This window comes from Propithecus coquereli, unplaced genomic scaffold (assembly GCF_000956105.1).
Source record: "Propithecus coquereli isolate 6110/MARCELLA unplaced genomic scaffold, Pcoq_1.0 Scaffold840, whole genome shotgun sequence".
Lineage (NCBI taxonomy): Eukaryota > Metazoa > Chordata > Mammalia > Primates > Indriidae > Propithecus > Propithecus coquereli.
In genome coordinates this window covers 89,135-156,734 of record NW_012154619.1, presented here as the reverse complement: position 1 = coordinate 156,734, position 67,600 = coordinate 89,135, and the positions used below count along the sequence as shown (strand labels likewise).

Here is a 67,600-nt window from a genome sequence, read left to right as displayed (position 1 = left end):
GGGATAACACAGACACATCTCTTCCTGCAGCAAATTGCAGGGACATGTGTGACATGTCCTTGCCCAGGAAATCCCACTTGAGTTCAAGAGTCAAAATTCTTCTAGTCACCTACCTGCCATGTCACCAAGCATAGCCCCAAACCAGGCACCAGGTGGGCATTGTGAATCCACATGTTTACTTTAAACACGCTGAAACCCTGGTTCATCTTGACCTGCCGTTTGGCGCATGGAGAATAGCATCTTACCCAGTAGCTATGTGCATATTCCAGGAGTTTAGTTCGCCCTGCTGGGATCCATCACTCTCTCCTTAAAGATGCATCCTGACATATCCCCACACTTGCATGCTGAACAATGCAACATCTTGATTAACCTGCTTAAGGAATGTCACAAAAAATCACACCATTCTGAAATGTGTTGGTCATTGCCACGATCTTGATCAGAAGTTGAGCAAATGCTTGAAGAATGAGTGCCTGGAAAAGAGGACAAGAGCAGGGATGCAAAAGAGATGTTTAAATCCTCCAGGGGATTCTGAACAATGAATTATTAATATACTTCAGCCTTGGCTGAAACAAGACTCTTGGCTGAGAGCTGAAAGAATCCTGTCTTATTTGGTTTCCCGAATCCTTTGAATGGAAAGTGGCCCGTGAGAAATTGAACAATGGAGGAATAAGGAATATGCGTTGGGCCTCTCTCCTCTGCCAACAAACCTGACTTCTACGACTGGTTAACATCTGAGTAACTTATCTCCCTCAACAAAATAATTTATTTAAATAATAAAAAAGAAGATAAAAATGCTAACTACAGCCAGGGAGAAAAATATTTGCAAACACGTATCTCGCTCTGTGATCTGTTTCTACTCACAACACTGCTGACACCAAATGGTGGGTTTTTTCCACACCGACAACTAATTCTCCAACTCTACAAACACCAACTAGGTGTCCAATGATTCAATTCAATTCTGACGCTAGCCAGAGCTGGCATCAGATCCACAGGTTAAGGACTCAGTCCCACAAGACTGTCCCCACTTCAGGTGCCTGTCACAAGTCCCAGGCCTCCTGTACTTCTGACCAACTGGCTAATATATCAGGGTTCCCACGACCCCCTCCCCGGGTTCAATAATTTGCTGTAATGGTTCACAAAACTTGGGGGAACGCTTTACTTACATTTACTGGGTTATTACAGAGGATACGACTCGGGAATTGCCAAATTGAAGAAATGTGTAGGAGGGAGACACAGAGCTTCTAGGCTCTCTTGGGTGCACTACCCTCCCAGCACCTCGATATGTTTACAGCCTGGAATCTCTCTGAACCCCAGCACTGAGGGGTTTTATGGAGGTTCCATTATGTAGTCATGATTGGTTAAACCATTGGCTCAAGTTCACCTCCCTTCTCATGCCGCACAGTGCACGTGAGGTCGCCACCTCCTGCCCAGCGTGTCCTCCTGATTGAAGGCCCTTCTGTCCCCAGCATGTGGACGCCTGCCCTTCCTTCACTGCACGCCCTCTCCCTCGCTCTCTACATCCAGTTTGTTACCAAGGCCAGGTGATCCTATTGTCAAACATCTCTGGTGTCACCCTCCATCCCCTGCCTTGACCCAGATTCTCCCTAAACCACTCCCCACCAGGACCAATTCATCTCAGTCCATGCTCCCTGGTGCTGCCTGAGCGATACTGTTAAGACATAAATCTGATCATGCTATTCTCCTGCTTAAATCTTGCAGTGGCTCCCCACTGCCCACGGGATGAAGCCCTAGCTCCTTCAACCTAGCACACAAGGCCCTGCGTCATCGGGAGCCTCCCCCCTCCACCCCTGCCATTCCCCCTGTATATATAACAATCCTCTGTTTCCTTTCTTTGAAAATCCCTTGTGATTTACTGAGCACCTACTTTTTTTCAGGCAATGTGCTTTTATTTCATGTGACCCTCAAAATAACAACACGGAATGGTTATTATTATTTCCATTTTGCAGATGATAAAACTGAGGCTGAAAGATTGAGAAACTTGCTCAACGTCATTTAGCTATTAGGTGCTGGAGCTGCATCCAACTCACCAGCATGACTCCAAAGTTAAAGTCTCAGCCTTTGCACTAAACTGTGTTTTTTGCACTAAACCGTTCTCCACCTGACCAACTACTACTCAACTTTCAAAACTCAGCTCTGCCATTTCCTCTTCTAAATTTTTTTTTTTTTTTTTGAGACAGAGTCTCGCTCTGTTGCCCGGGCTAGAGTGCCGTGGCATCAGCCTAGCTCACAGCAACCTCAAACTCCTGGGCTCAAGCAATCCTTCTGCTTCAGCCTCCCGAGTAGCTAGGACCACAGGCATGCACCACCATGCCCGGCTAATTTTTTCTATATATATATTTTTAGTTGTCCAGATCATTTCTTTCTATTTTTTAGTAGAGACGGGGTCTCGCTCTTGCTCAGGCTGGTCTCGAACTCCTGACCTTGAGCGATCCACCCGCTTCGGCCTCCCAGAGGGCTAGGATTACAGGCGTGAGCCACCATGCCCGGCCCTAAATTTTTATTTAACTCTGCAGTCTGTTGTTCAAGACCCTTTCTCTCTGTGCTCTGGTGTAGAGGCACGACTGAATAAGAACACTCTGCCCATCAGATTGTAATCATTGCTCTACCTGTTTTCCCTCACTAGACAACGAGCTTGTGTTGGGGAGATGCTAGGGTTTTTGTTTCATTTTGTTTTTTTATCTTTGTAGTGTTTATACTTCACATAGTACTGGGCATATATACCTTCACAAAGGTGGACCTTTCTATCCCACCATTTGGGCTAAATGTCTTTATCAAACTTTTCATCAGGATCAATTGAGACCTGGCTCCTGCCCCACTGTCCTGTGCGGCTGCAGAGTATATGAAGACTGCTCCCACCCAGATCTTCTGCAGGGTCAGCACAGCTGTGCGCTCTGAGAGCTGAGGACAAGTGAGACAACCCAGGCCTGGCCAGAGAAGGGGAGGAAAGTGTGTTAGCACTCACAGCTCCCCTCACCGAGCATAAAAAGACCACCCTCACGTGCTTCTGAAGCTCAGCCCTTGACCCCTCCCCAAAGCCCCTCCAGGACACCAAGAAGGGTTCTAAGAATAGCAATGGGCCAACAGACGCTCTGTGATCACAGAAGATGTGCAAAGACCTTTTCCTCATGCCTTTTTGGAGCTAAACACCAGTGTCTCAAAAGCCTTGTCTGCATCCCACACTCAGGGGGCACGGCAGAAACAATCAGAGGCCAGGAGTGCACGAGGCTTGCCTGAGAATCAGACCGGGGAAACTCTGGAATAGAAAAACTGAAAGGAAGATTGTGTTGTGCACTCACCAGGACGGTGTAAAGAATGTTTCTGTATAATTACAAAAAGACATGAGCTAGCTGACTTTTGCATGTTGTAGTAGTTTGCTAGGGCCACCATAACAAAGTCCCACAGACTGGGTGGTTTAAACAGCAGAAATTTCCTCACAGTTCTGGAGGCTGGAAGTCTTGAGCTCAAGGTGTTAGAAGGTTGGTTTCTTCTGAGGCCTCTCTCCTGAGCTTGCAGATGGCCACCCTCTCCCCGTGTCTTCATATTGCCTTCCCTCTGTGTGTCTGTGTCCTCATCTCCTCTTCTTAGAAGGACACAAGTCATACTGGGTTAGGGCCCTCCCTAATGACCTCATTTTAACCTAATTTTCTATTTTTAAAAAAAAACCTATTTCCAAATACAGTCACATTCGGAGGTCCTGGAGGTTAGGACTTCAACATGGGAATTTTAGAGGACACAATTCAGCCCGTAACACACAAAGCTCAGGCAATTCAACACTGAACAAAAACCTTCCCAGTATAGAAAACCTTATATAAGGTATAGATGTCTTCATGTTTTTCCACTGCTTTCATCCTCTCGGTTGTTAAATCAATAAAAGTCTCAAGAGTTTTAAAAATATCTTAACAATTTTGACATTTAGGAAGGTTCAATGCCTTTGCTAGCTCTTAGATTTGCCCAGCTTGATAGGATCTTATTAATATTTTTCAGAGGAAGCAACCTCTGTTCAGCTCCTAGTCACAGCTGGCCTCCTGGAACATCCTTTCTAGCATTTGAACATTTCCAAGTGCTGGGAGGGGGTTTCTTTTATACTGGAACATTTTGAGTAATCTAGCTCACGCAGGCGTCCCTCTTCATGAACAACTGAGCTACCTGACTTTTGACCAGAAACAGATGATTTTAAATCAAAATTACTTTTTTTAAAAAGTTGACCTACCATCTACCAAAAGAGATACTAGTGCAATAAAAAATTGCTATAGACAATTCGTAGAGGCAAAAGACCTAGGAGGGCTTCCATTCCCAGCTACTAAACCTTGAGAAAATTACCCAACCTCTTTGATCATATTTTGTCATTTGAAAAATGATCAGTTAAAGGCCTTCAATCACTTCCTGCTATAAAATTCTAAGTTTTTTTGCCATTCAGGCTGGAAGGCAGTGTCACAGTCATAACTCACTGTAACCTTGAACTCTTGGGCTCAAGCAATCCTTCCACCCCAGCCTCCCAAGTAGCTATAGGCACGTGCCATGACCACACCTGGATAATTTTTAAATTTTTTGTAGAGACAGGATCTCACTATGTTGCTCAAACTCCTGGCCTCCAGTGATCCTCCCACCTTGGCCTGCCAAAGTGCTGGGATTATAGGCATGAGCCACCGAGTCTGGTCCTCTAAGATTTTACTGTAAAACAAACACACAGCTTTCATCACATTGGCATCCTCCTACTTCACGCTAAAAATTAACATTATTCCATTAAACTCTGGACTTAAGCATAGTAGCCCAACCATTACCCACGAGAGTGACCAGATTTACAGGGTGCAACCACGAACAAGCCACAGTGATATCAAAGGTAGCTCAATGCTGCTACTATGCCTCCATCTCATTCAGAACAGACTCTCTATCTTGGCCCTCAAATACCTTCAATGTCTTTGGAGTTCTGTACTTATAAAGGTCCCTGTTTTCCTGTATTTATTACTTCTTAGATTTAATAAATATGTATTTAAGACCCCATGGTATGGGAGAAAATCTCATACAAGTCAAAATACAAGACCATGTGCTAACTGGAATTATGGAAGTATAAAGTTCTAAGAAACTTCTGGACAGGAGAAGATTATGTGCTTTGGAATAAGGCATATCATTAAAAATCTCATGTTCACAGAACTAATCTTTGGTATAAATGCTCTGATGTTTGATAAACTTAGTGTCCCCCAGAAAACTTCCCCCAAATCATTTCTTCACTATGAATTTTCTCATAGCCAGAAAGAGGCGAGCTTGAATTGAACCTTTTCCACATTCTTCACATTCCCAAGGCTTTTTTCCAACATGAAGTCTCAGATGATGAATCAGGCTTAGTCACCAGCTGCAGACTTCCCCACATTCCTTGCACTTATAAGGTTTTTTTCTCCAGTAGGAATTTTCTGAGGAAGGGTTGAACTTCCTCCAAAAAATTTCCTGAATGCTTTGCACAAATAGGGCTTCTCTCCAGTTTGAATTATTTGATGCTGAATAAATGTTTTGTTTTGTTTTTTTAGAGATGGGGTCTTGCTGTGTTGCTCAGGCTGGCCTTGAACTCCTGGCCTCAAGTGATCCTCTCTCCTCAGCCCCCCAAATAGCTGGGACTACAGACATGCACCACTGTGCCTGGCTTTGAATAAGTTTTACACTTTCCCAGAATGCATTTCTACCTGTGCTACACTTGCTTGGTTTCTGTCCTGTATGAATGATCCAATATGGCCCTGGGTTTGAGCACTGATTGAAAGCCTCCAACAGTCATGACACTCACAGGGCCTCTCTCCACTGTGAATTCCTGATGCCTATGAAGCCCCAAGGCCTGCCTGAAGAGTTTCCCACCCCCTTTCCCAACCAGTCATCTGGCTTCTCTCTAGTGTGAATTCCCTGATGTTGATTAAGGTGTGAGGCTCTAATTAAAGATTTCCCACATTTAAAGATTGTTCCTCCAATATGAACTATATACACTGAATGAGTTTTCATTTTCCCTGAAAACTCTTCCACATTAACTACATTTCTCTCTTGTATGAATTATACAATGTTCTTTAAGGTTTGGACTCTGGCTGAAGGTTTTCCCACATTTATCGCATTCATAGAATTTCTCTCCACTACAAATATTCTTGTGTCTAATAGGATCTGAGCTTCACCGAAATGCTTTCCCACATTCCTTACCTTCACATAGTTTTTCTCTAGTGTTTTTCTGATGTTCAATAAGATGTAAAAGTTTTCCCATGCTCATTACATTCAAAGATTTTTATCTCCAACATGAATACTGTGATGTTGTGTTCTGAATTCCGCTAAATACCTATGGGATTTCTTTTCCACAGAAACTATCTGATGTACAATAGTCATTGAGCCTGGACTGCAGTTTCTCCCACACAGAGCTTCCCCAGTGCTGCTCCAAGTTGTCTTCCTAATCACAGACAAGGCTGTATGGACAGCAGCTGGTACCATCTTCTCAATATAGCAACTGGTGATTTCGCTTCTGCAGAATGTTCTTGCTTTTCAGTCAACATCTTGTTTTCACTCCCAGTTTCATATGCAGAAATAAAAGAAAATAAAAATATCACCAATTCCCCATTCAAGAAGGGAAACTATCGATTAGATATCCATGCAGTTTTAGATGCAAGCTTAAGAGGAAAAGTGATTCTGAATATCAATATAGTAGGATAAGATTTGTCTCTGATAGCAACTTTACTTACTCAAGAGTAAACAACAGAAAATATTTGTGTACTGAAATGAGTAGATGTAAAGACATCTTTCTGTGAAAATAGTTTTGAGTTTTCTGGTTGACAGATATATTTATTATGTTTATTCTCATGGTGGTGGTTAAGTTGATTTTCTTGGTGGTAACTAATCACAGTTTCCTTCAGGATGACCTTGAAACAACTGACCAATATTGGGTATCTTAAATACTTAGGAGCTTGGAGCTAGGATGCTATGGAGGAAAAGTGGGAGAGGACCAGTGAAAGTTCCAGAATAGCTAGCAGGGACTTAGGGTGGTAACGTGCTTGGAAGGGGGTGAAGCTCTGTCTGCATATTTAACATTCAGATTCTAGTAAAACCAATAATCTAATTATTTGGGGGTGGTTTGGAGAGGCTAATGGAGATTGTGGGGAGCTAAGTCCTCATAAGCCACTCCTGGTGCTGTCACAACTCTGCCTCATTGCAATAGTAAATTAAATTCTCGTCCAGAAGCAGCATCTTCAATAAAGGTTGCTTTCCCTTTGTTATTGTAAAAGTAAAGTGGGCGATAATTAATTTAATATTCCTAGCAGTTTTAGACATTAAAAAACCATGCATAAAGCCATTAAGTATGCTGGTGATACCATCAAATGTAATGATTATAACTGTTGCCTTTTAGATCTCGGGGAGGCAGAGACTAGGGATGCTGCTCTTAGCTGAGCTTAAGTCAACTCTAGACTCATTTTTCTACTAATAATCTGCACATGTGTTGGATAAATATTTGCTAAATGAATAGGTGAATGAATGAATGAATACATCTGAATTCTCTTGTGTAGCTTAACACTTCTACTGGGTGAAAACATTGCTGAATTTGTTGGAGTTTAAGGAAAATAAGCTAAGAACAAAATAAAATAAAAGGGAACACACTGACGCCTATTTGATTTCCAACCATGTAGGCTCAAGGATACAAATAGAGGCAGCCACCTATTTTACTTAAACCCTGGCCAAGAATGCACCCTCTTATTAGCACTTGACCGCAAGGCTCATTTACAATGAGCTTTTATGATTTTGTCATTAAATCATTCTTCTAGCTGTCAGTTACAAAGGCAAAGTAGACAGAAAATCATGGGAGCCGAAGGAATAGAGCAGGAATGAACCAACAGGAAGTGAAAAAACAGGAAGTTCAGGTGCAGAGCCAAGATTACACAGAACAAAATCTTAGGAGATTGTTAGGTCTTATCCGTGTACAGATACAGTGAACAGCCCACCTGGCCAAAAACTAGGCCAAAGGGAAAAGAATAAAAGTTACAGAAAAGCTTGTTTAGTTGAAAGGAAAGAAAATAAATCTCCTTTTTGCTGCAATGTGTGTCCTAAGAATCATGTTGCAAAGCAGATATTTTTCCAACGAAGAAAATTGCATTCCAGAGCAGAGACAGAGTATCATCTAAATCACGGCTTTAAATAATACAGTACGAAAAAAAGAATCAAATACTCTGAAAGTAGGCTCCAGCTCCCATGCAGTTGTCATGTGGAACCTCTCCCCTTGCTTGTTAGCTGCCTGTTCCCAAGGACTATGGGCCAAAGACCTGGGTCTCGATGACCTTATCTCTGCAAAATTTATTTATTAATGTTAGGGACAGAAAAACAAGAGATAATGGAATGATAGGGGCAGAAAAACACAAAGGAGGAAATGGTTAAAGAAAGGCAATAAGAAGGAAATAGTTACAGAAAAATAACCAGGGGAAACAGTTATTTCAGTCTTAAAGAATGGGGTAATTAGACCATGGAACAGTGACCACCAATCAAAAATAGAAAAACACCATAAGCAGTGATTTTCCCCATCACGCGTATAGGAGAAAGGAATGACTGGAACATAACCTTTAAGTTATGTCCATACCTGGAAAAATCCCAGGAAAGACTTCTGGAAATTTTCTTTAGGTCAGAGCTGATCTTTACATCAACATAAACTACTAGCATATAAAAGGAGGAATTTTAGAGTTAATTAGGGTCTTCTCCACTCGCGGAGCAGACGCGTTTCCCCTTAGGGAACGTCTTTCGCTTTGCACCCTTAAATTTTCCTTACAATAAATTCTTCACGCGTACTTCCTGAGTGTCTGTCATCTCTCTCCCTAGGGTGGACCAAGGTTTGTAATTCTTCCAAGCCCGGAGCCCAAAAACTGGGGCAACATTTCAGAGTTCAGCCGTGAACAGGACCGTGACATTATGACAGTCAGAAATTAGCACTCTCCTCTACTTGCTCCAGATACTTTTATTTTTAACCTAAACTACAGACAAGTAAATGTAGGAGGGGTTTGGAAGTCGGTATGGATATAACAGGCCAGGAATTTGCTGGGCAGGTCATCGGGGCTGGCGTGAACTGGTCTCTTCCTAACAGCCTTCCACTGCGTATTAGATTTATCCAGAAATGGGACAGCATTCTGAGGAGTGGGAAGAAAGATACTGGAGCAAACGTTAAGGTGGGTGAGAGGCTTGGGAGGAGCGCATTTGAATGGAGGTTTGAGACACTAAACAGTGACGGGTTACAATGAAGACTCAGAAGGAGGGGGACACGGCTGGATCCATCACGGTGCGACTCTTAATCATCCAAGGCAAAAATTTGTTGGGGGCGGTGTAGGGATCATTGTTCTCCTCCTTACTGGAGTCACAAACTACTTCAAGAATCTGATGAATGCGATGGACCCTTCCTGTTGCGCCGCGCCCCGCCCCTCCCGCGGTTTTGCGCGTCAATTGGCCAGAGGGGTGCCCACGCCCCGCCCCGGACTCCGCTCGGCCCCGCCTTCCCTCGGAGGGCGGCTATTGCTCAGACGCCGAAGCCGATGCCGCGCTTTTCCCTGGAGTGCTTCCTCGTCCTCCAGACCACCGAGCCCTCCTCCTAGAGCGGTCCCAGAGGAGGCACCACTCCCCCTTTCTCCCTCCCTCCCTCCGGAGACACCCGGAAGTGCAGACGCCTGGAGGTTCTGAGCGTCCTTTTTGGAACGGCTTCCGTTTACTCTTTCATTCCCCCAACAGACAATTCCTGGACGTTTGCCCTTTGGCAGAGAGATGAACGCGGCACAGTCCGTGTCCACATATACGACTGTAGGACTGGGCGATAACTGCTGTACTCCAAGGCTCAGGATGCTGTGCCTCCAAGGAACCGGAGAGAAGAAAGCTTTCGTGGAGGGGCGACGTCCCTGGGCCTAGCAGTTGCCTGCCAGGCAGGCATGCCAGTGTTTGGTGGACGGGGATCTCCGGTTGGCAGAGCATTGCGGGTGGAAGGAGCACTCTGAGCGGAAGAAAAGTGGTTGTCGTGAAGACGTCTGCTTGTGCAGGGTGCGTGGGTTGCTGGACATGAAGCTGTAAAGGTAAGTAGGGGCGAATCTGAAGGGCTTCATGTGCGCGATAAGAAATTTGAACAGAATCCTGAGTAGCCTAGACGGTATTTTAATAAGGACAAATGAGTTCCGATTTGCACTTTGAAATACAACTGGTAGCCAGGCTGGGTTGAGGAGGAAAAATCTGTAGACGGTTAGAGTACGGTGATGGAATGGAGGCGGGGATGGCCTGACATACATTTATTCTTTAGTAGTCTTGTCTGTTCCACGAAACTGTGCCTTCCACGACGGCAAGGACTCTGTTTAGTTCATTTCTCTTACCCAGCACTTAAGAGTGCCTGATACATAGTTCTTAATAAATGTTTGTCGGATGGGTGGTTGAACGAATTTGCGGTTGATAGGCCTTCCTAACTGGATAGTAGGTGGAACTGGGAAGCAGACAGATTACTGAAAATTGGAAGAACACGAATAGTGGAATCCTGTTCATTGGGTATTTGCTAAGCACTTCTTCTGGGCCAGCCACTGCAGAAGGCCCCGACTGCTGGTATACTCAAGGGAGAGGCCCAGAGCCCAGATTGCTAACAAATACCAATTCTAGGTTTTAGTCTCACTAACCAAATATGTCAGTTTCCTTTCTGCCCAACCACCTGATTGAATTTGAGAAGTACATACTTTTTTGTTTTCTTTTGAATATTACCATCCACATGCTTAGAATCCATATGAGTGTGATTTTAAGGCTGTATATTATTCCATTATATCGATGTATTATCATGTAATAAAACCGTTCCCTGTCATGTTTGTTGTTTGTTTACCTACACAGGTAATGCAGGAGTGAATATCTTCATATCTTTCTTTTCCTTTATTTTTCTCCTTTCATCGAATATTTCCCCAAAGGAGTAGATTATTTAGCCAAATAATACTGCATTTTACTTATAGCTCTTACTATATATTGCTTCATTGCTTTCCAAAAAGTTAATAATGGCAACAGCAATATCCACTTATGCAACAGTTATAACTCAATATCTACTGAGCTGGGTTCTAGGGGCATAATATAAGCAAAACAGGCATAGACCGTGCCCACATGTAGCTTCCAGTCTAGGGCAGGAGGCCGGCATTAATCACATCATCACACAAATGTATGATGACAAACTGACAAATAGTATGAAGAAAAAATGCAGGCCACTGGCCCATAGGCTGGAACCAATTTTACAACAATTTCAGCAGAACTGATGGTGGTTTGCGGGGGGGTTCGTTTTTAATTTTACTGCAGTACTATACTACATAAAAAATGGTTTCTCAGGGATTGCTTTGCCTTTTTTGGTTTTTAATTAACCTGAATTGTTCCTTCCCAGTTCACTCACTGCTTAAGGGAAGTAGTGGGTGACTTCTCTATTGTAAATTAACAAAAAAATCACAAATTTTCAGCCTAATATTTTTTTACAGATGAATAACTAGAGTGTACTTAGGAACATGCCTAACCTTTCCTCCTATTTGTCCTTTAAGTCAAGGGTCCCCAACCTTTTTGGCATCAGGGACTGATTTCACAGATAGGCAGCCCATTTCCTAACAGGCCACAGACCAGTACTGGGCCTCGGCCCCAGGGTTGGGGATCACAGCTTTTAAGTGATTTCTCCTCTGGACATACAGCCCTGTCTCTGTCCTCTTATATGAAGAGGCAGCGGGAACCTAGTGCAGGACTTGAGTTTGAATCCCAGCTTCTAGCTCTGTGACATTGGGCAGATTACTTACCCATTTTGAGCTTCAGTTTCCTCCTGGGTCAAATGGAGCTAGTAATAGCACCTTCCTGGGTGTGATTTTTGGCAACATGTCATGTGTGAGCATTCCATTAAGTGGGAAAAAGTGGATGAGAGCAGAATAGGGTCTCTGGCTCCTGGCAGGTTTTAGTATCATACTCAAACCAATCCTCAAGTAGCTCACAGAAACAGCACTAGCAAAGAGAGCAAGGCATGTATTATAGTTTATAGTTTTATGTTCTGAAAATGTAGGACTAGTAACATTTTCCCTCTGTAGGAGACCTCACCTAGTCTGGGTTGCCAGAGAAGGCCTTCCCTAAGCAATAGCCTTTGAGCTGGGAACTTGGGATGAGTAGGAGTTCACTAGGCTGGTGAGGGCAAAAACTAATTTCTCGTCCTAGTGTCCCCTCTCACATGCCATCCATCAGCACATCCTAGCGACTGTACCTTCTGAACATACAGCCTGAATCCCTCACCTCCACCACTACCGCTGTAGACCAGGTCACCACTGGTCGTGCCTGGCCAACCACAGGGTCCTGTAAGTGGCCTTCTGCTTTCACTCTGGCCCCTACCACTTTTTCTCCAGGCAGCAGCCAGAGAAATCCCTTTACGCATAAAATTATATCGAAATTCCTTACCATGGCCTACAGGGCCCTGTGTGATCTGTCCTCATTTTCTGTCACTCTTTCCTTTGCTCATTCCACTGGGTCACCTTAGCTTCCTAACTGTCTTGGTCCGTTCTGTGTTGCTATAAAGGAAATGCCTGAGGCTGGGTAATTTATAAAGGAAAGAAGTTTATTTGGCTCACAGTCTGCAGGCTGTACAAGAAGCATGGTGCCAGCATCTGCTTCTAGTGAGGGCCTAAAGGAGCTTCCAATCAAGGTTTGTCACTTGGTGAGAGAAGGAGCAGGCATGTCACTTGGTGAGAGAAGGAGCAAGAGAGAGAGAGGAGGGAGTGCCAGGCTCTTGTAAAAAACCAGCTCTCATGGGAACTAATAGAGTGAGAACTCACTCTTTACCACCAGGACAACACCAAGCCATTCATCAGGGATCTGCCTCCATGACCCAAACTCCTCCCACCAGGCCCCCACCTCCAACACTGGGGATCAACTTCAGCATGAGATTTGGAGGGGACAGACATCCAAACCACGTTGCTAACTGCCTCAGACAACCTTTGCACGCTCCCTCCTCAAGGCTCTTGTCCTTGCTGCTTTATCTGCCTGGAATGTTCCTCTCCCATTTACCTGTGTGGCTTATTCATTCAAGTCGGGGCTCTGCTCTCCTCAGAGTGGGCTTCACTGAGCACTCCTACAATGGTATCCTCCTCTTCCTCCATTCCTTCACCCTGCTTTGTTTTCATAGCACTTTCAACTCATGACATTATTGCATTTAAATGGAAAAACTATTTCTTGACTCTCGCAACACTTCTGACACCACATGTGTGGGTTTTTTGGACATCAAGCAATCCTCTGATTTTCTGTGGACATGAACTAGGTGTCCTACAGTTCAATTCTGACACCATCTGCATGGAATTAGCATCCAGTGCCACAAGTTAAGTGCTCAGTCCCTCAAGATTGCCGCCACTTACGACTCCCAGGTTGCCACCTGTACTCCTGACCAACTGGCTATAAGTCAGGGGTTCCCAAGACCCCCTCCTCATGTTCGATAATTTGCTATAACAGTTTGCAGAACACAGGGAAACACTTTATCTACTATTACCAGTTTCTTATAAAGGACACAACTCAGGAACAGCCAAAAATGTAAGAGATGCAAAGGGCGAGGTATGGGGAAGGGGCTCGGAGATTCCATGTCCTCCCAGCACCTCCACTGTGTTCACCAACCCAGAAGTTGAGGGATTTTTATGGATGTTTTATCGTGTGTGCACAATCGATTATTAACTCAACCTCCAGCCTCTCTCCCTTCCTCAGAGGATAGGGGAGTGGGACAGAAAGTTCCAAGCTTTTAATCATGGCTTGGCCTTTCTGGTGACCACCTTCCATCCTGACGCTATCCAGGAGCCCACCAAGAGTCACATCATTAGAACAAAAGACACTTCTGTGACTCATGAATTCCAAGAATTTAGGAGCTCTGTGTAAGATGCTCCTATACCCCATCACTCAGGAAATTACAAGGATTTTAGGAGCCTTGTGTTAGGAACCAGGGCAGAGACCAAATATATATTTCCTGTTATGTCACAGTGTTTTTATTTATTTACTTAATTATTTTTTTTTCTGTTTTCCGCATAAAAATGTAAGCTCCATGGGAACAGGAACTTTATTCAGTACCGATCCCTAGCTCTTAAACAGTGCCTGGCATACAGTAGGTGCTTAATGAGTATTTGCTGAATGCGTTAAATCTTGAATGAATGAATGAGCCAGATAAGCAAAAGAGTAGGGGATAGATGTTTTAAATAGAGGGGACTGCATGTGCAAAGGACCTGGGGCCACTCAGAGAAAGGTGACGCAGAGAATTACAGGACCAGACCTCAAAGGACCTTGCAGGCTGTGTTACAAGATGTTAACCTTTGTTCTAAGGGCAATGAGGAGCCATTAAAGGGTTTGATGTAAATTCAGAATTGTGTTTTTATAAACTCCCTATGAGTACTGGGTGGTAAATAGATGGTAATGCGGCAAATGGAGGCAGGGGACCAGTGAGGCAGCTGTTGAAGTCATTCAGGTAGAGACGACACAGGCTTGGACACAATTTGGATGTAAAATTAACAGGAACTACTTCCCACACCTATGATGGAAGGTGGACGGCTATACTAACTAGACTGGAAAAGACACGTCAGACTTAGGATCTCTTCTGGCACAAAATTTAGCCAGCTGAGTAAGTCATTCTTCTCCCTCCCCTGCATGTATACATTCAGCAAATTCTGATGGAGCTTTTACCATGTGCCAGGTCAGTGCCAAGAGCTACAGCAAATGCAAACGTGAATATGGCACAGGCTACCCCCAAAATGAGACCCTAATAGAAATAATGCCCCTTTGGCCTTCCTATATCCCCTTCCTTGCTAGTGTTTGCCTCCTGTCTTTGGTCCTGTTTCTACTCGTCTGCTTCACATTGTGTCCATCTTTTTATCCTCTGTGCTCACCCCAAGGCCCAGTCAAAATTGGGTGCTCAGTGCATCTTTGAATGAACGTGAATTTTTCTTGAGTCTTATGCTAGCAGTCATTAGGGAGCCAGTTTCCCAAACTGAGGTTTTTCCCAATGTTTACACAGCTCTTTTCAGCTGTCCAAGCCCAATAGGGTAGAATAACTCTTGTTCACCTAACTCACAAGACTATTTTATGAGAATTAAAAAAAAAAAAAAAATTGAGGCCAGGCCCAGTGGCTCCTGCCTGTAATCCTAGCCCTCTGGAAGGCTGAGGCGGGAGGATTACTTGAGCTCAGGAGTTCCAGGACCAGCCTGGGAAAGAGGGAGACGCCATCTCTACTAAAAATAGAAAAAATGTAGCCAGGCATGGTGGCCTGTGCCTGTAGTCCCAGCTACTTGGGAGGCTGAGGCAGGAGGATTGCTTGAGACCAGAAGTTTGAGGCTGCTGTGAGCTATGATGATGCCATGGCACTCTAGCTCAGGCAACAGAAGAAGAAGAAAAAAATTGAAAGAGCTTTGCAAATGTGAAAGGTGTTTGGATGATAATTCACTGCCCTCTTCACTATTATTTGCTTTATTTAGTGTTTATTCAACAAGTATTTATTGAGCATTCACATTGTGCCAGTGCTAGGTGCTGGATAAACAAGATATAGTCTCAGCCCTCGTGGAACTTAACATGCTAATGTGTACTAGAGCACTGTGGATCAAGATAAAAAGATGTGAAAGTCACTTCCCAGTCCCCTCACTGCACAGAACACTGAAGCTGGAGGAGTTAGCACCTTTCTCCTTCTCATGCTTTGACTGCCTCTCACTGCTAAGCTTCTCATTGCCCATGACCCTATGTGGCAGGCTTTCCCCCTCCTAGATGGTTTATCTAAGTAATATTTAAAATATTGGACTCTCTGCAACTACTGGGACAACAGCTCTTTAAAAAAATTCCCATTAATAGTACCTATTATTATGTATTCCAGTCTCTGGGTGTGTGATAACAGATCTAGTTATCCACCCTCTTGCATTGTAAGAGTCAGCAGAGGCCCTGAAAACCCTGGTTCTAGTTACGATTTTGTTGCAGGCCTTCAGGGTCCTAGATTTCTGGGGGGCGTTAGACTGGTCCCTAAAGTGATGTGATCCCTGCCCAGCTTTTCACCCTCCTCTTTCCGCTATTTTCAGCCCTGGGGCTAACCACCAAACCACCAAGACACAGACCCACCCTTCCCTGAGGCAGCCTCCGTGGAGGAAGGCAGAGGCTAGGGCACCCGGGAAGAAGAAGGTGCAGGAAGGAGTCTCGCGGCTCTGCCGGCGGGCTGCGAGGACCGGCCCGAGCGTGCGCACTAGCGTCCCCTCCGGCGCCTGCCGTGCTGGGAGGAAGGGGCGGGGCGTCGCCGGTCGCTCCTGCATCCGCTGGCCGCCGGAAGTGACTCTCCGCCCCTGCCACTGGGCCATGGAGACTGTGGCACAGTAGAGTCTGCTTGAGGCTTTAGGGGCGGTGGCCATGGAGGCCGTGCTGAACGAGCTGGTGTCTGTGGATGACTTGCTGGTGAGGCCTGGCCCCGAGAGAGGGCAAGGGAAGATTCGGAGGGCGGGTCCTGAGGAGAGTCGGGCATTGGCCAAACGCTCTTCCCACCATCGGCTTGGCCAAGGGGAGCCGAACTACGGCTCCCGGCAGCCTCCGCAGCGTCCGGCCCCTGCTCGAGGGCCCACTTTGCTCCGGAGGCTAATGGGAGTTGTAGTTTCTTGAGCCACCACTCCTCAGTCTAAAGGCCTGGAATCTGATGGTGGAAAGGCTGATGAGTTCTGGGTTCGTACAGGAGTTGGGAACTCGGGGTGCTCCTTCAGTGCTGAGGGAATACACCGACCATCATAAAGTTTCACATATTACTCTGTCCGACACGGTGCTAAGTGCATTGCATGCCACATCTAAATCTTAGTAGCTCTAGGAGATAGGCACTATTTCTGTTTCCGTCTTGCAGAGGGGAAAGAGCCGGACCCGGCAGGGTGGGGCAGGATGGGGCCAGCAGTCTCAGACGAGGACCGCGTGGGCTGTTGTTGAGCAGTTCTGACAGCATGTTTACTGTTCAGCCACTCGGGGTCAGCTGCTCTGGGAGTGGTGCCTGGAGCTGCCACCAGGTGGCATCTCCGCTCGGTACCACTAGGGGGCGGGAAGTCGAGGGGGCTTCTCTCCACAGAGCCAGCCCGCCAGCCCTGGGGAGCAGAGTGCCTGGGTCCCAGGGATGGAGATAGCAGAAGCCGGGCTGCCAGGTACCAAGATCCGCGAGGGAAATGGGGCAGAGACAGGAAGACGAAGTGTAACGGGAAATGGACACCATGTCCAGTTAGAGAATGCTTGACGACCTTCATTTCTAAATGGTTCCTCTCCTTCTCTATGGCAGAAGTTTGAAAAGAAATTTCAGTCTGAGAAGGCAGCAGGCTCGGTGTCCAAGAGCACGCAGTTTGAGTACGCCTGGTGCCTGGTGCGGAGCAAGTACAATGACGACATCCGTAAAGGCATCGCACTGCTCGAGGGTGAGGTGCTGGGTTACCCAACTCTCCCCTTCCCGACTGCCATCGAGGGCTGCTCTTCAATATGGGCCCCTATAAACAGTCACCTGGCAGTTACTTCCCTTAAACTTACTGCGGCAAAGGGCTATACTTAGTCTGATTCTCCCAGTGAACTGTTAGCTAATTACCACCCACCATTGTTTTACCAATCAGAGTCATAGCATGCCAGTTCTCACAGGACTGTTGTGATCTGGTAGAGAAAGTGACTTGTCTGAGGTCACACAAATAATCAATTAGTGACTGAATTAGAACCAGAAGCTCCTGTCTTGTGAGTCTCAGTCCTATACTCCTTGCCCTCCCCCGCCACCATGTTGCTTAGCCAGCAGCTATTGAGAACCTTTTGTCGGGATGGCATAGAAGAGGCACAGAAGACTGTCCTAAAAAATTGTGAGCAGATGGTGTTTTTGGATTGGAACCCTATTTTCCATTGGTTTGGGGTGGGTCATCATTTATCAGAGGCCACAGTACTTGATCATTAAATTTCTCTGTAGCCTGTACCCTCTTTCTCTTGGTCAAGTAATCATTTATAAGCAAACAATCTGTGCAGTCACCCCTTGGTATCTGTGGGGGATTGCAGCCAGAACCCTCCGAAGATACCAAAATACACGGGTGCTCAAGTCCCTTGTATAAGATGGTATGGCATTTGCATATAATGTTAAGCACATCCTCCTGTATAGTTTAAATCATCTCTAGATTACTTAAAATACCTAATACAATGTCAATGCTGTATAAATAGTTGTTACACTGTATTGTTGAGGGAATAAGGACTACAAAAAAATCCGTACATCTTCAGTACCGACACAGCCATCTTTTTTTTTTTCCCCGAGTATTTTCAATCCTAGGTTGGTTGAATCCACAGATCGGAACCAAAGGGCTGACTATACTAGCAACGAATGCATATTGTAAACCTATAAAAATAAGAACCTTTCTTAATGCAAATATTCTCACCGTACATTCGCCTGTTTTGCTAATTCAGATTTTTCAGGTTTATTCTACAGCAGGACACAGCTGTAGAAGTGGTCTAAGTGTTGCCATTCTAGTTGAGGAGACAGTACAAAGAAGATACTTGGGAAGATTTATAAACACCTGAAAGCTACTTAGCAACAAATTCTAGTGCTTAGAGTACAACCAAGCACATAAGCTTCTGGGAAGTCACTGAATTAAGAAAGTCAGGTGGGGTCATTCAACGAAGGCTAACTGAAGGTGAGTTTTGAGGTGATTTTTTAAAAAGGGAGGGAGTGCAAACTTATTTTTAACAGCGAGGCAGTATAGTTTGAAACACACAGCAGATACCAAAACTGGGTAGAGCTGCCTTTTGACTCCTCCAGGGCCTTGATTTCCTGTCAGTTCATGTGTGCTGGCCAGAGTTGACTGTGATGCTGATAACGTGATGTCTGTTGCCGGGGTGCTGGGGCAGTCTGGGTCCACCCTGCCCCAGAGCTCTGGCTGGGGAGCTGAAACGGAGGCTCAGGACAGCGACTTTCCCAGGATCGCAGAGAGAGTCAGAGAGTGGAAGGGGTCTTTGGGACACGGTATTAGGAAAAGAAAGAAGCAGTTTTCCCCCTTTGCCCTCCCCCTCTGCAGAGCTGCTGCCCAAGGGGAGCAAAGAGGAGCAGCGGGATTACGTCTTCTACCTGGCTGTGGGGAACTACCGGCTCAAGGTGAGGCAGAAAGGGCCCCTTCTTCCCTCTCACCTGCTTAGGTGGGCTGTAGTGCCTTCTTATTTCCTCCGGGGTACAGCTCTAGACATCAGGAAGGCTGAAGAAGGGCAGCGGGCAGGGAGTGGCGTCGGGTCCAGAAGTACAGCATGGTATCAGACCAGGACTCTGAGGGAAGGTGGGAGGATCAGGGTGCCAAGGGTGTGGGGAGCAAGGTGATGTCAGATTAGGGTGCAGCCCCAAGCCCTGGGCTGTTATCTACCCAGCTTATCACCACTACACAGTTGGGGTTGTTTGTGGACTCTATTCCATGGGGTGAGGCCGGAGTCAGGGAGCAGGTGAGGTGGAGGGAGGAGCCCCCAGGGCTCGAGCAGGAAAGGACTGGTGGGCAGGAGGAGCGGTAGAGCGCTGGGCTGTGGATAACGTGTGTGTATGTCTTTTCCTTGAGTGTAGGAATATGAGAAGGCCCTAAAGTATGTTCGAGGGCTGCTGCAGACAGAACCCCAGAACAACCAGGCCAAGGAACTGGAACGGCTCATTGACAAGGCCATGAAGAAAGGTGAAAGCCGCCTCTCCGTTTGTTAAGTCTTCCTTTCCCCTTGCCTGGACCCTTTGGTCTCTCTTTAAATGACCCCCCTCCAAGCAGTCCCTCCTCAACGCCCCCAACCCTTGGAGGCCCTCACCCCGTGACTCTAGGTAGGGTGCACGCTTCTGTTGAGGGGCAGGGGCAGGGCCAGGGAGAAGGTGATGGTTAGGGTCCCTGGAGGGGTAGGGGCTGGGTTCCTGACAGTGTCCCTTTTCCTTTCCCCAGATGGACTAGTGGGCATGGCCATCGTTGGAGGCATGGCCCTGGGCGTGGCAGGACTGGCTGGACTCATCGGACTTGCTGTGTCCAAGTCCAAATCCTGAAGGAGACTGCACCTTCTCCTCTGCCCAGGGTGACATGGGAGCCCGTGGAAGACACTGGAAGAGGGGCCCATCCATCTTCACTGTCCCTTCCCCCTCCTTCCCCTGCACCCCTGCCACTGGCCATTGTGGCCTTCAACTTCCACTTCCCTGAGACCCATCCTTCAGCCCCAAATCATGTGCTTTGGGATGAGTGTAAATAAAATCGGGCTGTGGCTTGGGAACCTCTGCTTCGAGTTGGGGGAGGGGCTTCCGCTGGGCATAGGGTGGGGGGGGTCACTCATGGTCCCTTCCTGCTGCTACCCTCTAGGCTGGTGGGGGGGGTCCTCCTTTGTCCCGGAGCAGCCCAGACCCCACGCCCTTCCTTCCTCTCCTCCCCCAAACCCCTTTTCATGGCCCTAGAATCCTGGGCGGGAGCAGTGACCGGAGGAGGAAAGGGCAGAGCTGCGGGCACAGGATGGGATTTATGCCTCCCGTCTCCTCTGACCCACTCAGCTGCCTCTCAGCACCTGGAGTTTTCCACACCAGCGGCCCCTCTCAGATTCCTCCCAACCCCCGCCCTTCCCTCCATGTGTCTTCCTGCACCCCCCTTTTCCCCCTCCCTCATCCTCCTCAGGGGGAGGGAGCTTCGTGGGGAAGGAAACTGGCATTGGCATGGGGTGGGCAGGGCCTTGGGAGAGGTCGGAAGCCCAGGGTGCCGGCGCTGGCCTGTGGGATGGAAGGTTGACCCATCCCCACCCAGCCTGCCGTGCCCCGCGCCCCCTCGTGCCAGGCTCCGGGTGGGCCTGTTTTGCTTCCCTGCATACCTCTCGTTCCACAGCCCAGCTGGGCGGTGGGGAGGAGGCACCTGAGGGGAGCATGGAGGAGCCTGACTCGGGAAGGGGGAACAGGGAGATACAGTCCAGCTCAGTGATGTCCCCCCGGGCTGGGTGGGCAGGAACAGCCGCTGAGGGACTGAGTCCTAGCGCCACTTGCCAGAAGGGAGCCAGGGCTGTCCCAGCTCTGACCCTGGGGCAGAAAATGAAAGTGTCCACACTGGGACAGGTGCTCAGCGTGGGCTCGGGGACCCAGCGGTTTCTAATCCATCATAATTGGCAGAGCTGGTGACAGTTGCTGATAACTCTGAACGGGTCACATTCTGGGCCTGTGATCTACCTTCGGGGCCGCTTGGCAGCAGGATCAAGCTCGATGCCAAGAGTCAAAGATCAACTCAATGAGGGGGAATTAGAGTTCTGGAAGAAAGCGATGCCCTGGTGGCCTCAGTCAGCCCTGTGGCACTCAGTCCAGGACAGTCCCCAGGTATCGAGCACTTGGTACGTTTGGGGAGCTTGGACTTGTGGTCCCAATCCCTGTGACAGCCTATGAAGTGAGCAGTGGTATCTACTTGACAGAAGCAGACACAAGCTCAAAGGGGCTGAAGCACCTGTCCGGTGACCTGGGTCAGTGGTGGGGTCGAGCTCAGATCCAGGTGGGTTGGACTCCAGAGCTGTCACTCTCCCCCACCTTCCCGCCTCCTCATTCAGTGTTAATCTTCCTTGGAGACTTAAATGTCCCAACCCCTAGGTCTTTGAGTGTCTTGGATTGTTCTCCCCACCCTGAGGGGGTGGCTCTGCTGCCCCCTATTCTTCCCCACTGCAGGCTGCATGTGGGCCTGTGTTCATTCTCATCCTCCCTGGTGTCTGTGTCTCAGTCACCTTTTCTTCTGTCCCTCCGATCCGTTCCCAGCCCTCATGAAAGCTGAGTCAGAGACAGAGCTTCCCCTTGGCTCCCAGTGCCTCCCTGGGGGCCCCTCCTTGGCTGTATCCGTCCGTCCGTCACTCCTGGTAAGTCCACTCCCCCCACCCTCGTGGGGCGGGGAGTCGGGGCAGCCCAGAGCTGGGGGGAGGGGGTGGACTTTTGGCCTGTTTGGTTTATTCCCTCCATCTCCTCGCCAACAGCCGCATGCACTGGGCTCACTCCTCTGACCTGCCAGGAAGCAGAGAGACCCAGAGAGAGGGAGGGAGGCAGAACCTGGAGACAGACCTGAACCTGAGGAAGAGGCAGGCAGAGGCTGCAGCTGGACTTGTGCCCTTCCCCTCCCTCCCTCCCAGCCGGCCTTGGCACCCTCCTGAGCCAAAGCCCCTTCAATTTCCCCAGGGGCTCTACTCTCCCCCTGTCTGGGGCACCAGCCCCTCAGGGACCTGCGTCCTGCCATGTCGGTGGCTGTGGAAACCTTTGGCTTCTTCATGGCAGCCCTGGGGCTGTTGATGCTGGGGGTGACCCTGTCAAACAGCTACTGGCGAGTGTCCACCGTTCACGGAAATGTCATCACCACCAACACCATCTTCGAGAACCTCTGGTATAGCTGTGCTACCGACTCCCTGGGAGTCTACAACTGCTGGGAGTTCCCGTCCATGCTGGCCCTCTCTGGTATGGGGTGGGGAGAGCTTCAGGGTGCAAAGGGGGTGGGAGGTTGGAGAGACCCTAGGGGAGGCTGGGTATTGCCGTAAGGATACGGGGGCCCTGGGTCAAACTCTGGGATCTGGGCTTCTCTACCCAGGAGTGCTGGGGATGGCTCCTATCTGGAATTGGAGTGGAGATCTTGTCTCATATGGCCCCCTGCCCTAGTGTGCCACTCTATCTTAAGGGTAACAGGTGCGGGCACCGGAGTCAGACTGCCGGGGGAAACTCCTGCCTCTACTAACTCTGTGCCTTGGGCAGGTGGTAAGACGAGCTTCATCTTAACCCATCTGTAGGATTAGGATGGTAACAGTCCCTGTTCACAGATGGTCAACAAAGTACAAAATGTTAACATGATGTTAACATACATGCACTCAACAAAGTTTAGCATTTTATTTTGGGGGGGGGCAGGGTGAGGAGGCCCCACCTTGGATTCTTGGTGCTTGATGCACTTCCAGTCTCAGTAGTGTCCCTGGGCACCTGGGCATCTGCTGGCTGGGACATTGGTCTCCACGTCTGCTTAGTTCTAAAGGTCCCTTGTGAAGGCCTGGTTCAAGGGCAAGGGAGGTGTCTTGCAGGCCGGAGCGTCTACTATAAGGAGGAAGCATGTGTATATGTATGTGTGTTTGGGGTTCTCAGGACAGTCTTTTTTGAGGTTCCTAGAGCGCTGGAGCCTATAGCTTTTTGGGCCCAGAGCAGTTCTCTCTGGTGGCTGCAGCATCTTCCTGCTTCCTGCTCACTCCCTGGGACTAGACCTCCCCATCACTTTCCCAGGGGAGTCTCTCTTTGGTCTGCCCCATGACCGGAGACCAAGAATTGGTAGCTGTGAACCGTAGGCAGTGCCACTCACCACCCTCACTGGGTCTTTCGGGACCAGCCTGCTCTCCCGGCGTGCTGTAGGTACCCCGTGGTGGGGAAGGAACAGAAGCCAACACTGGGTGTGAAGCGGGGTTCCTTGAAATTGCCCCCTTAAATGTCAGAGATGCTGTAAGCAGTTAGGGGTCTGGGTAGGTCTCTTGTGCCCCCACTAGTCCAGAACCTCCTGAGGCAGTGACAGGGACTAACTGCAGGACAAGTGCCCCCCAAAACCCTATAAAGGCTGAGTACAATCTGGGCCAGAAGCCCAGAGTGTTGGGTGGCCACAAGTGACACTGGAGGCAGCCAGCTCAGCAGCCAGGGCCAGTCCCACTTCACCCACCCCTCAACCACACCGTGGTGTCGGGAGGGGACTTTGCTGTGAGCCTGTGCACCCGAGAGGGGCTCTACTTGGAACTGCTGCTCTTAGCCTGAGAGAGGACATGGGTGTGCAGGAAAGACAGGGGCTAGAGGCCCTGGGGGGCAGAGGCAGAGGGTGGCAGGTTCTGAGCCTTGTGCTAGGTACTGCCACCCACATATTTTCCTGATGTCTATAATAGCCCTGCTGTTGGGGGCGGCAGGAGGAGACCTCCTTTTACAGAAGCTGAAAAAACTTGGCAAGGTTAAGCCCCCTGCCCAGAGTCCCACAGGTGGTAGAGGGGGAGCTGGAATTCAGACTCCATGGCTCGTTGTGTTCCCGAGGGGACCGTCGTCTAATCATCTCCCAGCTGTGCGCCCCGACCCCCAGCCACTCAGCCCACGTGCTTCAGGCCCTTCGATAATCTCCCCTTGACTGCTGGAGCTTCCTGGGGATTCAGAGTCGGGGTGAGGGGAGGCCAGAGAGAGTGGCTGGGAGTAAGGACGTGCTCCCAGAGAACTTTGTCCCTCCTCCCTACCCCCCATCTTGGGGCCACTTCACCTCCTCCTGGCAGGGACTCAGCCTTTCCCCTTCAGCACTGATGGTACCGCCGCACCCAGGAAAGGGGTGCAAGGTCCTTGGGAGTGCTTGGCAACTATCAAAGTCAGAGAAGGGAGGAGAGGGCCAGAGCGGAAGCCAGCAGCTTTCCTCAGTTTTGAGAAAGGGGAAACTGAGGCACTGAAAGATTTATGAGCCAAGCCAGGAGTGGTGGCGCGCACCTGTAATCCCAGCGACTCAGGAGGCTGAGGCAGGAGGATCGCTTGAGCCCAGGAGTTCAAGACCAGCCCGGGCCATATAGTGAAACCTCATCTCAGAAAAAGAAAGAAAATGAGCTAGACTGATTGGATGAGTCCTGGGCCCAGATGAGAAACTGCCCTAGACCCTCTGCGGTATGCACTGCTGCCCCCTACTGGTTACTCCAAGAAGAAACAGCTCGCATGTCCTGCACTGTGCTGGGCACTAGGGTGGGAGGGACTTGGAGAGGACCCAGGCGTGGGGTGCTCAGGTGCAGTGTCTATAATGCACAACAGCACATTAGATTAGGAGCAATCTAATCCAGCAGCAGCTCTCAACGGGGCGGCCCTGCACTTGGATTGTCACGGCCTGGGGGCGGGGGTCACTCCTGGCACCCAGTGTGTAGAGGTCAAGGATGCTGCTGAACATCCTACAGGGCACAGGACGGTCCCCCAGAACAAAGAACCATCTGGCCCAAAGTGTCTGTAGTGCCGAGGAGAAACCCTATAAGAGAGGGACAAGCAAAGTGCTCCTGGTGTGGGGGAGGAGGGGAGGGAGGAGGGGAGCTGGCAAGAGGGGCCGAGATTCATAGGGAGGGACGTGTAAGTCCTCAGTGGGGTAGGCCGGATGGAGCCTGAGGGGAAAGGAGAGGATTTGGGGACTTTTAGGGACAAGAGAGGAGCAAGAAGGTGAGGGGCTGTCAGAGGCTGGCTGAGTGGGAGAAGGCAGGGGATGGAGAGACTGACGCTGTGCCCCTCCCCAGGGTACATCCAGGCCTGCCGGGCACTCATGATCACCGCCATCCTCCTGGGCTTCCTCGGCCTCTTTCTAAGCATAGTGGGGCTGCGCTGCACGAACATTGGGAACATGATGCTCTCCAGGAAAGCCAAGCTGGCAGCCACCGCAGGGGCCCTACACATGTTGGCTGGTAACTGGGGAAGATGATGGGTGGGAGGCTGCACGGCAGTGGGGGTTGGGGTGGCCCTTGGTCACAGACCCTGGGTTCTTTGTCCTCATCTCCAGCCCCCTACTCCTGGCATTGCCTTGCCTTCCCTTGGCATTGACACCTGCCCTTCCCTCCCTCCCTGCTCACTCCACCCTCATCATACCCCCCAATCCCTTGGCTCAAATCAGCCCATCAGCAGTGATTCTTGAGCTCCACTATGAGCCAGGTGTGGGGAGGACTTCAAAGGTGAGAGTGAGCCTCTGCCTCCCAGAGCTTACATCCTGGCTGTGCGACCAGAGTTAGGCACACACATACAGAGCGCACAGTAACAGTGCCATAGGACTGGCCATCGCTTTGCAGCTTCCGTAACATTTCTGCACACATCACCTCACAATAAGCCCTTGATGTAGGGTGGGTATTGTTTTCCAGAGATAAAAGTTCAGGACAAGCCGCCAGTGGGTAGAGTGGTGCCAGCCCAGGGGTCGGCCTGGCTGTGGGCACTCCCTGCACCCAGCGGCTAAGGCCTGTCACAGGCTGCGAGGGCTTCCAGAGACGGTGGAAGCCGGGAGGACAGGGCCGGTAGGGCCCGTTGAGACAACTCCAGAGGTGGCCGGGCTTTCACAGGTGGGTGGGATTTGGATGCGGCACATTCCAAGTGAGGAAATGATATGACGGAGTGAACTAAGCATGTATGGGACCAAGAAGGGGGGAAAGAGGCCAGAGTGGTGGGAGGGGAGGAAGGTGGGATGGAGTCAGGGTCCTGAGTGCTGGACTGGGGAGTTTACAGTTGACCCCAGGAAGTGGGAAGGTTTATAAACTGGGGCGGACAGGAAGGCATTGGATGAAATTGCTGCTCTTGGACTTGATGCCCCGCGTTCTACTCTGGGCAGCCCCGGCCTTCCCCTCCCCTAAGCCCCCTCCCCGACAAACCCTGCCCCCTGGACCGCCGTCATCCTCCCGCCTCCGCAGGTGTCTGCGGGATGGTGGCCATCTCCTGGTACGCCTTCAACATCACCCAGGAGTTCTTCGACCCCCTGTACGCCGGAACCAAGTGAGTGAGGAGACCCCTCTCTCGGGACAGCGGGTGGGACTTGGCCCTGTCCCCACCCCCAGCCGGCGCCTCACCTCCAGCTCCCCCGCCACGTACTTGTCCCAGGTACGAGTTGGGCTCCGCCCTCTACCTGGGCTGGAGCGCCTCCCTGATCTCCATCCTGGGCGGCATCTGCCTCTGCTCCGCCTGCTGCTGCGGCCCTGACGAGGGCCCCGCCGCCAGGTGAGGGAAGGGCGCGCGGCGCGGAGGGGGGGCAGGGGGAAGCGGGCAGGGGGCGAGGCCACGCCTCCCTCTGACCCGGGCCCCTGCCGACAGCCCCCGGCTTGCCTACAAGGCCTCCGCGTCCGCGGTGCCCCTCGCCGCGTCGGGAGAAGAAGGCGACAGCAGCTTTGGCAAATACGGCAAAAACGCCTATGTGTAGGAGCTGCGGTCAGTGAGGCCCATTTTCCTTCCCACTGCCCCAGAGAGGGGTCGCCGCTGGGTCCCACCCTCCCAACAACAGCCTTAGGATAAGGCCACGCCCCAGGCTCCACCCCATGTCCTCAAGCCACGCCCATCTCTCGACCCGCCTCTCCAGTTGGAGCTACGCCCCGGCCAAGCCCCCTCGTCTTGCACTCCTGGGGCCTTCCAGGCTAAGAACTGCTCTGAGAAGTCCTTTTGCCTGGACCCCTCCTCGTCCATCGTCTGAGCCCGGGCTCTGGGATGTGAAGGGGACAGAGGTGTCCCCGAATGTGTGTATTATATATAAATACATGCATAAATAAATGTATATTGTGACTGTTCAGGGGTTGAGGGTGTCATGAAGCCGCTAGCCAAGCAAGGCATGGGTGGTGGCACCAGGGGTCAATTCAGTTCTTGGACCCAAGACTGCCACAGTCCACAACCTTTGGGTTGCCTCCTCCAGCAGAATAGAGAAGGGGCTACAAGTGATTTCAGGAGTGGCACATAATTACTGGTAAGAGTCATCAAGGAGCAGATAATGGGCAGCCATAACAAGCCTCTCTTTTTCCTCTCCTCAGCTGTACAAGGCGACAGTTGGTGTAGAGCAGAGCTGCTTTACCTGGGCCCCAGCGTGGGTATCAGGACTGCCAAGCCCCTTGAAATTCTGTGTCAAATTAACTGGGTTTAGTGCAAGCACATATCTCTGGGGAAGGTTCAACAGCTTCCAGAAAAGGCTCCAAAAGTCTGCCAGTGTGTGCGTGGCTCGACAGTGTCCAGCTCGGACCTGGTCCTGGATTGTGGGTGGGCTTGGCGCAGGCCCATTGGCACTGAGAAAGCTGCACCCGTTTGAGATAAAACAATAAGGCCACCAGAACAAAGCCTGACATCCTGTGAAGAGGAGGAGCGGGGCCCAAACCTAGCCAGCATCCTCCACAGCACTGACAAGTGACCAGTTGCTTGGGGGTGCCCTGGGTTCCCTCCCCTTTTCTCCCTCATCTCACTAACTTGCTCCCATCCACCCTCTCCCACAGAAGGAGCACCCACATCAGCATTCTGCAGGGGCCCTCTGGCCTCCCCTCACAAGCACACTCACCCCCAGTGTATTTTCACCAGGCTGGGCTTCAGGCACATCAAAGTCATCACTTTCCGACGAGGCTGCAGCTCCTGTCACTACTGTTTCCAGCATCACCAACCTGTCTGCTCCCCAGGCCTCAGACACACCTTCCCATCAAGGCTTCCTGCTGGGCTCCACACCCAGAAACACTGGTGCTTCCTGGGCACTCCCTACATGGAGGGTCCCAGGGCCGACAAGTCTGCGAAAACTTGTATATCCTACCCCTCCACACGCTGCTTTCGTAAAGTGTGCGGGCGTCCCATAGGCCAAGTCCAGAGTCCATGTGGAAGGGACTGCACAAGAGCCCAGGCACTGGGAAGCTTATGTCATGGAGACTCTCAGTGCAACACTCTATCCCTGCCAAGTCCTGGGCCACGTGACTTGCTTTGTTAGCAGATAGGGGACATCTCTCTCAAACATGAGACAGATGGGCCGGGTGCAGTGGCTCACGCCTGTAATCCCAGCTCTCTGGGAGGCAGAGGCGGGTGGATTGTTTGAGCTCAGGAGTTCGAAACCAGTCTGAGCAAGAGCGAGACCCCGTCTCTACTAAAAATAGAAAGAAATTAATTGGACAACTAAAAATATATAGAAAAAATTAGCCGGGCATGGTGGCGCATGCCTGTAGTCCCAGCTACTCGGGAGGCTGAGGCAGGAGGATTGCTTGAGCCCAGGAGTTTGAGGTTCCTGTGAGCTAGGATGACGCCACGGCACTCTAGCCCGGGCAACACAGTGAGACTCTTGTCTCAAAAAAAAAGATGAGACAGATGCCTTAAAAGTGTCTTACCATCCTGAAGGGCCAAGGGAGTGCCCCCCCACAGTGAAGGAGGACAAAATCCAGTTACAACTTCTGACACCCCCAGGTGCCTCCAACACAAGTCTCCTCCGCCCCACCCCACAGCCCCTTCCTCCTTTTCTGAATGCCAGCTTTGCTCCTCTTACCCCTTCCCCTCAGGAAAACCAGCCCAAGCCAAGCTTCACAATTGAGCACGGAAGTGTGTGCCTTAACATGGTCACTAGGTTGAGTCTTGATTTCTCCATCCATCACATGTGGTCACGCGACTATAAAGGGGTGTTGACACACATTTGCCCTTTTTCACATTTACTGAGCTGCTTCTCTGCTAGGAGCCAGAGTGGGCACCAAGACATGGTCCCTGCCCTCAAAGAACTCACAACCTAGGAGCGAACAGAAATGTAAACCGCTGTGGGCCAGGTGCTGGGGCTACTCCGAGGGAGCTGGCGGTGAAGCTCAACAAACCACTGCAGGTCTCGGGCGGTACCGACAGCTCTCATTCACTGAGGACTCACTGCATGCCAGGCCCTGCGCTGTGTGCACAGTCCCAGTTAATCCTTACAGCATCTGCGAGGTGGCTGTCACAAAGTCAGAAGTGAGGTGACCTGTCCAAGCTACACAACTGGTTAGTGGGACCAGGATTTCTCCAAGACTGGAGACACAACTTCCCTGCTTCCCAGAATCCTTGGCTATCCTAATTCCCATCAATAAAAACCAACACTCGTTGAGGTCTTTGGGAGTAAGTCCCCCTGTCCCTAGCCTTCCAGATCCTGGCACTAACCTCCTCTTCTCCTGTGTTCCTAGGAAAGGGTAGTGCTTCCCCTATCACATGACACTAGGTTTAGCTTCTGGAAGCTTTTGGCATAGTATAGATTTCCCAATGACCAGGTGTCTCCCAAGGTAGGGAAGAAGTCTCCCCTAGCACAAAGGAAGCTGGCAAAAATTGTTCAAGGTTTTCCCTGGGGAGTTATGGTTTCCAATGGGGGTCCAGAGATCCTGGAATCAGCTTCCTGGACATCGATGGGTGACAGTGGAGCCAACCAGCATCAGAGCAACAGGAAGCCCTTGGGGTCCGGCTCTGTCCTCTCAAGGTCATTCAGTGCATCACTGAGGAGACATCTTACACCAAGCAGAACCTACGTGACTCTTTGTAACAACAAAATACGAAACAAAGTCAGTGAAGTTAGGAAATAAACCGAGACAGTGCTGACAGTGCGAATCAGATGGGAGTCCTGAGGCAGGGCGCCAGAGAGCAGCTCAGGTGGTGTCATTCGGCCAGACCAGAAAGTCTTTCCCACTTTTATTTTCTTGCTTGAGTGTACTTGGAGGAAAAGATAAAAGGAAGGAGAGAAGGCTGAGGACCCCAGAGAGGCCCCTTTCCTGGGAATGACAATAAGCCTAGGTCAGAGGTGGCAGCCAGCAAACTGGACGCCTGGGGCCCAGTTACTGTCACTGCTAATGAACCATCCCAGGACTCAATGGCACACACCAGCTGTTTATGATCCTGTAGGTCAGGAATTTAGACAGGCACAACAGGGATGGCTCGTCTCTGCTCCGTGATGTTTAAGGACACAGTTGGGAAGACTCAAAACGGCTGAGGGTGACTTGATACCGGGGGCAGGAATGATGTGGCGGCACCTCCACTCCCATGACTGAGGCCTGCACTGGGAAGACTCAGGCTTGGCTCAGCTGGGCTGTCAATGGGAGCACCTGCACCCACTGGTGGCCTGAGCACTTGAGTGGCCTCTCCGTGTAGCCTGGCCTTCCTAACAGCATGGCAACTTTGGGATATTTGGATTTCCCACTTGGTGGCTCAAGGATCCAAAAGCAAGTGTCGTGGCCCACAAGGCAGAAGCTACACTGCCTTCACGACCCAGACTTGAAAATTACAAGGTCTTCGATTCTGCCATTCTCTCCTAGATCAAGCAGTCATAAGCCTGCCCAGATGCTAAGGGTCAAACACCCCACCTTTTGGTGGAAGGCCAAAGAATTTAAAGTCATTTTTTTTTTTTTTGAGACGGAGTCTCACTCTGTTGCCCGGGCTAGAGTGCCGTGGTGTCATCCTAGCTCACAGCAACCTCAAACTCCTGGGCTCAAGCAATCCTCCTGCCTCAGCCTCCCGAGTAGCTGGGACTACAGGCATGCGCCACCATGCCCGGCTAATTTTTTTTCCTATATATTTTTAGTTGTCCAATTAATTTCTTTCTAATTTTAGTAGAGACAGGGTCTCGCTCTTGCTCAGGCTGGTTTCAAACTCCTGAGCTCAAACAATCCACCCGCCTCAGCCTCCCAGAGAGCTAGGATTACAGGCGTGAACCACCGTGCCCAGCCTAAAGCCATTTTTAAAAGACACCACACCTAGATTCTCTCTAAACCCTGACATCATCCCTATCCAAAAAAGCTGTCACCAACATCACGTGCCCAGCAGCAAGTCTTCAGAGAAAGGGAAATCAGTTCCTCAGGAAAACACTGCGGACATTTGGGTCAGCTCCCAAGAAAGTCACCAAAAGCGGGAAAAGGAGTCTAAGAAAGCACCTAACACTGACATTGCTGGATCTCATTAATATTTTAATGAAGTTATTTGTTCGACAAGTACTTACTAAGCATCTGCTTTACTATGTGTTTAACAGGGTGTTGGGCCTTAAAACAGCAAGTCCATGGAGCTTACAAAATTACAGCTTGCAACCCACCTAGACAAGATGTAGGTATAAGTCCTAGTACCACCCAAGTCACAGCATCCAAGGCCACCAAGAACAGGAGCCTCTATACCATGAATTGCCCCCTGCTTCCCAGAAACTTCTGGGTTTTCTGTGCAGCTAATAACTTCACATACTGCAGCCCCTGATAACAGGGGCTTCCTAAGGACAACTGCTCTCTCAGCCTGGTGACACCAAGGACCGAGGCTCAACCTCTCCCATTTGGTTAAGTGCCTGACGACAAAGACAGGCTGGCCCCCTCTGCAGTACATTATCCTGCACCCGTCTCCCCAACCGTGGAACCAACTATACTTTCACAATATTCAGAGTAGCTGGAGAAATAAAAAGCAAACACAAAATCAATGACCAAAAAAAGACATAAAGCAGAAGCCAAGAAGGGCACAGATGTGGGGGTGGGAGGTGACAAAATCTCTCATGCTCAGGGACACAGAGGGGCAGACAGTGGAAGGGGTGAGTGGCAGGCAGGAGGAAGAGAGACGGGGCAGTGAGTAGGAGAGACGGGTGACCCATCACCCTCGCCCCCAAGCACCCCACGACCATACTGGCAGGCTCCTGGCACAAGGCCTTTTATTACAACAGCACTCAGTGGGCTCGGCCCACCTCCAGCCACAGTCCCCAGATGTGAGATTGGTCTTCCCTGGTAGGTAAAACACAGTTTTGTTGGGTGAGTGGCTCCTCCCTCAGTCCAGGGGAAGATCCCCCCTTCTGGTGATGCCTTTCAAAAGCCGGGTGACACATGGATGCCCTGCCTCTGACGCCCAGGCTCACACAGTCCACTTCAAACACCTGCAGACAGAGAGAAAGCCCAGGATGAGGAGAGAGGCCTGGGGACGCATGGGTGGAGCGGGTGAGGTCCCACACTCACCTGGTCTCCTGGTGGGTGCCCAGGCAGCGCACGGTGCAGTACCGGGCACCACAGCTGACGCAGGTATACGGGGAGGGGAAGCCGCAGACAGCACAGAAGGGGCGCTGGGGCCGTGACGGGGGGCCTGCACAGGCTGTCAGGTAGTTGGGGCCCTCAGCCACACTCAAGTTCTGCAGACAGGGGACAGGCTCTATGACTCCTCTGCACACCCACACTGCAAACACCCGCCAGGGACCAGGCTCTCCGCAGGCCAGTCCCTTCCCTGGGGGTCCTCCCAGGCTGGTGTCCATCTCACCTGCTCCTCCAGCAAAGCCTGAAAGTTTTTTCGGAAGCGAAGTTTAAAATGATCACCTCGAGTTTTCTTCTTTTTCTTTCCTAGGGGTCAAGGGCAATTAGTTGCTTGACACTTGCCAAGGAAGACTCCACCTTTCTGTGGCTGGTCACTCCCAGTACCCAAGTGCTCCCCTGGGTGCTCAGTCTGCCCCTCTCCTCCAGCCTCCGCCCCTCACCCCACTTCTCCAATCCCAGCCGACTGTCACCTCCATACCCCAAACCTCAGGCTTTATGCCAGAGCTCATCTACCCCATCTTCTCCAGCCTACGCACGAGAGGAACCTGAGGCACATAAACGCAACACACTGCTCACAGCCACAGGACCAGTCGCTGGCAGGGGCAGAAGGGGCTCCTGGGTCCTCCATAGCCCCGACCTGGGCAGACTCTTCTCCCTCCCTTCAGCCTTGTCCTACGGGGCCCGTCCCGCCCTCTGCCCTCCACCCGCCTCACCAGTGTCTGCATCGTCATCAAACTGAGGCAGCCTCTTGCCCAGCTGGGGCAGTCCTGCATGGGGGTCATCCTGGAAGTTGTCATTCTCCAAGGCCTCAAGCTGTCTGTTGATGCGACGCTGCCGGGCTGCCCGGTCCAGCACCCGCCGCTGCCCAGGGTCCTGGGAACGGACTAGATGGGGCAGGGCAAGCAGAATTATGGGGGACATGGAAAAAAGAGAAGCTGGTGGCCTCAGCATTAGGCGGTATATGAAAGATGCCCCCGGGGTGGGGAGCCACAGTTCTCTGATCTCATCCAGTCACCAAGCCCTCAGTCCCCCAGGTCTTCTCCCAGGAAGGCAGCTCTCTGCCTTCGCTTCCTTCCCAGCGGGCTGAGACAGTTTCAGTCTCTCATGCCTGCTGTCTAGCCCTTTGGCCAGCCCTTCATCCCAATCCCAGACCCAGTCGGTGAGAAGCCCCTAGAGACATCCCGCTGCTGGCAGGAGCAGGGATCACACGACCGTGCGGACTTTGGAGACCACTACGCACTCAGGGCTTCCAGGCTCTACCGGGACCTTAATGCATGTGGCCTTACTGCTCAGCAATCTCGTTTCCTACCCCAAAGCAGTCTGGGTCCATCCAGATGTAGACATGCCCATCCATCAGCCCACCAGCAAACAGGATTCCAAGTGGAAGCACCCCCTGCCCCAAGCCCCACCACAAAACCCAACCCTCCAGCTCGAGTTCCTCCCCTCCCTCCGGCATCATCAACCCTTTCGCCTCAGCTGGCACATTCCCTTCAACAGAAAAGCCTGCTGCACTCTCCGGGGTCTTCCCGCCCTCATGGCTACTCTCCTTTCAGAGTGGCCACATGATGTGTCCTTGCCTCCCATCTGCTCTCCAACCCCATCAATCTGATTCCCACCTGAAAGCCGGTGGGGACCACCCACACTCAGGGTGCTGGTGACCTCCTAGGGCCAACTCCAGTGTGCATTCCTAGACTCCTCCTGATTCCAGCTCCCCACCCCCTGTGACTGTGCTGACTACCTTCCCTGGGTAGAAAGAGCCCCTTTGTTTGCCTCCTTGACAGGACTCCAGTCCTCCTCCTCCTCCAGGTCTGGCAAAGTTTTCCAGTTGGCTGCTCTCCCTGTCTCTACAAAGGTGGCTGTCCCTCTTGTCTCCCTCAGTCCACACACTCTTCCTGGGATTTCTAATCCAAACACATGGCTCTATCACCTATGAGCAAATGACTCCAAAATGATTCTCTCAACCCAGAACCCTTCCTCAGCTCTAGAACTGGCCGTGCAGCTGCTGCAGGAAACCACCTGATGGTCCCACCAACGCTGCAACTCAATATTAAAAGTCTCCCCATCTGAAGTCTGCTTCTCCTCCTGCAGAGTCTAAGTGAACGGAAACATCTATGCAGATGTCCAGACTAGAAACCTAGGAATTATTTTAAACCTCTTTCCTCATTACCATATTAGCTGTTCACCAGGTTCTGACACTACTACACAAAATATCTCTTTACTCAATAAATATTCATTTCGGTGCCTGTGAACCATAATCCTAATAGCAGGAGCAGCACCAGTAGCAAAAACTTGCCGGGCACCTACTATGAGCCAGGTATTAACTAAGAGCTTTGCATAAACTGAACCACTTAACTCTCACAACAATCCTATGAAATAGCTATCATCATCCCCAGTTAAGAAATAGTCCAAAGTTCACACTGCTCATAAGTGGCATAGCTGAAACCCAGAACTGCCCAGCATCGAAACACATGATCTTGATCACCATACCATATATACACTGTCTTCTTTCCACGCGCCAGGTGGTGCCCTAGGTTCTGGGAATGCAAGAGCTTACTGTCTAGTGTGGAACACAAACGAGTCAACAAACAAGCACAGTACACACAGTATATGCTGGGAGAGGGAAATACAAAGTGCTACAGAACACAAGACAGAAACACCTAACTTAGCCTTAGGGCAGTCAGGGAAGACTTCCCAGAAGAAGGTAAGTCTAGGTTAAGCCCTAACATGAACAGCTTGGTTGGGGAAGAGAGCAGAGTGTTTCACGCCTCAGTGCCAAACATGAGAGAAGGCCTGGATGGGAGACTGTAGTGACTTTCAAAACACTGAACGAAGTTCAGTATGGCTGGTGTATAAAGTGGGGGAGGGGAGGAATATAAAAGAGGCAGATCCTTAGGAGTCTTAAGTGCCTAAAGGAATTTGAATTTGTGGATTATATGATGAGAGTGATAGAGATCCAGTGAGGGGTTTTAAGAAAAGAGTGAAATTATTGGATTTACTGAATGTCAATCTGGCACAGTCCCAACCCTCATCATCTCTTTTTATCTGGACTATTCAGTAACCCGAACTGGACTTCCAGCCTCTAGACTTGTGCTATACAATAAGGTAGCCACTAGTCACATGTGGTTATGTAAATTTAAATTTAGATGAATTAAGATCCAATAAGGGTGTGCTTGCTCACTCCTGTAATCCCAGAATTATGGGAGGCAGAGGTGGGAGGATTGCTTGAAGCCAGGAGTTCTAGACCAGCCTGGGCAACATAGTGAGACCCTGTCTCTAAAAAAAAAAAAAAAAAAATTTTGGAGACAGAGTCTTGCTCTGCTGCCCGGGCTCGAGTCCCGTGGTGTCAGCCTAGCTCACAGCAACTTCAAACTCCTGGGCTTAAGCAATCCTTCTGCCTCAGCCTCCCAAGTAGGGCATGTGCCACCATGCCTGGCTAATTTTTTCTATATATTTTTAGTTATCCAGATAATTTTTTTCTATTTTTAGTAGAGACGGGGGTCTCACTTTTGTTCAGGCTGGTCTTGAACTCCCAGAGTACTAGGATTACAGGCATGAGCCACCGCGCCCGGCCACAAATTTTTAAATAAATAAATGAAAAGCTCTCCAATCTCCAGGTGATTCTCATATACAACCAAGGCTGCAAACTTTAGTCCTAATTTATTTAAAGTCAGCCCAATTCCAATGTTAGTCTTCCTGCACAGGCTGCTCCTCTCCCCAAGAAATTACTGGAGTTGGAATATTCCCATCAGACAGGAAGGCTAAAATAAAAGTCTTGTCAGCCAAGCTTCTGAGATAGCAGATAATACTGTCATTTAAAAAAAAATTAAACTTAAAATTCCTCAGTTGGACTAGCCACATTTCAAGTGCTCAACAGCTAGCTACATGTGGCTAATACCCCATACTGAACAGCACAGATTAAGATCATTCCCATCATCCATAAAGTTCTACTGGCTAGTGTTGTTCTAATTCCTCCAATCCGTCCTCTGCACTGAAGCCAGAACTGCCGTTGTAAAAGATAAATTCGCTTTTGTCACTCCCTTGCCTTAAAAGCCATAGATGGCTCTCCGCTGCCTCTCCATAAAACTCCTCAGCAGTGTATATGCCTTTTAAAATATAACCTTTCCCCAGCCCTCCGGCCTTTCTTATTTCTCTGCAAGCTCCAAACTGTGAACCTGGCTTCCTAAGCGACTTGCTTTTTCCTTCTTGCCTTTGCACGTACGGTTTCCGCTGCTGGAGAGGAGTTCCCGTGCACGTACACCAAGTGGAATTTTAATTCGACTCAATTAAAGCGTTTTTGTTCTTTTTCCTTCTGCGCCTTCCCGGTCCCCGCCTTCCCAGAAGCTGGCTTGGGTGCCACTCCTCCCGCGACCACGTACTGTGCGGCCTCCCTTTGCCATAGCGCCTATCACTCTGAAATGCAGTGGTAGGTCTGCGCGTCTGTCCCCCATTCCACCCCGCCCCGGCTGCAGAAAGCCAGTTCTCGGAGAACTGGGATCTTTCTACTGTCCATCTCCTGCACCCAGCTTGGAGCAGGCGTCAATAAAACGTGGTTTGGGGGCTGCCCCAATGCCAGAACCCGAGGGTTGGGTAAGGGATTTGAGACGAATAACTGGGTGAGGAAATTCTAGGCCTGGTTTGGACTTAGGAGGACGGGGGCGAACCGCGGGGGGTTCACATACCCGAGGTTTTCTTCTCCACCATTTGCACAGCACAGCTGCCGGAAAAGCCTACTGCGCACGCCTACTAAAACCTACGGCTTAGGTGGGGCACCACCACTTCCGGCGGCTCGTATTTCTGCGCGTGCGCAGAACGATTCCCCACCGCCTAGACTCCTCGCGTAATGTTCCCTTGGAGACAAGAAAGCTTTCCGCCATGTTTTATAGGGGCAAAACTCCTTCCGGCGTCAGTGTGGTTGTGTAAATTTTGTGGGTCACTTTAAAGAGGTGGTGCCAGGGGTCTTTCGAAAAACATTATCTTCTTTTGGTCCTTCTGAAGATGCCATCATCACAGAGGCAGCCCCTGAAGCTTCTCCCGGGGCAGTAGAGGTGGTGGGCCGGACCGTTAAAGAAAGTGGCAGGCTTTAGTGGGCAATCCGAGAGGTCTCTGGTGGCCCTCTTCTGAAAGCTCAACGCCCTAGCTCCCGCGGGGCCCAGTCCCGCCGCAGACTCCGCAGCCTTCTGCCTCCCTACCGCCCCCGCTCCTCCACTGGTCACCGCTCCGCGCGCCCCCAGAGCCTCGCTCTCCCGGTCTTCCGCCCGGCTGTTCCGGGCTGGGCTGTGGCAAGGACCCGCCTCCGCGTCCCGCCAGACCCTCCGCGATGGGTCACTTCCCCTCTCTGGGTTTCAGTTTCCACATGTGTCAGGTGGGCAGAGAGCCCGGCTGCTTCGGACCTAAGTCCGGGTCTCCCGCTAGCCCGCCCGAGCTCCCGCCCTCCCCCGCCCCCGGCCGGGCGCCCGGGACAATCCTCGCCTTGTCTGCGCCGCCAGCATCTCGAGTTTTCTGTAGCCTCCGGATACGCCTTTTTTCCAGGGCGGAGCCCCAGCCCTGCTCCTCCTCGCTGCGGGCCGCACAGTAGTCCGGGGTTCCTCCTTCTCCAGAGTTGGGATCCAGGCGCACAGCCGATCCCGGTGCGGACCTGTGTGCGGTCCCGGCCCGCTCCCCGTCATGGCCCGGTCGGGCCCGGGATCCCGGCTCCTGCTGCCGTTGCTGCTGCTGCTGCGGCCGCCGCCTCCTGCTGCCTCAGCCTCCGACCGGCCACGGGGCAGCAGTCCCGTCAACCCAGGTGAGAATCCGGGAACGGCCGGCCCGACCAAGTGGGCGCCGGGCTGACGTGTCTGCCAACCTGGTACGAGAGGGGGTCGGGGGCTCCCGGGGATGTCCTGCCTCTGCCCTGCCTAGCGCGCTCCTTGGAACTGAATCTCGCGGCCCCTCGGCCACTCCCCACCCTGAACTGGGACTTCCAGCCTCCCCGGGCGAACTGACCCCGAATTCCTTGGTGTCACTCCCACCCCGCTCTCACTGGGGTCGAAGTGACCCGAGGTGGAAAGAGTTTAAGAGGGAATGGGAAAGGAGAGAAAAATGAGGGTAGTAGAGTCAGAGGGAAGTGGAGGGTGCCTGCGAAGAGCGAGACACGTGGGGCATGGGGCGGGGGTGGGTTCCAAGTGCCAATTCCCAACTGGTGACAGAGAAGCTGCTGGTGATCACCGTGGCCACGACTGAGACGGAGGGATACCGGCGTTTCCTGCAGTCTGCTGAGTTCTTCAACTACACTGTGCGGGTGAGGAGGGGGAAAGCCCTCAGGGCCCTGGGAAGGGGTCCCCGCAGGAGGGGTGGGCTGAGGGCTGGATGTCTGGGTCCCCACGGTGAGCCTGGTCAGGAGCTCCCCCAGTCTTGGCCGGCTGAGCCCCTCCCTGGCATGGCGGGTCTCCCCCACAGACCCTGGGCCTGGGAGAGGAGTGGCGAGGGGGTGATGTGGCCCGAACCGTTGGTGGAGGGCAGAAGGTCAGGTGGCTAAGGAAGGAAATGGAGAAACATGCAGACCGGGAGGATATGGTCATCATGTTTGTGGACAGGTAAAGGGGCTGGGGCTGGGGAGAAAGGAGGGGGAACATAAGGAAGACTAAGGATGCTGAGGTTCCTAGTGGCCTCCTGCTCATTCTCCCCTTCCATGCCTAGCTACGATGTGATTCTGGCTGGCAGCCCCTCGGAGCTGCTGAAGAAGTTTGTCCAGAGTGGCAGCCGCCTACTGTTCTCTGCAGAGGGCTTCTGCTGGCCCGAGTGGGGGCTGGCAGAGCAGTACCCTGAGGTGGGCACGGGGAAGCGCTTCCTCAACTCAGGTGGTGAGTGGCAGAGTGCCCGAGGCAGAGGGGCCAAGAGCAGTGGGGCATGGCCATGTTCCACGTGCCTGAGGGCTGGAGAGGGTGTGGGGACAGGCCCTGGGGGTCCTGGGGTCAACACCTTCCCTCCCTTCCAGGATTCATCGGCTTCGCCCCCACCATCCACCAGATCGTCCGCCAGTGGAAGTACAAGGACGATGATGACGATCAATTGTTCTACACGCGACTCTACCTGGACCCAGGACTGAGGGTGGGGAGGGACAGAGAAGTGGAGGCGCCCTGCAGCCATGTGGGAGTGGGGGCTGGATGGGAGAGGAGGGCTGAAGGAGGGTGGGGAAAAATGTAAAGAGAAAAGAGAGAGATGATGTCCTCCCGCCCTTCTTCCATTCACTGTCCCGTCTCATCCCATCCCATGCAGGAGAAACTTGGCCTTAATCTGGACCATAAATCCCGGATCTTTCAGAACCTCAATGGGGCTTTAGGTGAGGAGGAAGGCCATGGGAGGTGGGCGATGAGAGGGTCCTGAACCAGGAGGGGCCCCTGGTGGGACTGGGCTGGGTGAGTACAGCTCACCTTTTACATTAATGTCACGGAACACCTGGGTGGCTGAGCGTGTGCGGTGCACCGTGCTCATAGTACGAAGTCGCAGCAGTAGCAGCAGAGGCTTGCCCCGCCGAGGCACCAGGCTGGGGCTGTACTTGTGTGATTTCGTTTAACACAGGGAAGGTCCCTGGTTATCTACCTTGTACAGAAGAAGAAACTGACTCCCTGAGGAGCTGTGACTCACCCAGGTCACACAGGAAGTAGGTGGTGGAGCTCTCCAGGGTAGCAGCCTGGTCAGAAGCCGAGGGCTCCTGCCACGACAGAGCCACAGTCCAGGATGACACAGGCATCCCTTTATCCCTGAGAGAAATTGAGACACCCCCCCCCCATATTTAGAAGAAGCTGTTGCTTGACAGCTTCCAGAGAAAGGGAGTCTAAAGCCTGGCCTTTCTTCCCCAGATGAAGTAGTTTTAAAGTTTGATCGGAATCGTGTGCGAATCCGGAACGTGGCCTATGACACCCTCCCTGTTGTGGTCCATGGAAACGGTCCCACTAAGGTGCTCCCAGTGACCCCTTCCCCTACCCTTCCCCAGCCACTAGACACCTGTAACCCTTCTAAGAAGTCGGCCCTCCCCAGCCCCCGCAGCAGAGGAACTGGGAGAGGCTCCCCCTCCCCCTGCTGCTCTTTCCCCACCTGTCCCCTGACCCCTCACCGCTGCCCCTAGACTCCTCTACCTCAGCCATGCATGTCTCTCCCCAACAGCTCCAGCTGAACTACCTGGGAAACTACGTCCCCAATGGCTGGACTCCTCAGGGAGGCTGTGGGTTCTGCAGTCGGGACCGGAGGACACTCCCGGGGGGGCAGGTGAGGGGCTGCCAGGGTGGGGCATGAGGGCACTGGAGTTGGGGTACAGGCAGAGCACACTGGGCAGGGGTGGGGGCAGAGCTCATCGGTCCCTCACACCTGGTTGGGGTTTGGGGGCAGAGGGCAGGCTCAGGCTCTCCTCTGAGCCCCATCGTGTTATATCTTCCAGCCTCCCCCCCGGGTGCTTCTGGCCGTGTTTGTGGAACAGCCTACCCCGTTTCTGCCCCGCTTCCTGCAGCGGCTGCTGCTCCTGGACTATCCCCCTGACCGGGTCACCCTTTTCCTACACAACAATGTGAGACACCCTGGCAGCCCCTCCCTTGTGGACCTTCCCTGGGGACAGGGAGGGGACAGTCATGTGGGTCCTCCCTGGGGACCCTTCCCCTGCCCTGATCAGAACTCCTGCCCCCAATCCCAAACTCCTTCCCTCTCGCCTCCCTGCCAGCATCCCTGCGGCACCATCTTTCTGCCATCTCCCCTGTCCCCAGGAAGTGTTCCATGAGCCCCACATCGCAGACTCCTGGCCACAACTCCAGGACCACTTCTCAGCTGTGAAGCTGGTGGGGCCAGAGGAGGCCCTGAGCCCGGGCGAGGCCAGGGACATGGCCATGTGAGTGGGTGCTGGGCGGGGAGGGCGGCAGGGAGGAAGGTGGGCTGGGGGTGCTGCCACCTGCTGCATGGCCCTTGCCTCACCTGCCACCCAGCCAGCCCCTCCTGGGCCTCTGCACTTTCGCTCTCGCAGCCCCACGTGACTGTCCCCTCCCTTGTGACTAGCAGAGGACCTGGGGGTGGGAGCTTTCCCCTCATCCTACAGCCCCTCCCCCCACCTGCCTGTGTCAACTTCTCTCTGTCACCTCCAGGGACAGTTGTCGGCAGGACCCCGAGTGTGAGTTCTACTTCAGCCTGGATGCCGACGCAGTCCTCACCAACCCACAGACCCTGCGCATCCTCATTGAGGAGAATAGGTCACTTGTCCCCCTCAGTCAGGGCACCCCTGTAGTTCCTGGGACCCCACTCCTTCCTGGGGACGGGCCTCCCTGAGGCCTGCTCCCCTCTGCCCAGCCATCACGCCCACCTGTCCGCAGGAAGGTGATAGCGCCCATGCTGTCGCGCCATGGCAAGCTCTGGTCCAACTTCTGGGGAGCGCTGAGCCCGGATGAGTACTACGCACGCTCCGAGGACTATGTGGAGCTGGTGCAGCGGAAGCGAGTGTGAGTCCTGCCGGGCCACCAGCCAACCCCCCTCACCCACCCCGTCTGACCTGGGGCCCGTGCAGCCCCCAGCCCCTTGCCGTTAAGGGTCCAGGCTACTCACCGGTCGGATGTGCCATGGCTTGGGGTGGTCATGACCAGTCATGCCTAATGGGACATGGGCAGGCCTTGAGGATCAGGGACTGCAATGTCTTGAGAGAAGGATTTCCTGGAATGAACTGGGAAGAATTTGGGGGCCTCCAACCTCATTGACCCTGGCATTGGTGCCTCCAGGAGCGTGTGGAATGTGCCCTACATATCCCAGGCGTACGTGATACGCGGGGAGACCCTGCGGAAGGAGCTGCCCCAGAGGGAGGTGTTCTCAGGCAGTGACACTGACCCGGACATGGCCTTCTGTAAGAGCCTGCGGGACAAGGTGAGCGGCTGTCAGGCCTGGGGTGCAGTGCTTGGGGGCCGGGTGCTGGGAGGCAGGGAGCAGCCCTCTGGCATCTGCCGCATGACCCCCACCCTCCCACCCCAGGGCATCTTCCTCCACCTCAGCAATCAGCAGGAATTCGGCCGGCTCCTGGCCACCTCCCGGTACGACACAGACCACCTGCACCCTGACCTCTGGCAGATCTTCGACAACCCCCTCGTGAGTGGGGCCTCACTCAGAGCGTGCACGTTCCCCACCCTCAACCCAACACTGCCTGGGCTGGGAGTGAAGGGGACACATGTCTGACATGCTCCACCCCCCACAGGACTGGAAGGAACAGTACATCCACGAGAACTACAGCCGGGCCCTGGAAGGGCAGGAGATGGTGGAGCAGGTGAGCCAGCTCAGGCCCCCGCCTGCCCCATGGCCAGGGCATCTGCCCTTGCTCCCCGCCATCGCCTGGATTAACCATTTTCACCCTGAGCTCCCTGCTCAGGCAAGATGGAGGCAGGTAGGGCTCCAGCCCCACCCCCGGCATTCATCAGAGGGACTCCTCTTGCCATTGTGGGTGCAATCACATCTTTAACGAGGGATGCATTGATGTAAAGAAGTTCGGAAACCACGGTCCCAGCACCCAGGCTTCTGGGACCCTCCTGCCACCTGTGCTGTGCCACCCTCAGCCTGGCCTGTCCCCAACTGCTCTCATCCCACCTTCCGTCCTCCTCCTTGCTCTGTCCCGCCTGCATGTGCCGCCTGTCCCCTTCCCATGTTCAGCAGCATCATTCTAGCCCTGTTCTTCCCCTGCCCCTGTCCTCAGCCATGCCCAGATGTGTACTGGTTCCCGCTGCTGTCAGACCAGATGTGCGACGAGCTGGTGGAGGAAATGGAGCACTACGGCCAGTGGTCAGGAGGCCGGCATGAGGTGGGGGCTGGGCAGAGAGGGATGCGTGGTCTGGTCCAGGGGCAACGGAGTCAGGAGAGTGGGAGCAGTGAGGGGTACCCAGAGTGGGAGCAGCCCCTGGTGGTACAACTGCTGTCATTCATTCAAGAAATATTTACTGGGGCACTGCCCTAGACAGAGCCGTGCAGTGATGACTTGTGCCAGCCGGGCTCTGCCCTCCCGTAGGCAGCAGTGGTCACCCGGCTTCTAAGGCTGTAATGGGCAGCCCAGGTGCTGTGGGAGCCGCAGGGCGGCCTTGGCCCAGACTTGGGAGGACCAGGGGTCTTCACAGGCAAGGTGACATCTTAGCCAAGACTTGAAGGGCCAGTAGCAGTTAGTCAAGCTGAGAAGTAGCAGAGAAGACTTTTCCAGATGGAGGGAGCACAGGTTTTAAGGCCTGGGGGGCAGAAGGGGGAAGAGTCTGGCACTGCTACGAGGGAGGCCACACCCAGAGGGCATGGGGGGTGGCTCAGTGCCCACTGGCCACAGGATTCCAGGCTGGCTGGAGGCTACGAGAACGTGCCCACCGTGGACATCCACATGAAGCAAGTGGGCTATGAGGACCAGTGGCTGCAGCTACTGCGGACTTACGTGGGGCCCATGACTGAGAGCCTGTTCCCGGGCTACCACACCAAGGTGGGCCGCCAACCTGCCGCTGCCTCCTCCACCCGCCCTACCCAGTCTCAGGCTGGACTCTCCCCACAGAGCTCTTTCAGCCCCCATAGTGTCTGGGGCTCCATGGGATCTCCATGGCATCCAGTCCCCAGGCATGACACTGTAGAGGGTGGCCTGGGGAGGGGAGCAGCCAGGCTGAGACCACTCAGGGGCCTCTTCCCCAGACAGGGCTGTCATCTCCCCAGAAGACCCCCTGGACCTCACGGCCATCCCTGCCACCTCTTCTCTTGTGTCCCCCAGACTCGGGCAGTGATGAACTTTGTGGTCCGCTATCGGCCGGACGAGCAGCCCGCTCTGCGGCCACACCACGACTCATCCACCTTCACCCTCAACGTTGCCCTCAACCACAAGGGCCTGGACTACGAGGTGCGCCTGCCCCTCCACACATGCGCTTGTCCTCGAGCCCCAACATCCCCCCAGAGCCCCTGCACGCTCCCCTCAGCTGCCTCCCTGCCTGTGGCCTGGCCTTTTCCCATTTCCTAGTTATTTAGTGAGTGTCACCTCCCGAATCCCTTCCTCTGGGTTTCCCTTGTCTGGGGGACCCATACCCGCCCTCCCCACTTACCTGGCTGCCCCACCCCCTCCTACCTGCCCGCTCCCCAGGCCCCACATTTGCCTACTCCATTTGTTCCCTTCTCCTCTTCCCAGGGAGGTGGCTGCCGCTTCCTGCGCTATGACTGCGTGGTCTCATCCCCAAGGAAGGGCTGGGGGCTCCTGCACCCTGGCCGCCTCACCCACTACCACGAGGGGCTGCCCACAACCTGGGGCACTCGCTATATCATGGTGTCCTTTGTTGACCCCTGACACTCAACCACTGCCAAACCTTCCCTGCCATTGTGCCTTCGTGGGGGGGACCTCACCCCATCCTTGGAGAGGGGGTCTGTCCATCTCCTCACTTCCTGAGTGTACGTTCTCTGTGCCTGGGACTGAATGTGTCACCTTAGCCCCCAGCACACAGCCCTCTCAGGAAACTCCTGGAGCCCCCATCCCTCCCCTCAGCCCCAAAGAGTTCAGGGGGACAGGGCTTCTGGGGGTCTCCATGTGATAAATTATTAAGGTTCCTCAGTCTCCCTCCCAATAAAGGAGGATTTTTAAATCTCGAGTCCGTTTGTCATCTTTCACCTCCTACCGACTCATCTCCCCTCCTGCCACCCAGAGTAGGGGACCCTGAAAAGGGGAGAGAAGAGGAAAAGGGAGGAGCAGGATGTTCCCCGTGAGGGAACCTAGAAGCTTCCCTCCCCTTCCTTGCCCGAGCTGGGGAAACAGTCAGGAGAAGGCCCAGACCTTCCCAGTCCAGGCTCAGATGAAACACCACCCCCTGCCCAGCCTGAAGGCTTCTCACTGGTCCTCTTATCCCTTGATAGCATGATCTTCCCTGGGTGAAGGGTGAGGTGGCACATCCCTGGGCTGGGGGCCAGGGACAGGCTAGGGGAAAGAAGTCCCCCTGGAAGCATGTTTTCTAATGATGGAGGCCTGTCTTCGACCTAAGCTGCTAGTGGGGTGGGCTCAGGAAGGGGGTCCCCAGATGACCGTCATCCCCAGGAAGCTTCCTAGATGGTAGGAGTGATGAGTGACCTGGAAGAGGAAGGGACAGACCTCCTGAGAGCAGGTCTTGCTTCCAGCCTCTGGGGAACCAGCAAGCCCTCACCCAAGGCCCTTGAGGTGCCCTGGAGGCAGCAAGTCTTGCTGCTCTGGCTTGGTCTCTCCCAGCCTGGCACTGAACTCTGAATTTATCTCTCAGCTGTTCCCCCCAGGCGTCTTGCCACCCACTGCTAGAGTCCCCTTCTCCCTCCCTGCTGCCCAGCCTCCAGGGCAAGCCTCCTTTGGGAAGCCTGCCTTGTGGCCTGGCTGGGCTGCCTTTCAGTGTGGATGGAGCATCTTTCTGGCCAGACTTAAATACATACCCTCATCCCCTTTGTCACATGCCCTGTGGATGGCAGTTGCTGAGCAGGGACAGGAGAAAACTCCTCTTGGCAAGGTGCCCTCCCACAGAGGCCTGAGCTGCTCCCACAGGCTTGGGCCTCGGAGGCCAGGCGCCGGTGACTGTGGGGAGCCCTGCCCTTCCTGGTGCACCCACTTGCTTGGGCCACCTCCCACTGTCCCACACCTCCATTTGCCTGGCCCCTCAGGAGGCCCAGGGCCCTGAACTCCACAAAGTTCAAACACCTCCCTGTAGGCTCCTGGCCACACCCCTGGTTTGGGCCCTTTGGTCATAGCCCTGTGTACTCGGGTTGGGATGAACCCATCCTTCCCCAGCTCCCATGGCTCCAGTGTGCAGGGCAACAAAGGAGGTGGGAATGGGGGTGGCACCAGGGCCAAGGGTCAGGGCCAGTGGGGTGGGCCAAAGGGGGGGTACTTAAAAGCTGGAGGTGGCCCCTGTGTGACTGCCACACACAGTATCATGGCCTCCACCAACCTCCTCCACCGGGGTCTGCAAGTGTTCGCCGTGCTGCAATGAGTCCTCTCCTTCCTGGGGCTTGGTGAGTCCCCAAGGCTGAGGATCCGGGTGGGCCCCAGCACCTGGCACTCTGCTTCCCCATTACCCCAAGGGAGGAGGTGGTGGGATCTCTGGGGTCCTTGAAGGAATCTGGGGAGCAGATGGGATGGAAGGACCCAAATGCCATGGAACTAGAGAAGTGGGGGCAGAGGGGAGGTTTGGGCTTAAACATCCAGGTTCTTAAACAGCCCACCCCCATCTTCCAGCACAGGTGTGCCCGGCAGCCTTGCTCCTTGCATTCCTAAGGCGGGTCTGGACCCTGGTGGTCCTCTACCTGCTCTGGTTCTACGGAGCCAGGGACACGCCCAGGGCCGGAGGCCGCCGCTCTGCCTGAGTCCGCACGCATCTGGGCGGTGTGGAGACATTTCGGTGACTACTTCCCCATCTCAGTGAGGCCACCGGGCAGGGGGCACTGGTGTGCTGGGTGGGCCTGGGGCTTCAGAATAGACTCGGGCTCCTCATCAATCTCACAGGTGGGTTGGAGTGCCTGCCCTCTGCTCCCCAGCTGGTTAAAACCACAGAGCTGGATCCCTCCCGGAACTACGTCTTCTTCGGCTTCCACCCTCACGGGGTCCTGTGCTTGCGGGCCTTCAGCAACTTCTGCAAAGAGGCCACAAGCTTCTCCGGCCTCTTCCCAGGTCTCTGGCCGCACCTGCTCATGGCTGCCCTGTTGATTCCACCTTCCTCTCTTCCGGGACTATATCATGTCAAGTGGTGTGGAGGGGTCGCCCCTGCTGTCACCTCCCGCCGCACCCTCCTCCTGTCTGGGGGCTCCTGGGCCCAGCTCTACTTTCTCAGTGTCCCCCCACCCCCGCCCCTGTCTTCTCTCCAAGGCCGGGGCATCGGGTCCCCCAGCCTCTGCACTCTCCCCCAGGTTTGGTCTCCTCTGACAAGGCCAGAGCTGCCTATCTGTTGTCCTGGCCTGGGGGCGGCCAGGTGGCCGTCCTGGCCGTGGGAGGGCCCTTGGAGGCGCTGGAGGCAAAACACGGAGCGCTGAGCTTGCGGATCCGGGATCAGAAGGGGTTGGTGAAGCTGGCGCTGGAACACGGGTGAGGCACCGGCTGGTGGCGGGGCGGGGAGGAGCGCGGCGCCCCCGGGGCGGGAGTCAGCCGCGCCTGCTCCCCCAGGAACTCCCTGGTGCCTGCCTTCTCCTTCGGGGAGAACGAGCTCTTCCAGCAGTTCCCGAACCCGCCAGGCTCGTGGTTGCCGCTGGCTCAGGAAGCGCTGCAGCCGCCGCTGAGCGTGGCGCTGCCGCTGTTCCACGCCGGGGGCTGCAGCTGCCCTTCCGCTGGCCCGTCCACACCGTCGGCGAGCCCGGCCAGCCCCGCGCCCCGCCCCTTGCCGCCCCCTGAGCTCTGTCTCCAGCGACCGCCGCGGGCGGGCGGCGGATGCCAGAAAGCAGCCCCAGCCCCCGTTCCGCCCTCAGTGGGCGCCGCGATCCCGGTGCGGCGAAGCCCGCGGCCCGGCCGGGCCCAGGTGGACGCGCCGCACGCGCTCTCCGTGGAGCGGTCACGCGGCTGTTCGAGGAGCACAAGGCGCGCTACGGGGACAGGCACCACCTGGTCTCGGCTAGGCGCACCGCCGCCGCCTCGTCCCACCCTGTCCCCTCGGTGGCTGCGGGCGGGGGAGTGAAATTAAAGGTGGGAAACCGACCAGAGGCGTTCATGTGTTTGTGCACGGCGGAGGCGGCCCCGGGTGCGCTGTGAGGCCAGGGGCCGCGCGGCCCGGGTCGGTGGCTCCCAGGTGGCTTTGTCACTCCCGGAGACATGCAAACCAGTTGGGCGCACGCTGGACACATTGCAGATGCAACAGCCTCAGCTGGACTCCTGGTCCCCGCCAGCGCCTGGACCCCGTGGACGGGCTGACTAGCTGCCTTTGTTCACTCCCTGGGCCGCCCCTTGCAACACTCCCTTCGCCCCCTCCCAGTCCCGCCCATGGCCAGCCCAGACCTATTTACTGACTGAGGAAATTCGAAGACCAGTCTGAGAAGGAGCCTGGAGACATCTGGGGCTCCAGATCCTGATACTCACACTCCAACACTTGCCCCAATACGCAGCGTTCTGGGAGGCGATCTGCAACCCTGCCAGTCCCCAAGCGCTGCCCTCTCGGGCCAGAAATTTTCCCAGGCTCTCCCCCAGACCTTCACCTTCCTCCTCTGCTCTCTGGAATCCTGCTGGCAGAGGGGAGGCACTGGAATGGAAGTCTCTGGAGCCTCGCAACCCTCTGTCACCTCGAAAACCCCATGGAAGCACTATCAAGAAATAATGGCTGCCTACCAATTTGTGTTTACTTTCCTCTTCATGGATGAGAGGGCGAGAGGCGTGAGTGCCTTGGGTCTGCCAGGGGAGAAGGGCCCAGAGGGAGGATGGCTGGGCAGCTGGGCAGCTGGCCCGGATGCCTGAGGGCCAAGGGACCACCCCGAGAGGGCCAGAGGGCATGGCGGGATGTTCAGTGGGGGTGGAAGGGAGGGGAGTGGCTGGGCGGAATGACTGTTTCAGAAGCAAATTCATCCTTTTCTCATCTTTCACTCAGGCCTTTTCTTTTCTCTTCTCGTGATCTTCCTCCTCTTCACCTCACTCTGGCCAATCTCTGTTCTCTACCTGGTGTGGCTCTACCTGGACTGGGACACACCTAACAAAGGTGAGCTGTGGACAGGGCCCAGGTAACGAGAAATGTTGGGTGGGGGGAGGCGGTTACCTCCAGGGATTCTCGCACCCTCTGTCTTTGTCTGCAGGTGGAAGGTGTTTTCACTGGATGAAGAACTTGACAATTTGGAAGCATCTAAGGGATTATTATCCTATTAAGGTGATGGGTCCTTTGACTGCCTCTGCCCTCCCCTACCTCCTGCACTGCTCTCTCCTTCCGTGTGCTGGAGCCTGAGCACGTAAACTGAGGCAGTGGCCCAGGGGTGTATGGCATCCAAGATAGGACCATTGATCCCATTCTAGGACCTTGAACTCTGAAGTCTGTTGGGGGGCAGGGCAACTCTTTTCAGCTGGTTTCTTTCCTTCTCTGTCTCCCTCCACTCAACCTGCCCAAACCCTGAAGCTGGTGAAAACAGCAGAGCTGCCCCCCGACCAGAATTATGTGGTGGGCTGTCACCCACATGGGATCATGAGCACCGGGATTTTCTGTAATTTCTCCACGGAAGGCAATGGCTTCTCCAAGCACTTCCCAGGGCTTCGGATCTGGCAAACTGGACTGAATAGCCTCTTCTGGTTCCCAGTCTACCGAGACTACCTCATGAGCTATGGTGAGCTTCCAGTTGAATGGGGTGATTGCTCCCCCCATACACTAGGACACCCCTCCCCGCCCCCCCGCCCCAGTACAGGGACTTGGCCTGAACATCGGCCAGGATCACAGCGGGCATCAGTGAGTGGCTTCACTGTCAGGCTCTGACATGGGGATTGGGTAGGGGTTTGGAAGGAACAGGATGCAGGGTTCACCTGTCCTATACTAAGGGTGAGGGGCTGGGGGCCTGTGGAGGGGGTGCTGACTGCTTCCCGCCTACTCCTACCCGCAGGAATGTGTCCTGTGAACCGCCAGAGCCTGGACTTTGTCCTGTCCCAGCCCCAGCTTGGGCAGGCCGTGATCATTACAATAGGGGGTGCCCATGAGGCCCTGTATTCGATCCCAGGGCAGCACTGCCTCATGCTCCGGGACCGCAAAGGCTTTGTGCGCCTGGCGCTGAGGCACAGGTGAGTGGGCGTGTAGGGCCTACTGGTTGGAACTCCACAGCTCCCCTGGAACTGTCCATTCTCTGTGGGTCTACACTCTCTCTCAGTCCCTAGACATCTGGGGCCCCGTAGGGGGGACTGTGTCCCCAGAGCCAAGCATTGTGCCCTATACCTGGAGGCTCACAGCAGCCCTGAGTGTCTTGCTCTGAGCCAAGCACTGTGCCCCCGTTCCCCAGGCTCCCTCCCACCCTCAGCGAGGCAGAGGCAGGGGCGTCGTGCCAATGGCAGGGTCCTTGGGCTCAGAAGCCCTGGATTCTCTTTCTGACCTTATCTCAGAGGCAATGCCCTGGACTTGTCTCTTTACCTGTGAAGAGGGCTAATACCGACCAGCCACCAGCTTGTAGTTATAAAAACTGAATGAGAAAGCTAGTATGTGAAGGCCCACTACACAATCGTTTCTCAAGAAATGTGAATCCCTTCCTCTAGATCTTTCTTTGTAGCCACAGTCATGTGCTTTGAAAGGCCCTGGGACATGGCCTCATGAGGGCTGGGGAGGGACTTGCAGCCCCCCGCGGTGCCCGTTGGGGGGCAGTCCAGCAGCCTGAGCACCCCTCTTCTCTCTTGCCACCCTTCCCAGGGCCTCCCTGCTGCCCGTGTACTCCTTTGGGGAGAATGATATCTTCAGATTCAAGGCTTTTGCCGAGGGCTCCTGGCAGTATCGGTGCCAGGTCATCTTTAAGAAGCTCCTGGGCTTCTCTCCTTGCATCTTCTGGGGCCGCGGTCTCTTCTTGGCCAACTCCTGGGGGCTGCTGCCCTTTGCTGTGCCCATAACCACTGTGGGTGAGTGCCCACCTGCAGGGAGGGGGTGGCCGCCAGCTGCTCTGTGGACAGCGGGGACCCCTCGCTCACCTATGTCTCCCCCTCTCTGCAGTGGGCCGCCCCATCCCTGTGCCCCGGCACCTCCACCCCACCACTGACGAAGTTGACCACTATCACGCCGTCTACATGAAGGCTCTGGAGCAGCTGTTTGAGGAGCACAAGGAAAGCTGTGGCGTCCCTGCTTCTACCCACCTCACTTTCATCTAGGCCTGGCCTCAGCTGCCCACTGAGCTCCTGAGCCCCTGACCCAGGGTGCTGGGACCTCCACCTACTGCCATGCTCCATGCCTCCAATCAAAACGAGTTCCAGAAGCAAGCTTGTCCAGCCCTGATCCACGCCCATCCTGATGTGCTACAGAGCTGCTGCCTGAGATTGGATAGAGACTCAACTCTGTCTGTGGCATGACCTTGGACAAGCCTCTCCCCTTTGCCTCTTCTCTGGCTGTAAATAAAGGCATCCTGCTTAGCTAAGAGCTGTTGGGCATCAGGATCTAGTTGGGAGGGAGGATTGGTGGAGGGGCAGGCTGTGAAGAGCAGCAGGATTCAGGTGTAAAGGTAGTTCAGTAGATGGTGGATCAGTGAGCAAAGGCTGGGCTCAGTCAAGGGCACATAACCGGAGGGAGGGTGGACAGACCCTGGGTGGAGAAAAGATAGAGTCAAGGGCACAGCTTGCTCTGCACGTCCTCCCCATCCTCTATGCATCCCTGGGGCTGAGAGAGCCAATAAACAAGGACTTATTTTACCAGGATTAAGATGTACTTCAAGCCCGGCATTTGGCTCAGCACTGTGGACTGTTGTAAAGATTAAATGAATTAAGATGTAAGGGTTTAGAGGCTGAGCGAGGTGGCTCACGCTTGTAATCCTAGCACTCAGGGAGGTTGAGGAAGAAGGATTGCTTGAGGCCAGGACTTTGAGACCAGCATGAGCAAGAGTGAAACCCCGTGTCTACTAAAAATAGAAAAATTAGCTAGGTGTGGTAGCGTGCACCTGTAGTTCCAGCTCCTGGGGAGACTGAGGCAGGAGGATCGCTTGAGCCCAGGAGTTTGAGATTGCAGTGAGCTATGATGATGCCACTGCACCTAGCCCAGGTGACAGAGAAAGACCCTGTCTCAAAAAAAAAAAAAAAAAGAAAGAAAGAAAGAAGAACAATGTATTCAGTGGAAGAATTTTCCCTTGTCTTTGGATGAAAACCTGGGCAGTCCCATGACTTATCTCAGGTGATAAGTTCTACATTAAGTTAATGCATAGCATGTTTAGTTCCCGTGGTAATCAATGCCACAGTCTTTATCCAAGGATAGGAATTTTCCCCTCGCTGGCAAGGGCAGGCTACCTACTTGGCACGGGGTTGGTGGTTGGGGAAGGTACAGTATGCAACGGTAGGACTGACCTCTTCCCTACTCCTCCCATACTAGCTGCTGTTACTAACCCTTTGGGCTTAGCGTATGGGGCAGAGATTGGGAAAGAGTACCAGAAAGTTCTAGTTTGACAAGGCTGTCACAGAACGTGGTGTTCTCTGGGCCTTCAGATTGCCAAAACTGATCTCTCTTCTTCCCAGGGACATTCACAGATCCCTTGTAGGTTTCCCTGTAAGGCCCTTTTGGCAGCTTCTGAGCTTTCTCTGCCTCATCCCCTGGCCTTGGGCTTCTGCCCATGATCTTGACACAGGTCTTCTCAGCAGGAATCCCATTATTCTAGGCTGCAAGGGATGGAAAACCCAGCTCCGGCCGTGAGCATCCTTAGCCTGGGTGCTCTTGGAATTCAGGTCCCAGTGTGGCCACTTGTCCTTCCTTTTCTCCTGCTGTGGGGTCATCCAGCCAGCCACAGTCAGCCGCTAGATTTCTCTGGTGGGCACCTTCCCCAAACACTGGGGATGTACTAAGCTCTTGTCACTGATCTTGTCATGGGAAGACTTGCCCTATGGGGGTGGGGCTCACAGCACGCTGAAAGCCATTCCCCACACCCTCTCTCCTCCATCTCCAAACTCTAATCCTTGTCCTGGGTGAGGAGCTCCAGAGTCACTTCTCAACCATTTGCCTTGAATGTGTTGCACGTGGCCTGCTCTGGCCCCCTTTGAGATGCAAGGCCTGTTTATTGCACCTCTGTACCTCGGCTTGGTACAAACTTCAATGTTGGCATCTCCAGTGTTTTTCTCTGGGTTCTTTCCCTAAGGTGCAGGGGCACCAACTTCAAGTGAGAACTGGCCACCAAGGGCTGGGAGCTGTGGGGATTAGATCCCGGGACCTTCCTCTAGGGCCCTGCCCCTCCTCTTCTCCCTGTGAGTAATGGGGCCTTGGCGTGGGACTGGGGGAGGCTGGAAGGGGTTTCATCCCCCATCAGGCCTCTGCCTGAAACCCAAGTCATGGGTGAGGTGTGTGGGGAGGGCTCGGCCTGAGGCGGGAGAGGGGCACTAGAAGCCAGGGTGTCCCATGGAGGAAACAGGCTTGGCCCAGGAGGCAGACAAATGCTCAAAATAGGTAAAAACTGCTCCAGTCCCTGCAGGCTGGTTGGATAAGTTTATCAGGAAAGGGCCAGGTCTGGTCAGAGTTAAGAGAGGAATAAGGGGAAGGAGGAATCATCCTTGAGGTAGAAAGACCATTGGGGTGTGGGGAGAGCCCAGGGCAGGAAGCAGAAAAGTGAAGATCAGGCTCCGTTCCCCCGGGGAGACTTGGTGTCCCCGTGTGGGAAGTGGGAATGTGATGTGGCAAGGAAAAGGGCCTCCGTGACTGCTGAGGGTTGGAAAGACTGTCTGGGGCAGAGGGGGTTGGGAATGACACCCCCGGAGGATCACAGGTGTGGCTCCCCCAGGCCACCACCCACCAGGGTCCACTTCAGCCAATGAGCACTACCTCCCTGTTGGTCATGCCAGCTTGGCATCCTTCCTGTCCACTGTGACAGGGTTGTCTGTGGCCTGTCCCCCACTGTCAGCCTTCTTCTGAGAATGCCATCCTCTCCAGGAAGCCAGCCCAGGCTGGGAGGAGGCTACAGGTGTCAGGAGCACTGCCCTGCCTCCCCACCTCCCTGACCCTCCCCAAGCCTCCTGTGCGTCCATGCTTGGATCCCAGCCCAGCCAAGGGTGACAGTCCTCTGGTCTCCATCTCCTCCCATCATCTTTTTTCTTAGCCCTTCCTTGTCAGGCAGCCGTGTTAGATGGGACTTGGTCTACAGGGCTGGAGCCCAGGTGGAGAAGAATAAAGAGTCAGGCGCCAGGTCTATGACACACACCTTCTGCCAGTCTCCCCCAGCCCCAGGCCACAGTGTCAACACCAGGGTATACACTGCAGGGCTGAGATGCCAAACTGGATTCTTAGAAAGGCCTTCTTAGGGGGACAGTGGGAACCAAGTGCACATGACCCAGCCACTGCCTGGCAGCTGCTGTCATCAGGATTCCAACTTGGAACTAAACGCCTCAGGGTCGCAGTCAGCCTGTCCGTTGGGCTGAGCCTGGCTGATACATCACTCCAATCTTTGCCTCTGTTAACACACAGTGTTCCTCCTGGTGTGTCTGTGTCCAGATTTCTCTCTTTCTCATCTCAAGCAATCTTCCCACCTCAGCTCCCAGCATGCTGGGATTATAGCTGGGAGCCACGGCACCTGGCCTAAATTTCCCTCTTCTTATAGCACAGGGGTCATACTGGATTAGGACACACCTTAATTCAATATGACCTCATTAAATTGATAACATCTGCAAAGACTCTATTTCCAAATAACATGACATTCACAGGTGCTGTGGGTTAGGATTTCAACATATCTTTTTGGAGCACGTAATTCAACCCATAACAGGTGTCTTTTTCTAATGCACACAAAGATACTGTCTGCATGTACCTGGGGGCTGCACACACTGAGAGGTGCTCTTTGGGTAAATTAGAACAAAAATGCTCCATGTTGCATGGTAGCAAACGTTCCCCATAGGATCTTCTCTCCAGGGAAGTGCAAGTACCAGGTGCACAGAGAGCAGGTGGGTCACTAGCGTCTAAACTGTCCCAAAAGGGTACTGAGTTTCTGCTCTTATTTTCAAGAGACCTGGGCCCCAGAGTGCAGGGCTGTTATGGAGCTTCCCTGTAGCATCTCTCCTCCAATGCAGCTAGACAATAAGCCCCAACACTGTGTGATTTCTCCTTGTAGTCTGGAAGAATCGAATTTATAAATACATGAACTAAAGAAGCATTTGTGAGCTGAGCCGGTAGCCTCCTTTCAGGGCTTGTTCTTGCCCTGCCATCCTCTATGTGGCCGCCAGAGGGCGGTCTCCACTCACAAGGCAAATCCGTCCCTCTACTGCCTGAAACCTTCCCGGAGCTGGTCAGCCCCTGCCTACAGGATAGGTCCAAGGTGGTGCAGCCCCACCCAGTTCAGGCAACCCAGAACTGCTTGTTCTTGCCAAGCAGGATGTTTCTCAGCCCTGGATTTTGCTCAGGCTGTTTCCTCCTGCCTCAAGGACCCTGTTCCTCTTCATCATCTGGAAGGGAATTTTAAAGACTCAGTTCAACCTGGGTGCAGTGGCTCACACCTGCAATCCCAGCACTTTGGGAGGCCAAGAAGAGAGGATCACTTGAAGCCAGGAGTTTGAGACCAGCCCGAGCAATATAGTGAGACCCCCATCTCTACAAAAAGGACAAAAATTAGCCAAGTGTTGTGGCGCCAACCTGTAGTCCCAGCTACTGGGGAGGCTGAGGCAGGAGGATCCCTCGAGCCCAGGAATTTGAGGTTGCAGGGAGCTAGGATCATGCTGCTGCACTCTAGCCAGGGTGACAGAGCGAGATCCTGTCTCAAAAAAACAAAACAAACAAAAAACAGAATGAAAGAATAAGAATATCATCATTTTGCAACCCCTAGTAAATGACTGAATTTTAGGTCTTGAGCATGAGTGTCTGATAAGATTCCAACAAGACAACAAGATTTGGGCCTCTGATGGAAGAATGCAACACCATCTATGAAAATCTCTCCCCAAAAGTGGAAGCTGACTCTTAGCAAAAAATTTAATGTGAGCCACATGTATAATTTAATCTTTTCTAGTACTAACCACTTTTTGAAAAGTAAAAAGAAACACATGGAATTAATTCTAATAAAATGCTTTACTTAGCCCAATATATCTAAAATATTATTTCAACATGTAATAAATATGAAAATAGTAATGAGGTATTTTACATTCTTTTGGGGGGGACTAAGTCTTTGAAATCCAGATCATATCTTTCATTGGCAACATATTTCAATTTAGAGGCTAAATATCCGTTGGAAATACTTGATCTGTGTCTTCGTTTGTTAAGGCTGGTATAACAAAATACCATGAACTGGGTAGCTTACAAACGACAAAATTTATTCCTCATGATTCTGGAATCTTGTAGGTTCAAGATCAAGCACCAGCAGAATCAGTATCTGATAAGGGCCCCTTTCTTCATAGACAGCCATTGTCTCACTCTAACCTCACGTGCAGAAGGTCTGGAGGGATCCCTCTCAGGCCTCGTTAATAAGGACACTGTGATATTATGAAATGTTTACATAAATGTGCATGTACATGTACGTTTTCGCCCACGGTTTCTGGCTTATAATTCCTATAACACTTGTTATTTCCTAAGTGACTAAAACAACAAACATATCTCTTGCGAATATATTTGGCCTTTTGTCCTTGGTTCCTGAAGCAACTTCAAAACAGCTTCAGAGCAGTAAAAGTGAAAGGCAGTCTTTTGTGATAACGTTGGGTGGATTCAGGCCTCAGAAGCAGGCTTCAGAAAACAGCATCTCTCTCTCCCTGCCCTTCTCCTGCCCTCCTCTCACCTGCTCCCTTTTCTCCCCAAGGCAGCCCATAGAAACTAAAAATATACTCTAATCTTCCCCTGCCTTTCTGTCTTGGAGCTGGCTATAAAGAAACTCTCTGACCTACTTTGTCTGATTTTAGGTCATAAGACCCCCATCTCAGAAGCTGTCCTGCCCCATACCTGGGAGGAAGGAATGCTGCATCCAGAAGCCAAGAAGAATCTGAACAGACAGGCCTTGTTGGGTTTCCCCCCTTGGTCCATTAGTATTAGATCGTACCCTTTTTGTCTAATCATATTTCGACACGGCTGCCCATGCTTCAATCATGCCTATCCCATGATGTCTCCATAAAAGGGCCAAGAGGACTGGGTTCAGAGAGCTTCCGGACAGCTGAACATGTGGAGGTGCCTGGAGGGTGCTGCGCCCGGGGAGGACATGGAAGCTTCGAGCCCCTTCCCATGTGCCTTGCCTTATGCATCTCTTCATCTGTATCCTTTGCAATATCTTTTATAATAAACTGGTGAATAAATGTGTTTCCCTGAGTTCTGCGAGCCGCTCTAGCAAATTAATGGAGCCCAAGCAGGGTAGTGGGACCCTGATTTATAGTTGGTTGCTCAGAAGCACAGTGTAAAACAACCTTGAGCTTATAACTGGCATTGAAAGTGGGGGGCAGTCTTGTGGGACTGAGCCCCTAACCTGTGGGATCTGAGGCTATCTCTAGGTAGACAGTGTCAGAATTGAACCGGGTAGGAGGACACCCGGCTGGTGTCCGAAGCAGAACTGATTGCTTGCTTGGTGTATGTGGGAAAACCCCGACGAGTTTGGTAACAAAAGTCTTCTGTGTTGATTGTTGTTGTGGTGTGAGAGCAGAGGAAAAACAGTTGTTTTTTCCACAAAGGCACTAATTCCATCATGAGGGCTTTGTTCCTGTGACCTAATCACCTCCCAAAGGCTCCACCTCCCAAATATCATCACCTTGGGAGTAAAGATTTCAAAACAAATTTGGGGGTGGGGGGGCCTACATATTTACAGTTTATAAAATTCACAATTAAAAAAGGAGTTTCGCAATTGAAAAAGTTGTTCTGGAAATTCTTAAGTTTTCCAATAACTGAATCAATTATCCATGCTTAAAATTTGAATTAATTAAAATTAACTTATGCAGCACAATTCACAATCACAAAGATATGGAATTAGGCCTGGTGTGGTGGCTCACACCTGTAATCCTAGCACTTTGGGACACCGAGGCAGGAAGACTGCTTGAGACCAGGAGTTCAAGACCAGCCTGGGTAAGTGTGAGACCGTGTCTCTACAAAAAATAAAAAAGTTAGCAGAGCCTGGTGGTGCATGCCTATGGTCCCAAGGCTGAGGCAGGAAGATCACCTGAGCCCAGGAGTTTGACATTGCAGTGAGCTATGATGACACAACTGCACTCTAGCCCAGGTGACACAGCGAGATCCCATCTCAAAAAAAAAAAAAAAAAAAAGATGGAATCAACGTAAGTCCCCTTCAACTGATGAGTGGATAAAGAAAATGTGGAACACACACCATGGAATACTACTCATCGATAATAAAGACTGAAATAATGTGTTTTGCAGCAACTTGAATGGAACTGGAGGCCATTGTCCTAAGTGAAGTAACTCAGGAGCAGAAAAACAAATGCTGCACGTTCTCGCCTGTAAGTGGGGGCTAAACTACGCCTGCCTGCACAAGGGCACACAGAGTGGTATAACGGACATCGGAGACTCACCTGGGGGGCAGAGTGAGAGAGGGATAAGGGTTGAACAATCACCTGTGGAGTACAATGTACACTGCTCAGGTGATGGATGCACCAAAAGCCAGACTTCACCACTAGATGACATATACCTATAACGGAATTCAACTTGTACCCTAAAGCTGCTAAAATAAAAAAATACAAAAAGAAGAAAAATTCACTTAAATAAAAAATTCATTTCCTCAGTTGTACCAGTCACATTTCTGGTGCTCCATAGCTACGTGTAGCTAATGGTACCACCTCCAACAGGGAAGACAGATCCAATCACCAGGCCACAGGACAGAGAAGAGAGGAATATGTTAAATAACATCACGGGGATATAACCAACAAAATCCAGATGGCAGGAAAATTTGCAGGATAAACAATCTCACATCTTCAACAGATAAGTTGCAAAGAGAGAGAGAGATGGAGGGGAAACCTCTAGATGAAAAGAAACCTAAAATGCATACCGACTGTATCAGTTATCTGTTACTGCAGAACAAGTTACCCTCAAGCCTAGCAGCTTAAAACAACAAACATTTATTATCACACAGTTTCTGAAGGTCAAGGATTGGGGCCTCGGGTTATGAGGTTGCAGTCAAGCAACTGACTGCGTTTGCCATATCTCACGGCTCCACTAGGGTGGAGGGATCCACTTGACTGGTGTGGTTGTTGGCAGGTCTCAGTTCCTCCTCCTCATCTGATGGGTCGCTCCCTGGGGCTATCTGAGTTTCTCAAGACAGGTCATGTGGTTTCCCCCAGAACCAGAGAGAGAGACAGACAGACAGACAGATAGACACAGGGGGGGATGTCTAAACAAAAGCTGCAGTCTTTCGTTTTAGAAGCAACAGAACTTCACATCTCCCTATGGTGTTAGTCACATAGACCAACCCTGGTACAACGTGGGAGGGACTAGCACAAGGGTGTGAACAGGAGGTAGGATCATTGGGCCATCTTGGAGGCTGGCTACCCACATCAACCCATCCCAATGTTTAGACCCATTTGGATTCCGATTCAAAGAAACAATTTCCTTAAAATGGCATTTATGAGGTATTTGGACACATGCTTGATGTTTGATAATATTAAGGAATTACCATCAATTAGTTTAGGCAGGATAATGATATCAGTTTTTTTGTGTGTGTGCACATAAGTATCGATTGCTTAAGGATAATGATATTGTGGCTATAATTTTTTCAAAGCATTCTTAGCTTTTAGAGATACATACAGAAATGTTTACCAATGAAAATGAAAGAATTTCTAAAATTTGTTTTAAAAATCAGGGGAAGTGGGAAGTAGCTTGCTGTAGGGTTGAAACAATATTAGTCAGGAGTTGATAATTGTTGAAGCTGATGATGAGTTCTTGGGGCATCCCAAGATTTAATTAAATTTTTAAAAATTTAAATAATTAATTATCTCAGTGGACAGATAAAAGTTGCATATATTTGTTGTGTACAACTTGATGCTTGGAAATATATGTTTTCTCTACTTTTTGTGTGTTAAATTTTGTCTAGAATAAAAGGATATTTTTTATGGCCAGCTAGATTGAGCTACTTGTGGGCAGAAATGGAATCACCCAGGTCTGTGGAAGATGACACTAATGTTTGTTGAATTAATGAATGGACTTTGTAGCCAGTGTTGGTTTGTGTGAACTGGAGAGAGAAACCTATTGATTTGGGGAGAGAAGATGTGAAGTTTCAGGTATATCCAAGCACCATAGTCATACTTTACCTGTAGAAATACAGTGTGAAGCTGCGCTGCATATTGGTTTGCGGTCAGGATACCAGGAGTTTGATTTTACCTCTTACTCAACTGGGTGACCTGAGATAATAATGTCACTGTCCCCAACTTCAGAAATAGATGGAAGGCATTCATTCAACATACTCACTGAGCATCTACTATGTGTCAAGAACTGAACTAAGTACCAGATGCATAAAGATAACGATGACATCATTCCTGTTCCAAAGGAGTTCATGGTCAAGCTCAATGGTTTTCCATCTTTCTTTCACTGGATTCCAGAAGCTCCTGTGAGTGTTCCTAGAGTCCTGACCATCCTGACTGCAGAATAAACGAGAGGGTATGCCTGAATTTCAACGTGCAAACGGTAATGCACCCCATTTGAGAATTACTGCTCCACTTGGCCAGATAATAATACCTACCATTAATTGAATTTCTGTGCCAGAAATGCTGTGCCAGGCACTTGACATACATTATCTTATGCAATCCTTACTGGAAATTAGGTGCTATGTCCTCTTTGCAGATGAGAAAACCATGACTTCATGATCCCCCAGTGAGTGTGTGGCATCTGTGGCACCCAGCCTTCTGGGATGATCTGAATGATTCTTTTAAGTGCTATAATTCTGAGTAAGCCTTTTAGGCAATCACTGGCTCTTTGACTCTTGGCCAATTATTTAACCCTTTGATCTTTGGTCTTCTTTCTTTATCTGCAGAATGAGCTGGTTGTGAAGGTTGTAACTCATGAGGCATCCAGCTCAGTTCCTGTGAAGCTTTCACATCTTTTATTTCACTGCTCTCATCCGTAGACAGCCGGAGACAGCCTGGAAAGTCAAGACTTGATTCATAGACTGGGGAATTGCCCAGATAGACAGGTCACTGGATGAGGAATGATAAAGGGGATGGTAGAAGACTTAGCCGTGGTCTCACAGCTGAGGAGGGAGAACAGGGGTCGGAGAGGAGGACACTCATATCCAAAAATCTGGCCAACCAGGATGCAGAGATCTTTGGGACTGTGGGGATGAAGGTTCGAAGTAGCTTATTGTGTGTGGGCAGTGGGAGAGGAAGTGGGGGGGCCAGGAGAGCATCCTAGGAGAGGCTGGTCCAAAATGAAATGACAGGGACTGGCCACACCAGTAAAGCATACCTGGCCCAGAGAGGGTACAAACAACAGACTTTGCCAAATACAAGTCCCAAATGAACAATCCATCACCAGGAGTAAAAGCCAACACGTGGGGATCCACAGGCGAGTGTACTAGAGGGCATTCACAAAATTTAGAGCAACGAAAGGACATTATTAGTAGCACTGACATTCGCTTGGTGCTTTATAATTTGCGAAGTACTTTCACATGCTTTGTCTCATTTGCCCTCTGAGGGGTGAGTGGGCAGTGCGATCTGAGTTTGCAGTGCTAGGACCCCGTGCCAGCTGTGGGATCTAGCCCATCACCCTCTCAGAATGACTTTCCTCATCTGTAAGTGACCAAATAATCCCACCGATCCTACAATGTTGTGGGGATTAAGCCAAAGTGCTTTGTTAACATTCTGGGTGCTTCTGTGGTTCACACCGCGTCACCACCAGTAGTGGGTAGAGGTGGCTGAAACCCAGGCCTGCTGAGCTGGGGCTCTCCACTTGGCCACGTGTCTCTCCCCACAACCCCACCGCCCCGCCACCCCTGCCCCCACCCGGCCTTGGCTGATGTCACAGCACAGTGGCCACCTCCCTGCATCCTCCCAGTACTTAGGATGCTGAAACCACTTGTTCTCTCTTGCTGGGAGGGCAGCCAAGAAGTTAAAGCCACCTTTTAACGCCTCACCGCCCCCGCCCCCTATCCTCGCGCGAAATCTTGATGGGAGAGATGCGGACTATCCTAGATGTCTGAGAATAAGAGATTGGAACAAGTTGGCTTGCGATTGGCCCAGTGAGCCGCCTGGAGGTGGGACTTACGCTGACATCTTGCTTCTGAGTGGCTTGAACAGGAGGGGGATGGGAACTTTGGTAAACCTTCCATTTTGATTGGCTATGGGGACTGGCCATGGGCGAGTGTTGGACCAATTCAAGAGTTTCTGGTGGCAGACGGTGGGGCTTCTAGTGAAAGGGGCGGGACTAGCATATGATTGCGTCTCCCTTTGGCCACTAGTGACTTTTTCCTTGAAATCTTCGACTTTTTGAAGTGCTTTCCCACAATGAAACATATACCAACTTAACTGCAGTTTAGTGAAATGCGCAGCGTGGTACCACTTTCAGAAATCAGGGATGCGGGAAGTCCTATAAAAAAAAAAAAAAGGTTGAATGAATTGTCAGTTACTTTTTGGCCTACCCGGGCCTGGAATTCTGTTTCCTGATTCTGGTCCCTTTAACCCTCGATGTGGCTGTGTGTATGAGAGTCCAAGAAAATGATCCCCCATGTTATTCCATTAGCACATCCAATGGGATCAGTTTACCAGGTTATGTATGGAGTTACCACCCTGGAAAGTACAAAAACGGAATAAGATAGGTGAGTGATGAACTTGGGGGCTGGTGGGGGCGAGCATGAGAGCTGGGCCGTCCCTGGAGGGAGGATCTCCAGCAGACCTCAGGAGACCGTAACATTTCCTGCATCCGAGAGCGCTTTACAGTTACTAAAGCGCTTTGTGCATCACTTTCCTGGCTCCTTACAGGGTAGAGCTGCAGGTGTTTTTATCTTACTTTATGGGTGAAGCAGGAAGCCCTGCAGGAGTTAAGAGCCTGGGCCATCAGCTTATTAGGCTCAGGGGCAGCGCTGCACCCGCTCCGGTCCCAGGTCCATGCTTCCCTCTTCCTCCCACTCACTTGGGTTAGCAGGGGGTGCAGAGCCTCGTGTGTGCATGTGCTCGGGTACACACGGTGTACATAGAAGTCTTTCCCCGTGTTGCCCCGCGGGGGCCTTGCTATCTGCCAGCCAGGGACATAACAGCAGGTGATTGTAGGATGAGGGGCCCTGGCACTCAGGGGAGAGGCTACTCAGGGACCCCACGCAGTGGTGGGAAGACTGAGACGTCTTGGCCCAGCTCCGCTCCTTTCAGCCTCTCAGCTCTGTTTCTTGGTGTCTCTTCCAGTCCCCAGGCTTCTCGGGTTTCCGATTTCCTCTGTCAGTTTCTCAGACGCAGTCCTGGGGCTCCGAGTCCCATTTCCAGCCACTCTTACTTATCTAGCGGTCGGAATGGGAGAGGGGATTCCGCTGAGGGTGTGGCCCCTGGAGTAGAGGGACTTCGGGAGCTGGGGACTTCTGGACCCAGAAGAGAGGTGCTGGGGAGGGTGGGTGATAACTAAGCCGGCCACCCCCCGCCCTCCACCAAAACCCAAGACACCCCCACTCCCAGTCCTGCTCCGGACAAGGCAAAGTCACGCTGCCACCACCCGAGGCCACTCAGCTGCTCCTGCGGGCAGGGCCGCGCCGCCCAGGGCACCCCCCTGCCCCACCCGCGCCGCCGGCCCCCAGCCGGACTCGAGTCCGCTCCAGATCCGTCCCGGGTTTCCCCCGCGTCGCTGGGGTCTCCGCCCCTCGGAGCCGCCGCCCGGGCCGCGCTGGAGCGACGCCGCGGGAACCGCACGCGCTGCGCGGCCCAGAACCCACTGGGTGCCCGAGCCGGCGTAGCGAACTGAGCTGCGACGCTGGCCCCACGCTGGCGTTCGAGGTCCCAGTCGGGACCCGACGGCGCGACCTGGGCCCCGCGCGTCATCCTCCTCTGACTCTCCGGGCTCCAAAGCTACCCCCATCTCGGCGAGGCTCGCTGTCTGCGCCGGCTCCGCCTCTCAGCATCCCGGCCTGGCTCCGGCTCCGGCTCCGGTGAGGTAGGGGTAGGGAGCCCCGCAGGGCCCGGGGGCGGGGGGCTGGCGTGCTCCTCCGCGGTGCAAAGGGGGCAGCAGGAGACCGCCGCCCCCCAGGGGGAGAGAGCGGCTGCGCCCCCTGCTGCCTGACCCTTCGCGTCAGTGACCTAGATACCTGAGATCGAGACTTCGCCCCAGGTGTCCAGGGGCGCTTTCCTGCCATCCCTCCCCCCAACCTCTGTCTCCATTTGGCTCGCACCTGTCCCTAGGGTCCGGTGCCCAGAGGCACCCTTGCCAAGTAGACAGCTTCCTTCGGAATCTCCACCCGACTGCTGCCCCCCAAGCCTCTACTACAGGAATGGGGCGGAGGGAAGACCCTCACCAGGAAAGACCCTCCAGTAAAGTCTCCCTCCTCCACTATGTGGCCTCTGGACCACCCGCCTCCCCCGCTCGCTGGGCTGTCTTCCTCTGTCCCTGCCTCTGCTCCCGGGGCCTTCCAGCCCGCCCCACTTGGTCTCATCTCCCTTGTCGCTGTTTTCGAGGTGTTCTCTTCCAGCCTCTTTTCTGACTTTCTCCTCCCCGTGACCCCTTTCCTCCCCACACCAGGAAAAGGGGGTGTGTCATGCTGCTTTCTATTTATGGTCTCCCTGGGGAGGGGGTGCGCTGTAGGATTTTTTTGGCATCTGCCGGGCCCGGAGTCACGAGATGTCATGTCTGTGATTCGGTGTCTGTGCCTCCGCCCGCTCCCCTTTCTCATCTCCTGCGGCTCCGCATCTCCCTTGTCGCCTTTGTCTCCTTTCCGCCTCCCTTCCTGTCTCTTTCGCTCTCATCTTCGGGCGCTTTGTGTAGCTGCCTTCTTTGTCTCCTCCTCTCCACGTCCCTGCTCCCTTGCCTCCCTCTCCTCCCTCTCCTCCCTCCCCCGGTTCCTAGAAGCCTACGGCCTCAAGGGCGTCAATATTTCAGGTGTGTGGGGTGCGGTGGGAGAGGGGTAGGGGTGGTGGGCTCCCAGCATGCCCAGCTATGCCTCTGATCACCCCCTCCCCAGAGTGATCATTCATATTTATGAGATTAAAAGAATGGCCCCAAGGATGTGGGAATTCAGATGGGGAGGGAAATGCTGTCCCTCTTGCTGGAGCTTGGGCCAGAAGATGCCTGAACTACATCTCCCACAGTGCCCTGGAGGCTAGGGGCTGCCTCTACCTCTGCCTAGACACCTATGGGAGTTATAGTTCCATGGAGCCAGGCTGGAGGGTGCTGTACTGGAGGGTGGGAAATGGCCACAGTGTAGAGGGAGGGTTGGGGGCCGGCCCACTGCTTTAGTTGGCCTGGAACCCCAACCTACTTTGTTCCCACTACTCACCTCCCCCAAGGTTTAAGGACCTTGGAACCTTTGTTTGTGACCCCCCTCCAAAAAGGAACAGGATTAGAGGGAGTGCCTAGGAAGAAAAGATGGGGGGGGATGAATTGGAAAATTCTTCCTTCTTCCCTGTGACCCTGGGAACTCCTAACCCCCCCACACACCCCTACTCCCCATCCCCTACCCACAAACAACCTTATCTAAGATGTAGAAATACCATTTGGAAATAGTCTCCCCATCGCGAAAGCAAGGGAGAGAAACTGGAGCCTAATGGCTTGAATTGGTTCCAGTCTGTGGGTTGCTAATAGTTTGTCCATCCCCTTTGGGGGCAGTGGAGTATTGCTAGTGTCACCACTGAACCACCAGCTTGTATTTTCCCAGGACCCATGAACAGCTGGTTCAGGTCGCCTGGAGATGCAACGGGAGCCAGCAGCTAACCTGCTCATCTCTGGGACCCCTTGTCCTCAGGACCTGCTGCAAGGAGTCTGGTGCCTGGGCTGGACCAAGGGTTGGGGTCTGTGTAGGTCTGAATGTTGGCACAGGGATTGCTGACAGTGTGGGCCAGGCAGTGGGGATTCCCCCGCAGTCCCAACTCTGGTCCTGTGTCAGCTTAGCCCACCAAGATGTTTGACTCCTATTAAGGACCCAGTAAGTCCTCTCCTTGCTCCACATATGGGCTGGATTTAGAGATCCAGTTACACCAAAAAGAGGTCTTCCCCACTGGCCTGGGAGCCAGGAAACAACTTTTAGCCTGGTTCTGTCCAAGCTGAGTCACCTTGGGGGAGGTTTTTAACCTCCCAGAGCCTCAGTTTCCTGACTGTGAAAGGAATGGGTTGAATCTGATGGTGTCTGATGGCCCCAGCAGGGGCTCTAAAATCCTTTGAGCCTGGCTTTCCCTCCCCTCAGCTGTCCTATCTCACCTGGATTTAGCAGGAAGAGCCTTAGATGTTGGAGTCAGGTTGGAAAGAGTCAGAAAAGAAAGAAGGAGATGGAACTCTTGTGTTGAAGCTTTGTTTGTATAGCAGGTATGCTGTATTTATGTAAGCTATGGTTATGGCATGGAAGCTGAAACCATCCCCAACTACCCCTTGGTGCCACAGCTGGTCAACCTTCCCCAAACCTAAGTCATGTTTTTGTAAAACAAAATGAAACAAACAAACAAAAAACCTTCAGCCAAGCCCAGTGTTACCCATCACAGAATAGTTGGTCTGTGTGCCCCCGGGATGTTGGTTAATGAGGCTTAATGTAGGTTATGTGAGGTGAGCATTGAAATTGACTGAAATCGAGAGGAGTGGGCTGTGATTGGTTCATTGGTTGGTCTGGTGGAGACAGATCTGTAAATAGGAGTTTTCAGGAGTTGGATAGGGGGTTTTCTCTTTGGTTTTGCTGGAGCTCCAATAGAGCCCTTTTGAAAATTATCCTGGAGTGGAGCTCAAGTCTCCCTATGGGGAAGGCGGGGAATAAACTCCAGCAAAAGGAAGAAAAGGGGGTTTGGATTGGCCTGGGAATAGCTTGACATTTTCTAACAGAGCCGTCCATCTGCGCACTCCCTTTGCTTATATTTGCATATGTATGTGGGGAGGTTGGGGGGAAACTGAGGCAGCAATCTTAGGAGATTTGGGGTCTACATCTCACTCCCTTTGCCCTGGGTTGATACCTGGCAGTGGAAGGAAAGCACGGAGTGGGGAGGGATGTCAAATTGTCTGCTTTTCCCTGGGGAACCCTCCTGTACGCAGAGTGGCAATGGTGGGAAGTGGGAGTTTTTTTCTCATGTTGTCCTTGCAGAGATCTTAGAGACGTGATGGGGCCCTTGAAGGAGTTTCCCTCAATTTTTTACCACTCCAAGGGCCTTCTGTCCTTTGGGTGCTGGTTGCTGGCTGGGCATGGAGGAGATCTGGGGCTAGTCTCATTGGGGTGCCTGAGTTTGTGACTGGTGGGGGTAGAGCAGGCAGGTTGGGATTTCTGGGAGCTGGTGGGAAGAGGGCGGAACTGTGAGGCCTCCACTCCCAGGGTCTGTGTGGAGAGCCAAAAAGAAAGGGTGTTTGTGCAGGGAGGGGTTGTCGGCACTGCTTGTGTGTAGGGAGCCAGATGTGAGAACAAGGGGCTCTGATCCAGCTGCTGGGTTCTCTCTTTTCTGCAGGGTAATGAAGCTGGATGCCAGCTGTGGCGCAACCACTGCAGAGGTCCCTAAACCAGAAACGGAGGCTGCACCAGATGCAGAGCCGAGCTCCAAGAC

At 52.6% G+C, this 67,600-nt stretch overlaps 6 protein-coding genes across 6 annotated transcripts in view; 5 read left to right on the top strand and 1 right to left on the bottom strand.

Annotated features, from left to right (window-relative positions):
- Positions 1–16,288: 16,288 nt before the first annotated feature.
- FIS1 (fission 1 (mitochondrial outer membrane) homolog (S. cerevisiae)) lies at positions 16,289–20,238 on the top strand. The gene is made up of 5 exons (XM_012663957.1): positions 16,289–16,428; positions 17,282–17,414; positions 19,035–19,111; positions 19,562–19,667; positions 19,920–20,238. The coding sequence occupies exons 1-5, from the start codon at positions 16,384–16,386 to the stop codon at positions 20,015–20,017; spliced, it is 459 nt and encodes a 152-aa protein (XP_012519411.1). The 5' UTR covers positions 16,289–16,383; the 3' UTR covers positions 20,018–20,238.
- Positions 20,239–21,779: 1,541 nt separating this feature from the next.
- CLDN15 (claudin 15) lies at positions 21,780–27,223 on the top strand. The gene is made up of 6 exons (XM_012663956.1): positions 21,780–21,837; positions 22,151–22,423; positions 25,225–25,389; positions 26,377–26,458; positions 26,564–26,680; positions 26,774–27,223. Exons 2-6 carry the CDS (start codon positions 22,207–22,209, stop codon positions 26,877–26,879), a joined length of 687 nt encoding a protein of 228 aa, XP_012519410.1. The 5' UTR covers positions 21,780–21,837; positions 22,151–22,206; the 3' UTR covers positions 26,880–27,223.
- Positions 27,224–31,326: 4,103 nt separating this feature from the next.
- On the bottom strand, positions 31,327–37,234 carry ZNHIT1 (zinc finger, HIT-type containing 1). Its single transcript, XM_012663950.1, has 5 exons — positions 37,134–37,234; positions 33,168–33,338; positions 32,681–32,760; positions 32,386–32,555; positions 31,327–32,306 (listed from the first exon to the last, which is right to left on the bottom strand). The coding sequence occupies exons 1-5, from the start codon at positions 37,153–37,155 to the stop codon at positions 32,285–32,287; spliced, it is 465 nt and encodes a 154-aa protein (XP_012519404.1). The 5' UTR covers positions 37,156–37,234; the 3' UTR covers positions 31,327–32,284.
- A 442-nt stretch (positions 37,235–37,676) lies between these two features.
- On the top strand, positions 37,677–45,038 carry PLOD3 (procollagen-lysine, 2-oxoglutarate 5-dioxygenase 3). Its single transcript, XM_012663949.1, has 19 exons — positions 37,677–38,236; positions 38,640–38,731; positions 38,890–39,026; positions 39,130–39,293; positions 39,428–39,540; positions 39,709–39,772; positions 40,293–40,390; positions 40,597–40,698; positions 40,868–40,993; positions 41,187–41,308; positions 41,559–41,663; positions 41,784–41,909; positions 42,183–42,324; positions 42,430–42,543; positions 42,650–42,718; positions 43,142–43,246; positions 43,754–43,900; positions 44,180–44,305; positions 44,588–45,038. The coding sequence occupies exons 1-19, from the start codon at positions 38,119–38,121 to the stop codon at positions 44,741–44,743; spliced, it is 2,226 nt and encodes a 741-aa protein (XP_012519403.1). The 5' UTR covers positions 37,677–38,118; the 3' UTR covers positions 44,744–45,038.
- A 3,593-nt stretch (positions 45,039–48,631) lies between these two features.
- On the top strand, positions 48,632–51,199 carry MOGAT3 (monoacylglycerol O-acyltransferase 3). The gene is made up of 7 exons (XM_012663948.1): positions 48,632–48,736; positions 48,965–49,076; positions 49,171–49,241; positions 49,485–49,689; positions 49,960–50,134; positions 50,751–50,953; positions 51,045–51,199. Exons 1-7 carry the CDS (start codon positions 48,632–48,634, stop codon positions 51,197–51,199), a joined length of 1,026 nt encoding a protein of 341 aa, XP_012519402.1.
- A 16,309-nt stretch (positions 51,200–67,508) lies between these two features.
- Positions 67,509–67,600, top strand: part of NAT16 (N-acetyltransferase 16 (GCN5-related, putative)) — a 2,453-nt gene continuing 2,361 nt past the window's right edge. Inside the window, 1 exon segment of the mRNA XM_012663946.1 lies at positions 67,509–67,600. This exon segment is cut by the window's right edge and continues 57 nt beyond it. Coding sequence (XP_012519400.1) covers positions 67,509–67,600 — 92 coding nt within the window.

What these genes read in the sequence shown, in the direction of transcription:
- PLOD3 (XM_012663949.1), top strand. Translation starts at nt 38,119, where the DNA reads ATGGCCCGGTCGGGCCCGGGATCCCGGCTCCTGCTGCCGTTGCTGCTG. An exon ending in GAGGCCAGGGACATGGCCAT is followed by an intron (nt 41,309 to 41,558) that starts GTGAGTGGGTGC and finishes TGTCACCTCCAG; the next exon opens with GGACAGTTGTCGGCAGGACC. An exon ending in GTAAGAGCCTGCGGGACAAG is followed by an intron (nt 42,325 to 42,429) that starts GTGAGCGGCTGT and finishes CTCCCACCCCAG; the next exon opens with GGCATCTTCCTCCACCTCAG.
- FIS1 (XM_012663957.1), top strand. Translation starts at nt 16,384, where the DNA reads ATGGAGGCCGTGCTGAACGAGCTGGTGTCTGTGGATGACTTGCTG. An exon ending in TGTCTGTGGATGACTTGCTG is followed by an intron (nt 16,429 to 17,281) that starts GTGAGGCCTGGC and finishes TCTCTATGGCAG; the next exon opens with AAGTTTGAAAAGAAATTTCA. An exon ending in AGGCATCGCACTGCTCGAGG is followed by an intron (nt 17,415 to 19,034) that starts GTGAGGTGCTGG and finishes CCCCCTCTGCAG; the next exon opens with AGCTGCTGCCCAAGGGGAGC.
- ZNHIT1 (XM_012663950.1), bottom strand. Translation starts at nt 37,155, where the DNA reads ATGGTGGAGAAGAAAACCTCGG. An exon ending in TGATGACGATGCAGACACTG is followed by an intron (nt 32,761 to 33,167) that starts GTGAGGCGGGTG and finishes CTTGACCCCTAG; the next exon opens with GAAAGAAAAAGAAGAAAACT. An exon ending in AGGCTTTGCTGGAGGAGCAG is followed by an intron (nt 32,556 to 32,680) that starts GTGAGATGGACA and finishes CCCTGTCTGCAG; the next exon opens with AACTTGAGTGTGGCTGAGGG.
- CLDN15 (XM_012663956.1), top strand. Translation starts at nt 22,207, where the DNA reads ATGTCGGTGGCTGTGGAAACCTTTGGCTTCTTCATGGCAGCCCTGGGG. An exon ending in GTCCATGCTGGCCCTCTCTG is followed by an intron (nt 22,424 to 25,224) that starts GTATGGGGTGGG and finishes GCCCCTCCCCAG; the next exon opens with GGTACATCCAGGCCTGCCGG. An exon ending in GACGAGGGCCCCGCCGCCAG is followed by an intron (nt 26,681 to 26,773) that starts GTGAGGGAAGGG and finishes CCCTGCCGACAG; the next exon opens with CCCCCGGCTTGCCTACAAGG.
- MOGAT3 (XM_012663948.1), top strand. Translation starts at nt 48,632, where the DNA reads ATGGAAGTCTCTGGAGCCTCGCAACCCTCTGTCACCTCGAAAACCCCA. An exon ending in TTGTGTTTACTTTCCTCTTC is followed by an intron (nt 48,737 to 48,964) that starts ATGGATGAGAGG and finishes CTCATCTTTCAC; the next exon opens with TCAGGCCTTTTCTTTTCTCT. An exon ending in CTGGGACACACCTAACAAAG is followed by an intron (nt 49,077 to 49,170) that starts GTGAGCTGTGGA and finishes CTTTGTCTGCAG; the next exon opens with GTGGAAGGTGTTTTCACTGG.